Source organism: Malus domestica, chromosome 12, assembly GCF_042453785.1.
Source record: "Malus domestica chromosome 12, GDT2T_hap1".
NCBI classification, from domain to species: Eukaryota; Viridiplantae; Streptophyta; class Magnoliopsida; order Rosales; family Rosaceae; genus Malus; species Malus domestica.
In genome coordinates this window covers 11,493,015-11,565,103 of record NC_091672.1, presented here as the reverse complement: position 1 = coordinate 11,565,103, position 72,089 = coordinate 11,493,015, and the positions used below count along the sequence as shown (strand labels likewise).

At 38.0% G+C, this 72,089-nt stretch overlaps 3 protein-coding genes, 2 long non-coding RNA genes and 1 pseudogene across 9 annotated transcripts in view; 5 read left to right on the top strand and 1 right to left on the bottom strand.

Annotated features, from left to right (window-relative positions):
• The window catches only part of LOC103449862 (uncharacterized), an 11,548-nt gene extending 3,832 nt beyond the window's left edge, over positions 1-7,716 (top strand). The window contains exons 3-7 of one of the 4 annotated variants that reach the window (XR_011573846.1): positions 3,473-4,959; positions 5,165-6,141; positions 6,435-6,653; positions 6,743-6,764; positions 7,409-7,716. Coding sequence is in view for 1 of the 4 variants with exons in the window: in XM_070809395.1 (XP_070665496.1) it covers positions 3,477-4,959; positions 5,165-6,138 (2,457 nt within the window). In the remaining 3 variants the exon portion in view is untranslated. Of the gene's footprint in view, positions 4,960-5,164; positions 6,142-6,434; positions 6,654-6,742; positions 6,765-7,408 lie in introns of all 4 variants that reach the window. The other 3 variants (XR_011573845.1, XR_011573847.1, XM_070809395.1) reach the window with 3 other exon arrangements.
• A 16,340-nt stretch (positions 7,717-24,056) lies between these two features.
• Positions 24,057-29,413, top strand: LOC103449861 (uncharacterized). Of its 2 annotated transcripts, none has more exons than XM_029090672.2 (7): positions 24,057-24,303; positions 25,106-25,664; positions 26,174-26,280; positions 26,857-26,965; positions 27,058-27,219; positions 27,679-27,852; positions 29,202-29,413. In XM_029090672.2, exons 2-7 carry the CDS (start codon positions 25,221-25,223, stop codon positions 29,229-29,231), a joined length of 1,026 nt encoding a protein of 341 aa, XP_028946505.1. In that variant the 5' UTR covers positions 24,057-24,303; positions 25,106-25,220; the 3' UTR covers positions 29,232-29,413. The 2 variants fall into 2 exon arrangements, 1 of the variants encoding a protein (XP_028946505.1); XR_003767611.2 differs by having other exon boundaries at positions 24,108-24,303; positions 27,058-27,248.
• On the top strand, positions 28,047-28,506 carry LOC139190048 (uncharacterized). The gene is made up of 2 exons (XR_011574036.1): positions 28,047-28,180; positions 28,308-28,506. It is a non-coding gene; the product is annotated as an uncharacterized lncRNA (long non-coding RNA).
• Positions 29,414-32,225: 2,812 nt separating the features above from the next.
• On the bottom strand, positions 32,226-36,435 carry LOC114820193 (uncharacterized). The gene is made up of 16 exons (XM_029090671.2): positions 36,179-36,435; positions 35,661-35,860; positions 35,198-35,283; positions 34,996-35,091; positions 34,790-34,913; positions 34,333-34,394; positions 34,167-34,235; positions 34,003-34,073; positions 33,821-33,917; positions 33,647-33,721; positions 33,419-33,517; positions 33,136-33,279; positions 33,020-33,049; positions 32,873-32,935; positions 32,689-32,766; positions 32,226-32,587 (listed from the first exon to the last, which is right to left on the bottom strand). The coding sequence occupies exons 1-16, from the start codon at positions 36,295-36,297 to the stop codon at positions 32,495-32,497; spliced, it is 1,506 nt and encodes a 501-aa protein (XP_028946504.1). The 5' UTR covers positions 36,298-36,435; the 3' UTR covers positions 32,226-32,494.
• A 6,594-nt stretch (positions 36,436-43,029) lies between these two features.
• Positions 43,030-62,373, top strand: LOC103449878 (kinesin-like protein KIN-7O; annotated as a pseudogene).
• Positions 62,374-62,470: 97 nt separating this feature from the next.
• Positions 62,471-67,188, top strand: LOC139187588 (uncharacterized). Its single transcript, XR_011573844.1, has 3 exons — positions 62,471-62,509; positions 62,738-62,832; positions 67,060-67,188. It is a non-coding gene; the product is annotated as an uncharacterized lncRNA (long non-coding RNA).
• Positions 67,189-72,089: the final 4,901 nt, after the last annotated feature.

Here is a 72,089-nt window from a genome sequence, read left to right as displayed (position 1 = left end):
CCTCAGGCAGATGTGGTATCTTCTCTGGAAGCATAAGATGTTGAAGATGAGTACTCGAGAGCAATGCCAGGTAAGTAATCAGGTAAGGGGTTCCAGGCAGTCAGTTCCTGACTGGAAGCTTGATTCCAAGTGCTGACTGATTGCTCTCTTTCTCCTTGTCTTGCAGGTAAGAACAAGGCCAAAGGAAAAGACAGGGAAAAAGCATGATATGGGGTACTCTTGCTTTTAACCCTGATGATATGAGATATTCTTGCTCTGGTGTAGCTTGTTTGCAGAGGTATTATCGGGGGGAAAGAAAGCTGAGTATTTCGAGAGGCTTTATTGGGAGTGCCTTCTCAGATATGAGGAAGGGTTGAGCATTTTTGCAGGTCTGCCTGTCCATTAAGGATGGAGGTCGACATATATAGGAGTCTCCCTAACAAGTAGTAATGTTATTCCTTTACCCTGCTTGGTCATAGCACGGTAGTGGGAGCTACCAGCTTCACGTGTGTCAGAGCACTTTGAAAAAATGGTCTGTGGTATCTGGAAAGCTGATGTTGCGTGTGAAGATTACAAACAAGCTTTATCCAAGAAGATCTGGCTCTCGAAGTTGAGAAAGCGGTGCCTCATCGGTTTTCGAACAAGCAATCCTGTCGGGGATCTGGCTCTCGAGATTCGGAGAACGGTGCCTCTTCGATTTTTGAGAGAGCAATCCTGCTGGGAGTCTGGCTCTCGAGATTCGGAGAGCGGTGTCTCTTCGGTTTTTGAGAAATTAATCATGTTGGGAGTCTGGCTCTCGAGATTCGAAGAACGGTGCCTCTTCGATTTTGGAGCAAGCAATCTTGTTGGGAGTGTTTTCTCGAAAGTGAGTAAAGGTAGGGCATGTTTGCTAGTCTACCTTGCCACGGAGCACAGAGGTTGACACACAGGGACTTTCCAATTATCCAGCAGTGGTGCTGTTCCTTTATCCTTGTGGGTAATAATATGATAGCTAGACCTTCAAAATTTATGTGTCTAAACTTTGTTAGTGCTGTTTCTTTGCTATTCTTTTACCCTTGGTCATAGCGATGTAGTGGGAGCTGCAAGCTTCACGTGTCTAAACTTTGTCAGAGATCTTTGGCAAAGTTATCTGTGGTACCCCTGAGCTGATGGTGCGTGTGAAAAGTGAATGATTGAACAGTAAGATTCACGTGCTTTCTACTTCACCAGAAATCTTCAACAGAATGGCCGTAATTTCAGCAAAGCTGAGTGTGCATGTGACAGGTGCTGACAAGGCTGAAAAGTGCCTCTTCGATTTCTGAGATCGACCCTCGTGGTCTCTGAGCAGCCCAGCTTTTGAGAAAGCAAGCCTCTTCGATTTCTAAGATCGATCTTCGTGGTCTTTGAGCAGCTCAGCTTTTGAGAAAGCAAACGCCTCTTCGATTTCTGAGATCGGCCCTCGTGGTCTCTGAGCAGCCCAGCTTTTGAGAAAGCAAACGCCTCTTCGATTTCTGAGCAGACGCCTCTTCGATTTCTGAAGCTCCGTTGAGTGCAGATTTTTATAGAGGCTGGCATTAAGTTTCAAAGCACACTTGAATCTTCACCAGTAGAAGCTCCCTTCTTGCACTTCTAAGATCTTGATTTGTCCAACCTCTTCTCTCTTCAACACCTTTGAAAATGTCTGGCCCCTTCGACCGTCGTTTTGACTTGAACCTTGTTGAAGAGGCAGCCACGCCTTCTTCAGACAACATATGGCGCCCATCTTTCTTATCCCCTACTGGTCCTCTTACCGTTGGGGATTCCATGATGAAGAATGATATGACCGCTGCGGTGGTGGTCAAGAACCTTCTCACTCCCAAAGATAACAGACTACTTTCCAAACGGTCTGATGAGTTGGCTGTTAAGGATTCTCTAGCTCTCAGTGTTCAGTGTGCAGGTTCTGTGTCTAATATGGCCCAACGCCTATTTGCTCGAACCCGTCAAGTTGAATCATTGGCGGTTGAGGTGATGCGTCTCAAACAAGAGATTAGAGGGCTCAAGCATGAGAATAAACAGTTGCACCGGCTCGCACATGGCTATGCTACAAACATGAAGATGAAGCTTGACCAGATGAAGGAATCTGATGGTCAGGTTTTACTTGATCATCAGCGGTTTGTGGGTTTGTTCCAAAGGCATTTATTGCCTTCGTCTTCTGGGGCTGTACCGCATAATAAAGCTCCAAATAATCAACCTCCGATGCCTCTTCCTTCTAGGGTTCTGTCCAGTACTAAGGCTCCGAATGATCCCCCTCCGATGCCTTCTCTTTCTAGGGCTCTACCGACTGCTGAGACTTCTCCTAAGCAACCTTTGTGAAGGCTCCCTCTTGTTTGTTTATTTTGACTCATGTATATGTACATATTTGTAACTTATCGGAGATATCAATAAATAAGCTTTGCTTCATTTCCAACGTATTGTGTTAAATACACCAAAGCTTTCTTCACTGAGTGGGGTCGGCTATATGAATCTTAGAACGCCATTGTGCTCGGTCCTGTGTCATGTCCTTCGTTAGATCCAAATACTCTAAGTCTTTTCTTAGAGTCTCTTCCAAAGTTTTCCTAGGTCTTTCTCTACCCCTTCGGCCCTGAACCTCTGTCCCGTAGTCGCATCTTCTAACCGGAGCGTCAGTAGGCCTTCTTTGCACATGTCCAAACCATCGTAACCGATTTTCTTTCAACTTTCCTACAATTTCGGCTACTCCTACTTTACCTCGGATATCCTCATTCCTAATCTTATCCTTTCTCGTGTGCCCACACATCCAACGCAGCATCCTCATCTCCGCTACACCCATTTTGTGTACGTGTTGATGCTTCACCGCCCAACATTCTGTGCCATACAGCATCGCCGGCCTTATTGCCGTCCTATAAAATTTTCCCTTGAGCTTCAATGGCATACGACGGTCACACAACACACCGGATGCACTCTTCCACTTCATCCATCCAGCTTGTATTCTATGGTTGAGATCTCCATCTAATTCTCCGTTCTTTTGCAAGATAGATCCTAAGTAGCGAAAACGATCGCTCTTTGGTATTTCCTGATCTCTAATCCTCACCCCTAACTCATTTTGGCCTCCATTTGCACTGAACTTGCACTCCATATATTCTGTCTTTGATCGGCTTAGGCGAAGACCTTTAGATTCCAACACTTCTCTCCAAAGGTTAAGCTTCGCATTTACCCCTTCCTGAGTTTCATCTATCAACACTATATCGTCTGCGAAAAGCATACACCAAGGAAGCACACTGCCCTAGCCAACTTGGTTAAACCCATGTCTGCCAATTACATTGTGTTTGGTTTGTCTTTTGATAGGACTCGTAGGAGTACTTGTTAACGTAGTCGTTTAACGTTTGATTTTGTTGAGGAACTTGATATTTACTATGGAACGGTTACTTTTAGTTATATGGTAGTTGTAGTTACTGTTACCTTTTTTTTTTTTTTGTTATACTTACTGTTTATCTCTGGCTTTCCTTTTTGCGTGTAGAGGAATGGAGAGTGCTAGAATAGCAAGGTGTAGTTATCGTGCAGTTACTGTTGTCATTGATTTGTTGGAACACAGTAAATATGCAGATATCTGTAAAGAGATATGTTTAAGGTTTAAACAACTGACAGTAGGGAGTTTTGAGCTGACATATTCTCTTCCTGAGCACCCTAATTGCTTGCTGCAATCAGATATGGATGTGCATTTGATGCTTATGTGTTTATCTATGTTGAAGAGTAGTTTTGTTGACATTTCGGTCAAGGATCTTGTAAGTTCAAATAATGAGGATGGCAATATTGCAGCGCCTAATCCTCCACCTCAGTGTCGTGCTGTTTGTAATTATGCAGCTTCTGATCAGACACCTCATACTCATAGTCATGCAGTTTCTAATCATGAAGCGTGTGATCATGATGCAACTAATCATGCAACAACTGATCATCTAGCTTCTGATCAGGCAGCGTCTAATCATGCAACGCCTGGAGCACCTAATCATGCAGCACCTGGAGCTCCTAATCGTACATTGTCTGATGATGCAACATCTAATCTGGCAACTTCTAATAATGCACCATCTAGTGATGCAACTTCTAATCATGCAGCTTCTCACCGTGCAGCGTTTATTGATGTAATATCTAACCATGATGTGTCCAATCATGAAGTATCTAATCACGTAGCGTTTGATGATGTGATATCTAATCATGCATCGTGTGATGATGTAATATCTAATCATTTAGCGTCTTCATCATGCATGTTAGATAGCATCTCCAGATTTCAGGAAAGTGATACACACTTGTCTCAGGGTTGGAAGGAATACATTGATCATGTAGGCCAGAAATTTGAAGGGGGTGCAACTGGATTTCGTACGAAGTTGTGTATGTATGCCTTTGCGATGGGATTTCGTTTTGCTTATGTAAAGAATGATAAGGACCGTGTTATTGCTGAATGTTTTAAGAAGATTTCAGATGGCTGTAGTTGGCGTGTATATGCTTCAGTTTGTCGGTTGAATGGTTTTTTCTACATAAAGACTCTAAATAATGTTCACACTTGCACGGGTGTTAACCGTGAGGAGAAAAGTAAGATGATGAATGCAAAGATCGTATCTTCTATTTTGGTTGATCAAATCCGGGGGAAACCGTCTATTAAGCCAGTAGATATTGTCAAGGATTTTAAGCAGAATTATGGTCTTGATATCCCTTACCATACTGCATGGTACGCAAAAGAAATGGCTAAGAGTGAAGTTCATGGTGATGAATCCTCATCGTATAGTCGATTGGTTGGTTATAATAATGTTTTAATGTCAAGCAATCCAGGGTCGCATTGTGTCTTGGATTGTGATCCCAAGACTTCTCGCTTTCGGAGATTGTTTATTTGTTATGGTGCTTGCATTGAAGGTTTTCAGTGGTGCAGACCGTTGTTGTTCGTAGATGTGACTGTTCTAGAAAGTAAGCATGAAGGCCAACTAATTGGTGCCACCGGGAAGAATGGAAATCAAGGTATAAGTTTAAGTGATTGTTGATATGTATTTGTTAGATGAAGAAAGGCACTTTCATGGAGCTATTAGTAAAACTGGTTGACAATTACATCTCTATGTTGTATTTTTTGGTGATTGACATTATGTTAAATGTATTTGTCAACAACTATCTTTAAAAATATTAGAATACTCATCATCAATTCTGTTGTTATGTTATTCATTTGCAGGATCGTTCCCCTTTGCGTTTGCTATTGTGGACTCAGAAAATGAGGAAAATTGGAGCTGGTTCTTTGAAAATTTAGCTAAAATTTTGACCCCGCAAGGTAGGACAGTTACATTTGTATCTGATCAGAACAAAGGTCTCGTTGAAGCTGTTTCAAACATATTTCCAACATCCCCTCATGCATTTTGCTTGCAAAATTTGAAACAGAACCTTTTATCTAAATTTCCATCTACTTATGGTAAATTTTTGCGGGATCGAATTGTTGATCTTTTTTCGAAATGTGCACATGCTCCCACTAAAGCTGCTTTTGAGGTTAATTTGAGAAATTTGAAACATGAGGGTGGTGCTCCTGTTATGACCTTTCTCGAGGATCTTCCTAAGGAGAAGTGGTCATATGCCTACTTTAAGGGTAATCAATATGGTGAAACATGCAACAATGTTTCAGAAACATTTAATTCTTGGATTTTGGAGCTATGTGGCTTGCCCATCTTTCATATGGTTGATGGCATCAGGATTAAACTCATGAGAATGATGGCTGAGTTGAGTCGTGAAGCAGAGCAATGGTCTTCTGTTCTATGCCCTGAGATGGAGAAAACCTTGAACGAAATATTGATGCTTGGTAGGAATTGGAATGTCAGTCGTTCTACTGCTTCTGTATATGAGGTGCATGCCGATTATTCTGTTATGGTTGATCTGCATAATCGTCTATGCACCTGTCATGAGTGGCAAATTAAAGGCTTTCCATGTGTTCATGCACTTGTTGCTGTACAAAAACATTCTGGTATCATTTATGAATATATTGATGACCTCTTCAAGTCAAGCTACTTTAGAAGTTCATACGGGTTTCGTATCTCTCCTGTACCTGACACTAAGAACGTGATGGATGAGGGTTCAGAAGATGTTATCATGCCTCCGCCTACTAAGAAGAGAAGAGGTAGACCAAGGACTAAAATGCCAAAATCTCTTGGTGAAGTTTAAAAGGTTAGTAAGTGTGGTTCTGCTGGAGTACATGAGAAGTGTATCTCAAATATAGTGGTTTATATTTTCATGTTTTTATTGAAGAAACTGTCGCGCTATTACTTTCTTTACTAGCTGTCAATCAAATAACAAGATATTGTGCAACACAATTAAAAGGTAGCACAAAAACGAAGAGCCACAAAGATGAGAGAACTTTACTTGATGTACTCTTGTATCATACATAAACAATATAACAAACTATACTCTCTGCATATTTGTCTTACAGCTTGATCTTTTTCTTTGTGGAACCAAAACAGGGGTAAATTAAATGTTTTGGCTGCTGAATGAAGATAATAGCTTTTGGAGAACACAGGATGAACTGAGTTTACCGAATTGTGTAAATTTTAAGAATAACTTAAGGATTTTTTTTCAGTAAAGTAATCAATTTAGAAACAGAAAAGTAAGGACTCTTCGAGCTCTCTCTTCTTGCAACCCTCAACAATATCCTTCAGTGATAATATTTTCCAACAAACCAGGTAGATGTACTATACTAATCTCCTTCTTTACTTCTTAGATCTATATAGTTATATTCATTCTGGATCTGACATTTTGTTTATTTATTTAGGTGTATTGATTGATTAAATCAGGTCTCTCTGACTCTCCTCCTAGTCTGGTTTTATTTCTTTTTTAATTTTTGGCATCCTTTTTGGTACAAATTTCAGCTTTGTTTAAATCCACAAGATTGTTTTTTAAAAATATTTTGTGAATAATAACTCGAAATATAGGTTGAATGTATTGTATTTGTTAATTCTTTAGGATTCAATTTCTCACAGATCTTTGTTTCATTTCTGGTGATAAGAGCTATATATATATATATATATATATTTGTACCCCTTGTTTTGTTTGCTGAGAAAATGAAGGAGAATAAGAACAAAACTATGGCCTTATGATATTTATTCGTTTTGTTTCCTGTGTGAATGGACCTTTTTAGTTCATCTACGCCCAAAAGTTTGTCCTTGTCAGTCAAATGGAGTATGTATTTTTTCAAGCTTCTGAGATAAGAAATATGGATATTAAATTTGAGCTTCTCACCTCACCCGTTGGATCATGGATCTGTTTAGTCGTACACCTGATGCTATGCTTGTATGTCGGGTTAGTGTTCGTTAAGGGGAATTGGATGATAAGTCAGGTTTGTTGAGGGTATCAAATGAAATACTTGTGGCATAATTCTTCATATATGTACATTGTTCGACTGATCTGTTAATCACATTCCTTGCTTTCTTCCTGCCAGGTGGGATAAATATTCAAATAATGTGCTGGGATTTCAATAAACTCGAAGCTTAGAAGTTTTCGTCTTGTTGGATGGATGATATGTAAATTGTATTTTCGTTATTCTTATAATCAATTAGAATGCATTGGGGGTCGATTTGGTTTTATGGCGGGTGCAGTACATCCAAGTTAAGATTGAGTTCATTCTGTTCGTATTGCTGTAGGTTCCCAGATCCTTCGGAATCTCGTTAACTAGTTTTTCAGAACTTGACTTGAGATGGATGGTGTTCAAGTTATATTAGCTTTTAACAATCTGGATTTTACCAATTTCGTTATTGGGGTCATGAACCAGAATGGAGTTTTTCTTTTTCTTTTGATTTTCTGTCACTTGTTTATACCTTATGACATTTTATGTTCATTCCCAATGCGACCGGAGTTTCAGGGCGTAACCCGAAAACCTGTAAACTCTTAAGGTAAAATCTTGCCTCATTTTTGTTTTTTCTTCTTCGAATAAACTATTATCTATACTAAGGGATGTGGTTCAAATTCATCTTTGGCGAGAATCGAATCTAAGACTTTGCAAGTGAAGATGAATACTACTAGACTATAGTATTAAGTGGCAAATCCCGCCTCCTTTTATTTTCTTTGTTTTGATATCAACATAGCTACTGTGCAGAGACCAAAGTGATGACTCGTTTGGTAGAGCTTTTAGCATTTTAGGTTTTTTGTCAAGTTTTGAGCCCTCTGAGACCGTCTCCGAGAGAAGCAGTAAAACCATTAAAACTCTATTTTAAAGAGTTAAATCTAAAAGCCTATCTCCAAGATACTCTATTAAGGACTATATATAATATATATAGCAAAGTGAACAGTTGCTCTTTAAATTTAGTAATTGTTGGTATGCTAAATGTTAAAAAATTATCAACACTCGATAGAGGTTTTAGAAAACGAGTAGATTGAGTTCGAATTGTCTCTGGCGCTATCTACTACATAAGTAGTTTCATAGCAGTTCTATCACTTGATTATGAAAGACCCGATTTTGGACACCCACTGTGGGCGGGCTCAATCAATATAATTTATGATTTTTCAAGTATTGGATTACTAATTGTAAATTGTGATCCAACATATTTCGGAATAAATGTGTTAAAAAGCCTAGGGGCTGCTTTCCCGTTGTAGTCATTGCGAACTCATTCCTATCCCTTTGGGAACTTTAATAATAAAATATTTAAAATTTGTTAAAATACAGAGTTGCTGGAGATGAAAAGTTAAACTGACTAGTTAAAATAGGTTTTTTTAAACACTGTTCACTTACTAGTTTAACAGAGCTTCTCTTAGAGCTACACTAAGTTGTTTGGTGAAGCTCTCAAAATCTTATTTTAGCAGAATCTCCCACATTTCTTTTGTTTCGATACTCATAAACACATAGAAGCCTTTGTGTGGATGTCAGCAAGTTGATTTTGACTAGGAACATACTGACCTTGTAGAAGATGAGCAAGAACCAATTCACAAATGTAGTGGTACTCAATTTTCACATGCTTAGTACGATCATGAAAAACTGGATTTGATGCCAAGGAAATCGCAGACACATTGTTACACCACATAGTAGGAATTTTGGATAAAGGAAATCCAATGCCTCTGATGATTTAACGAATCCAGGTGATTTCAGTTGCATTATGAGCTAATGATCGATATTCTGCCTCAGTGGAGGATCGAGTAACTGTAGTCTGTTTTTTTTTTTTTTTTTACATGACAATATTATGTTGGATCAAGATGTCATGTAGCAGTGAACTCGTTCCATATCTGTTGTTCTTAACTAGTTGAGGATTGGAAGAGCAGGAGAGTAGCAATTCCGCTGATGCGGATTCTAATCAATTGACGTGTCTGCCATATCAGTTCTTAGTGATGTCCAACACTCATACACGTGTCATGTATGCATTTCCACATATCTGTGCCATATTTGGAAGGTTATAACTGAACCAAAATAAAAAGACATTCATATGAAATGAAGAAATTAAATGTATGATGTTATGCAAAGACCACTAAAATGACTACCATTAATCAAATGATTATATGTTTTGTAATTTGAGTAATTTTGAGTAGACACGACGTTTGAGAGAAGACTTAAAAGATAAATGATTGAATTATCGAAATACATTACAAAGTAGACCATATAATATCAAAACATATGTATACATCACTATATAAGTAATAATTTAACCAGACGAATATTCAATTTAAAGATCATATTTTTGCTTCTTTTTGTAACGGAAATTGCTTTGCTTCTTTCATGGAAAAAAAAAAAAAGAATTCTTGCACAATAATCTTGGATGTGATGGATTGAAAAACGTAGGGAGAAAAAAAAAACAAAGAAACAAGAAAATGATGTGTGATGACAGATAACCTACTAGTGTAGTGTACTAGTACATAAGAAATTTGCAATCAAATGTATACAATAATTTGGTCATCACAATTATCTTGAATTTTCTAATGAAATTCTATTTTGTTTTTCGAAGGGGACATATTCTTTTTCTTTTTGTTTTGGGTAACAAAAAAAGGGACATTTTCCATTAAATTAAAGGAAAATGAAATTTTATCTTTAGGTGTCGATTTCGGGATATATCTTTGTGGGAAAGGAGCGTCAAATGGTCTGCTTAGTTCGACCACGTAATCACGATTGCTATGTCATCGCGTAGCATTTTTGCTCACTTTCAGAATTATATTGTACGTTTCTCGTACAACTAATTATCTTTCACTATCGTTTTACTTAGTTCTAGTTAACTTTCACATTAATAATTATTTAGGTTAATCTCAGTTTACTACTTTGAAGTTTCATGGTTTTCAACATTTGGTACACGAAGTTTTTTTCATCTCAAAATCATACCTCAAGTCTTAATTTTGGGACAATTTCATATTAAAACTTCTGTTAATTGATGACGTAACTCACACATAAACAATAATTGAGCCCCACGTGTCAATATGAGTCCACATAAATATTATAAAATAAAAAACAGGTGAAAAAAAAAAACCCAACTCGTCTTCTACCTCCCCAACCTCATCCCTTCCTTCATCCCTCTGCAACCCGCACCCTCTCGCTCAGCATTGCTCAGCGTCACTTCTAACTCCTCCTCATCTATGATGTAATCGGAGGAACCAACGGAGTAGGAGTGCCGATTGGAGGAATTCGTCATTGTCTTCTGGAACCCTACTCCTCCATCGACGACGACCTCTTCGATCGCCTTCCGAACTCCCTCCTCCTGCTCGTCTTCAACAAGATCGGCGATGTCAAGACCTTCGGCCGCTGCTGCATCGTTCTCTATGGCGGTGAACGACTCTTGACGATGTGGCAGTCATCGGATCCCACTCGTTCGACGGCGGGACCCACTCGAACCCCTCGTCGCCTTTGTCCACAAGGTCCTCGTATGTGCACAATAAGTGATCGAGTGGTGCTGCGCGTAACGGCGCGCTTGAATTGTGGGCGATGAGGACGAGTCGAGGGGAAAGGGTGTTCAACAGGAAGAGAGAAATGGCTTCGCTGTGGCGCAAGAGTACGAAGACGGTACGAGTGTCCAGGCAAGTGTTAATGTTGTTGAGGATAGCGCCGGACATGGCACGGTTAGGGAATACCCATCGATTATGGGCAACTGCGGTTACCCGCCTATTTAAATTTCACGGTTACGGTTATGGGTAACCGTTTAGATAAATAAACGGTTATGGGTATAACTGTTTACCCGCGAAATTTAAATGGGCGGTTATGGGTATTAACCGCGGTTATAAACGGGTAACCATTTACCCATTTATTTTATATATGTAAACTTAACACAAACAATGTTCCCTATCGAACAAAACTTAGATCAATGCTATTGACTATAGTGCATGATTTCTATAGCTAATACAATATAGTTTTCCTTAACCACTCTAAATTTCATGGTCCATTATATATATTATGTTAATATTTTACATTCCGAGTCAAATAACCCAAGAATATTGTATTTTAACAATTTTCGTAACCCAAGAATACTTAGCAAATTTTATATTACCTTCATTGCTAACAGTTAAAAATATCGTCTGTAAACTATTATTTCAATTATTGGAATGGTATACGGACTTAAAAAATTAAAATGCATAAATGTATGATGAATGTACCTATAACGGTGTTTAATTGTTAGAAAAACAAAATTATGACAAATTTTTCTTTTTTAATTTTCAAGTTGTTAAAAAAAAAGGATAAACAGGTTTAAAAATGATAAATGGATAAACGGTTACGGTTAAATGGGTACACGGTTATGGGTATGGTTAACCATTTATAAATGGTTATGGGTATGGGTATAACCGTTTAGACAATTACTCAACGGGTAAACAGTTATGCGGGTATAAGAATAAACGGTTATGGATAAATAACCGCGGTTACCCGCCTGCCATAACTGTTGTCCATCCCTAAGCACGGTGAAGTGGAGCTCGTACATGGTTGGGATGTTTGGGGAGAGGGTGTGCAGAGGAGAAGGGATGTTTGGGGAGAGGGAGCCCAGAAATGGTTTTTTTTTTTTTTTAATTTTAAATTTTTTAATATTTTTTAATATTTATGTGGGCCTATATTGACACACGGCGCTCAGTTATTGTCCACGTGGATGTCATATCATCAATTAATAGAAGTTCTAACGGAAAACTTAACAGATGTATGAAACTGTCCCAAAATTAAGACTTGAGGTATGATTCTGAGATGGAAAAAACTTTATATACCAAATGTTGAAAATCACGAAACGTCAAAGTAGTAAATTGAGATTAACCCTAGTTATTTTTTTAATTTAAAAAAAAAATCAAGGTTAAGTGAGTGAACACATGTCAGATGATTAGATGTATGATAAGCATACATCATAGTTTATAGTTGTAAGTAAAAATGCACCCACGTTATCATAAGTGAGACCAGTGCAGGCTGAATGAATCAAATGCAAGAGGATTTGGGTTTGCGTGACAAGTGATGAGAGGGGGACGTATTGAGTAAATATACAATATTCATTGGTTAGAAAAAAAGAAAAAATAATCGTGCATATGAGTGTTTTACTGCAGTGGCAAAAAGTAATCAAGTATGTGCACCTTGGTGTGTATTCATTTCTTATTGATCCTTTCTTGACAATTAACTATTTAATATACTAATGTTATCGTTGTACTAAAAACAAGAAAAAAATTAATTGCAATAAGGATAAAAAGAAAAAAGTGAGCCTCAATTTAATAAAACGTTGCGAGGGATTTCAACTGGACTAAAAAATATAATACCACACATACGTCTTAAGTATGAGAGTTATGTGAGAAGTTAAAAACACAATCACATTGGAGAGGACCAGCTACCATATATTGAATTTTTTTCGGTCCATATAAACACTTGTTTGGATGAAACATTATCAATTAGCAAGAGATTTAAACAACATTGGTAAAATATGCACCACAAAACATCAGATAAAGAAATTTGAAATGACCAAATACAATGCTTTTAAATAAATTTATAAATAACTACTTGAAAATGAGTCATTAAAGAATTTTTATTTAGTGCCACTTAGTACTACGGTCTAGTGGTATTCCTCTTCACTTGTAAGTAAGAGGTTTTAGGTTTGATTCTTGATGTGATAAAAGTTAAGCACTCAAATTAAACCCTTTTGTTGTCAAATCGTAGTGTAAATGCAAGTAGGGATCGTTCTAAATCGGGGATTAGGAGAGCTTGCTAAAACCTCTAAACTGACTCAAAAACATAAAAACAAAGTTAAAAATGTTTGAATAGACTCAAGGGACTCAAAACAGGTTCAAGAGACTTAAAACAACTTAAAAACACTCAAAACTGCCTAAAAACACAAACTGGGCAGTTTCTGACTCTAAACACAACTTTGGACGAAAATTGGGTTTTGGCTTGACCTAAAACAATCAAAAACACAAACAAAACAGATTTGAAACACTTTGAACCAGAAAATAAAAGGGGGGTTTTGATTTGGACGAATTTGAAACAAACAAACAAACGAGTATGAAATTGAGAAATAAGATGATGGATGAATTAGTTAGAGGTTCGTTTTTCACACATAACACGCTTGTACATGAATTGATTTCCAATTGCTTTTCAATAAATTATGATGCTCAACACCCCAGATTAACCGTGATGCACAAATTAACCCTCAGATTTTTCTTTGCTCATTGGATTGGATGAATGCATGCAACAACCCAAATCATTCTCTAAAAGTCCCCTACATGAATGCATAATAGAGATACAATCAGAGATCATTACGTTTCATGAAAATCATAAGTGTTGACGAGGCAATTGTAACTATGAATGCATGATACGTTTGTCAAGATTTCAATTAACGCGATTGTGACAAGCAACCTTCACTACTAATGAATATAAACTTGTAACGATTAGGTGAAACTCATTTATATTCTAGCATCTAATTCATGCATGAAAACGAAGTATGCATCCTTAATAAACATACAAGAATCAATTATGAATAAAACAAATAATTGAATTGCAATCACAACTTAACAAATCACAATTGGAAGAAATCAATTCATATCTCAAGCATGTTCATGGCTTCAAATTTCCCCTGTTTATACCATACTTAGGGTCTCCGTATTTAGACCTTGTATAAATACTCGGGGGACTTAAATGTAATTATGTAATAAATGGAAGGGCAAATATGTAAAAATGGGATGAGCCCTTATTCTATAAAAGAACCCCTCACCCTCACAATTAGGGAGAGGCCAATTCCTAGGCTGTGGAAGGGCTCTCTTACCCTTAGAAGCTCTCTCCATCTCTCTCCCTCACCTTTCAGATAAATACAATAATCAGTGTGGATGTAGCCCAAACCTTGGGGTGAACCACGATACATCTTGTGTTATTTACATATCTTGCAGATTCATGGTCGGATTTACGTTATTCCAAGACCTCCGGTTTTGTGCATCAACATTTGGCGCCGTCTGTGGGAATCGATACGAAAAGTTGTGTGAAATGTACAACCTATACTCTAATATCATTTGGCAACTAACCATTCATGCCACCAACCAGGTGATGAAATGTACAACTCGTACTCTCCTTCATGCCATCAACCAGGTGATCAAAAGTACGCCCAGTACTCCAAATTATACATAAGCATTACTCATGTCATTCATACATAAACATTCATGAGCATCACTCATGACAATCATACATAAACATTCATGACCATCATTCATATCAACATTCATGAGCATCACTCATGTTAACATTCATGAGCATCACTCATGACAACATCCATGAGCATCACTCATGTCAATCAACATAAACATTCATGAGCATCACTCATGTCAATCAGCTTCAAAAGCTTCATTTACAGAGCTCTAGCTTCAAAAGCTTCATTTACAAAAGCTCCAGCTGAAGGAAATTTTGTGAAAAAAATGTTCATTTAAGCAACATCTATAGCATGCAATTAACAATTAAAGGGCGGAATCATGCTTGTATGCACTTAAAAACAAAACATTAACCATGAAATTCAAAGCCTAGTAGATTGGTGAACCAAGACCCAACTCAAGTCAAAGTGAGTTGAGAAATTTATACCTTTGTAGATTCCTCTTTGCATAAGCAACGGCTAATCACCCAAGGAGAGGGCCTTCATTCCTTGCTTCTTAGATCCATGGATTTGGATGGAAGAATATGTTTCTCCAAGTTCTCAAAATAGAGAATCTCTAAGTCTCCACACCAAGGTAAGATGTGAAGAAGAGATAAGTGACCTTGGAGGAGAAAAATTACTAGCTAATCCTTCCAAGGGTGGCCGGCCTCTTTAGAGAGAAAGGAGAGCTTTGTGTTCTCTCCAATTTTCTCAAAAGAAACCCTAAATGAATTTTGGCTATAAAGTCATATTTATACCTACATTCATTTGAGTTGCAAACTTGTAATTAAGTCCAAAACCCACTCCTTTAACTAAATGGCCGGCCATAGGGTTTCATTGGGCTTTTAAGGCCTTTGTGAATTATTTGTCATTAAGTTGTCATACAACTTAAGTCAATGGGCTTGACGTTCAAAGCCCATTGGGCCTTGAGGCCCAAAACTAACCCGTGGTCTTTTAACGAACTTGATTCGTTTGATTAATTAACATATTAATTAATCCTTGCCATAAATAATTAAACCATTTAATTATTCTTACTCATCTCCATTGTTTCTTCAATCTCTGCCTTACACGGTGTACGATCCATTAGGTTCCTTTTAGCGAGGCAGTGGGCAATTAGAACACTTTCAAATCGATTGTGAATTGAAACTTACTTTCAATTCTCCCTTTAGTGATTATACACGTTTAGGGCTTCCACAAACCATGAATGACACCTAGCAGTATGTCATGGTTACCCAAGCTAATCAGAAGAGGTGGAGAACCTATTCAGTTTAGGATTACAATGCAATACGGTCTTTCTCTAATACAATACTCTTGACCACATTGTTTGGTTTGATAGTTTAATCATGTCTACTATCCAATGTGATTCATTTACTTATATGATTACCTTGAATGTGATTTGGAATGACTTCCTAAATCTCATTCATACTCTGGCCAGAGATTCTTAATCATATCATAGAGTATTCTCCCTCAAACAGTTTGAAGGTTAGAGATCTCTTGTTGCGCATTCACTTGCCTCCATGGCTAAGTGGCTTAACCCCAACTATGCCGTGGACACCCTCCTGATGGAGTGACTTTGACATAATCAAAGATCAAGGACTTAACCATAAGACAACTATGATGCCTCAGGTCAAATGACTACTTTGCATTATCCCAACCATGAGTTCTCATGTGACATGAGTATGAGAACTCCTCGTTGATCGTGTTCAGTGGACTCATTCGTTATTGAGCACCTACATGCTTGTCTTGGTGTCAATCACACCAATGACTCGAGACTAGTAACTTTCACTAAGAGAAGACATAGCATGTACTGATCTTAACGGACTGTCAATGCCCAATTGGCAATCCTATGATCAGGAACGTTTAGGATATGTATATGAAAGAGAATGGTCTCAGTAATCTAACTTGTTTAAATCACATTCTCCTAATTACATATTCCTTGGACTTATCATTTAAGTATATAACATTTATATGAGACGGCTTAAACAATAATCTTTGCCCTTGATATTAAACTAGATTAGTTTAACATGTGAAATGTCTGCAAAGTATCATCATATGATTGGTTTTAGGGCACATTTCCAACACCAGCTTCGAAAGCTTCATTTACAGAGCTCTAGCTTCAAAGCTTCACTTGCAAAGCTTCACCTACAAAACTTCAGTGCAGGGTATACAAATACCGCCTCCAAACAACCGCCACTTCGGCCCGTACATGGATTCAATTTGAAGTCTCCAGCCAACAGACCCTATTGACCGAAGACTTGGGGGACTACATTATGTACCATATATTGGGCCTCAACTGGGCTTCATGAAAAATACTTGGGGGACTTAGCCCATTATTTATGTATTAAGGAGTGAACCTTTGTTCTATAAAAGGGACTCCTTCACTTTCATTAGAGAGCACACATTATTCATGTACTGAAGAGCGAGCCTTTATTCTATAAAAGGGACTCCCTCACCTTCATTAGAGAGCAACGCCGCCAACTGAGCAACCGCCTCGCCGCCAGCATCACTCCTAACGCGTCACTTATGTATTGAGGAGCGAGCCCTTATTATATAAAAGGGACTCCCTCACCTTCATTAGAGAGCAACGCTGCCAGTTGAGCAACCGCATCGCCGCGAGCATCATTCTTAACGCGTCACTTATGTATTGAGGAGCGAGCCATTTTTCTATAAAAGGGACTCCCTCACCATCATTAGAGAGCATCGCCACCTACTGAGCAACCATCTCGCCGTGAGTATCAATTATAGCCCATCATTTATATATTGAGAAGCGAGCCCTTATTCTATAAAAGGGACCCCCTCACCTTCAAGCACCACAAGCCGAGCCAACCAAGGCAACATAAGCCACAAGCCGAGCAGCCTTGCAACATGTGCAACTTCTAGATGAGCATTATTTCACTTTGAGCACCGCCTCATATCAAGTATCAATTCAAGACGACATCTAGTTACTTCGGCCCACACATGGACTGAATTTCAAGTCTCCAGCCAAAAGACTCTCTTGACTGAAGACTTGGGGGATTACTGTTTATACCATACTTAGGGCCTCCGTATTTAGACCTCGTATAAATACTTGGGGGACTTAAATGTAATTATGTAATAAATAGAGGGGTAATATGTAAAAAGGGGAGGAGCCCTTATTCTATAAAAAGACCCCTCACCCTCACAATTGGGGAGAAGCCCATTCCTAGGCCGTGGAAGGGCTCTCTTACCCTTAGAATCTATCTCCATCTCTCTCCCTCACCTCTCAAATAAATACAATAATCAGTGTGGACGTAGCCCAAACCTTGGGGTGAACCACGATACATCTTGTGTTATTTATATATCTTACAGATTCACGGTCGGATTTACATTGTTCCAAGACCTCCAGTTTTGTGCATCAACATCCCCCTAACTAAATAAGGGTTTAGCCACTCATGATTACAGCAAAATTAGAAAGTAATAACAAAGTAAACATTGAAAACAAGAACGAAGTACACCTAAAACGCTCCAATCTGCAAGCATGAAACGCCAAGGCCCTTCTTCTTCCCCACCTTGCTGCGGCACAAGAATCCAAGGATGTGTATGGATGTATGAAAGGGTCAGAGATAGGTTTAGGTTGGATGGGGGTTGCGGCAAGGGAAGGAGGATGACTGGAATTGTGTTTGGATGTGTAGAATGATGAATGGGGTGCGGTTGATTGTGTTTTTGAGTGAATGGGTGATATATGCGGCACAACCCTAAAATATGTGTATATAGGCATCACAAAACCCTAGGGAAATCAGATTGGGACTTGGACATAGCAGAAATTAAGGAATAAAGGCCTAGGGTGCGGCATAAAGTTTGGAAAAGGAATTGTGGTCCAATTAATTTCTGAAAAGGATTTGTAGAACCCAAATCCACAAGGAAAAGAGCCTAACAAATCATAATCCAAGAGGGAAAGGGCTTGAGAGGTGCGGTTGAGAGGATAAGGGCAAGGGAATGCCTTGCAAGGCAAGGAAAAAGGGTTCTAGAAAGGTTTAGGTGCGGCAAGGTTGGAAAGTGTTCTAGAACCTTTGGTTTATGTCTAGAATGCATATAAGGCCTTCAATGTTACTGGAACATTAGGGATATTTAGGATTAGGAAAGGTCAAACCAAAATAGGAAACTTTGGCTTAACTTTCCTACTTCAAGTAAGAATCCTTGTTGGAGTAGGAATCCTCCTTCTTCTAGGAATCCTTCGTTGACTAGGAATCCTTACATCTTCAAGTCTTCAATTTCGTCCATTCCTTTTGCTCCAAGCATGTGCTATTCATTCCAAGCCCAATTTTGCTCCAAAATGCTCCAAAATGCACATTCTTGCATACTTTGTCCTTAGAACCTAAAAACACACAACAATGGCTTAAAAGACTAAAATAACTAAGAACTAACAACGTAAATGCACAAAAACAAGCTAACTAAGTTGCATAAATATGCTCCTATCAATTCTCGCCAAATGCGAGTTTGAACCATATTATTACTAGCCCATTGTGAGGCTAAACACACCTCATCCTCTTAGTGTAGATAATATCAAGGTTCTAAAAGACGCTAGAAGCTAGTCGGGCGGTGGATTGGGGCCTAGCGGCTAGGCGGGATCTAGGCGGGCACTTAGGCGGACTAGGCGGATTTAAGTAAATCTATTATATTTCGTGTAAATAAGTGTCTACTTATACTTAAAATATATATAATTTCATCATAAACTACAAAATAGAATGACATATATATGATGAAGTATTGGAACCTAATGAAAACATGGGGAATAAGGATATAATGTGTGTTCATTTAAGTATGCAACAAGTCTCTTGGAATTTATTAAAAAAAATGCAAACTCCCACACCTTCCCCGTCGATCCCACTCCCACCCTCTCCTTCGTCATCCCGACCGTAATCTTTTCTTCGACTCTCCTCCGGACCTCTGTTAATCCCATTCCCAAACCACAAGCATGGAGAAAAGAAGACCCATCCTCACGAATCTGGAATTATACGTTATTGATTGTGAATGAAAAATCTATCAGTAGTAAAGAGATCTAAGGCCCCTGGGGTTGGTAAGAGGAGGATGGTGCACAAAGGCAACAAAAAGAAAGGTTCGAAACTTGCCTTCTGGGAGGAATGCCATTAAAGTGGTCTGTAAAAATGGATCTGTGTTTCTCCATGGTTGAAGTCAGAGAGATGATAGCTATTTAGTTTGCTATCTTTGTAACCAAACACAAACCAACCTTTTTAAACCCAATACCAAACAGAACTCTTCTTCTCCGATGTCTGTTAATCTTACATGTCATGGCTATGATTTCTTCTTCAGCCCATCTTCTCTCCTCCATTGATCTCACCCCCGCCCTAATTTCTCTTCTAACCATTGATTCCACCGCTGCAATGAGATTGATGGAGCGCAGCTATATGGGTTTGACGTGGATGTCGCCAACTTGTGACAACAAGATTACAAATCGCCAATGATTGAGCTCGGCATGGCTGTGGGGGACAAGATTGGTGAAGTCTTGAAGATGGTGCCGGAGTCGACAAGGTCACGGTGGTCGATCTTCACAGACTTGTTGGACAAGAGGAAGATTATTGTTTAGCCACGGGTTTAAAGCATGAATTTATGTTTGGTTACAGAGATCGCAAGTTTCGTAGATTGATAGATGGTTTAAACTTATTGGGCCCCATAGGTGGTCAGTAAAATTAGCTACTGATTGTTCAGTATCGAAGTATTGTCCTTTTACAAATATATACGTGTATATTTGTTAGTGGGCCATGTCAGAGTCAGTATACTTGTGGTTTTGTATAGTCATTGCCCAAGTATTCTCCATAGTAAATGAGAAAAACTGGACTTAGCTGCTGTAAATTCAGCAGCATGTCCTACTTACACCCAATCCCAGCTGGATATGTGTCCAAGTTTTGATTTTTTTAATCAAACTTGGACACGTGTCCAGCTGGAATTAGGTGTAAGCAAGACCTGCTGCTGAATTCTTCAGTAGCGAAGTTCTTTCCAAATAAGAATGGTTATGGAATAACCCATAACAGTTGGTCAGAGTTAGGTCGGATCCTTTTTCTGGGATTCCGTGATCGTGATCGTGATCGTTCATCGTATATCGTGTTGTCAGAAATCATTTTGAATTTTAAATTTTAAATTAAATATAAATAGTATCTAACAAAAATTAACCGCACGATATACGATGAACGGTCACGATCACAGAATTCCCGAGATCCTCAAGAAAAAGATCTGACGAGGATCATTTTCCCAGATGAAGAATTGCAATTGATTTGCAATTTTTTAGTCAACACATGCATACACGTGGAGGATTGGGAGGCTACTTCCCCTATAGTTCTGTACCGCAAGTTTGGCGATGATTATCTCCAAAATGTAACCACGGCGGTGCATATGGATTGTTATTTGTTCAAATCCATGGGTGCATGTTTTCTTAGGATTCAATGTGATAAGGCTAAAGCACAAGGATTGAATTTGGTTGCATTTTTTACTAAGTTTAGAGTCTTGGGAGTAGTGGGATTTATCCGAAGCTTGAACGGTGGAAGAGTTCTAGTAGCATGGCACAACCTATATCAGTTTATCAACCCACGTGCACTCGTCTCTATAAATACAATAAACCGTGCAACATTTCAAGCCCCTCCAATATTTAACACCCAAATGCCATGCGCAAACCTGTCAAACATCTTGAGATTTTTATTTATTTATTTTTCTGCTAACACATCTTCAATTTGGATAAACAGTACTGTGGAGGCAACCGGCAACATCTTCAGTTTGGGTAAATAGCACTGGAGCTATATAATCAACCGGACCTTATTTGGGTAAACAACATTGGAGCCATAAAATTAGCCAACCAAGGAGCACCTTCAGTTTAGATAAAACATCATTGCTTTGAGACCGACTGGTTATTTATCCAAGTCTCAGTCAACAAGAATTTCCGAGTCCTTATTGGTAGAGGTCATCTCATCAGCCTTCTCAGCAAAGTAAGATGTTACCAGGTTACTACATTCGGCACACTGAAAGCCAAATTTGATATTAAACTTCGTAGAACTAGAAGCCTTCTCTTCAGGCTCTAGAACCCAAAGTCCAAGACGTGTTTCTTCCTCGGCCGCAGTCGTGAGATCAAGAAGTCATTAGCACACCCAACGCCACATTAACATACATTTTACTCCCCGGCCGAACTCGGCCGACGAGTTAGCACGTCTCGCATTCAACTGGAGGACGTAGTTAGTTCATTAGTTACTCGGCATAAGCATCACGTAAGCTAAGTAATTTTTAAGGTCAATACTTTTATAATTTAGTTACATCTACCCATTCATATAACAGGATTAACCTGCTGTTATCTCCTCAAATTTATAAATAAATTATATTATCCCCTTTAGAAATTTAAGGAGATAACAACAATTTAAAAATTGTTAAATAGATTTTGTTCCAAAACTAAGATTGATAGATTTTCTTCCAAAACTAAGATTGTTAGATAGACGTTACTAAATTATAAAAGCCATAAAGGGGTCATATCTATTTTGGATGCAGAAGATTTGAACTCTTTTCCTGTACGGCGCTGCAGTCGAGGTCTACATTTCAATTCATCATAATAAATTATCATTGTAAAAAATTAGACCTATTCAAAATTTTATGATGGAGACCTTAAAAAAGAAAGAAACAAGAAAGTGATGTGTGATATCCTACTAGTGTAATAGTGTACTAGTACATCAGAATGACAAGGGCTGCAATCAAATCATTTATACAATAATCATCTTGAATTTTCTAATGAAATTCTATTTTGTTTTTCATGTTATGACGATAAGAAAGGGACTTTTTCTTTTCTTTTTTTTTGTTTGTTTTGGGTAACAAAAAGGACACTTTCCATTAAATTAAAGGAAAAGGAATTTTATCTTTAGGTATTGGTATCGAGAGATGTTTTTAGGGGATAGATGTGAGCGTCTCATGGTCTGCTCAGTTCGACCACGTAATAACTGTTGCTATGTTATCATAAGTGAGATAAGGTTTGCGTGACGATTTATGGGAGCAGTGGCGAAGTCATGAATTGTCGGAATGAGGGATGAAATGTAAAAGGATAAAAGTTAATCACTTGAAGAAATAATTGAATTTCAATGAGACATCCTTAAATTGGTTACCTCCTTGAAGTTGTTTAACTGAGTTTGTAGAATTAGATTTAACTATGATCCACTAATTCAGTGGATTTGTTTAACCAACAAGAGCACCAAAAAAGCCAAGTAGATGATGCCAAACTACAAGATGCATAATGACATTGAAGAATATACCCTAAACCTTAGTCTCAAGTTCTATTTTCTCCTTAAATTTTAAAGTAAAAAATTGTTTCTGAACTTCGAGATTATACGAAATAGCCTCCAACAATAAAAAAAATGGACAATCATTGCACTTGTAAACCTTAAAAGCTTGAGTTATTTCTTCAAACCAACTCAAATTATTCAACAAAGACAGTAGTAATCTTGTGAAACAAAAACTCTCTTTTGCTCATCTTCTGGACATTATCCTCCTGCCACTCACGATACATCGAAAAGTGTTCCAATGGCACTTTCAGATCCACAATACCTTCATTGTCAAACCCAATAAAATACAAGCAACAATCTTGCAAGAAAAATCCACACCATTTCCATTATACTAATCGTTGCGGAATTCCAAATTCAGCTAATCCAATTCCTAAGGACTTCATATTGGTGTTTTCAACATTAACTTTTGTCCCTTTCAAAAAAAAAAAAGAGTCCTTATGTTATTTTTCATTCAGCGAACAAAGTACAACCTTTCCTATTCATATTCAATTATCAATTAAATAAAACTAGGGTTTTTAGAAACAGAATCCAAACACACCTAAAACAACCCAGAATTCAGTTTTTCTTTACACCCACTAGAAAAAATAGAAATCTTCAAAAGCCAGAAAAAGCACCGCTTTTGGGCTTGATTTTCTGCGAGGGGAGGGCCGGCAGCCCCTCCTTGCTCCTCTGTAGCTTCGCTACTGGATGGGAGGGAGACTTGTATGCACCAAGAATTTTGAGTAAAGATACGATATTTATTAGAAAAAAAATTGTGCATACGAGTGTTTATTGTATTATCAGAAAGTAATTAAGTATGTGTATCTTAGTGTGAATTCATTTTTCTTTAGTCTTTTATTACGATTAACTATTTAACTCATTAACATTATCGTTGTATTAAAAAAAAATTAATTGCATCGAAGATAAAAACAAAAAAATGGGCTTTAATTTTAAAAAACCTTGCGCAGGCTTTCGACCGTACTAAAGAAAAATATAATACCACACATACATCATAAGTATGAGAGTTATGTGTGCGAAATTAAAATATATGATCACATGCGATAGGGGCAACTGCCGTTTATTGAATTTTTTTTCCCGTGGATATAAACACTTGTTTGGATGAATGATTATCAATTAGCAAGAGATTTAGGCAACAGTAGTAAAATGTTTTATATGCGAAAATTGGATTAATGTTGTTATGGTGATAACGTATTCAAAGATTGCTCATGTAGTAAAAAAATAGAGATTTAAACTCTCGTTATAAAGATTGTTAGTAAATTGATCCAAAAATGAGATCTTTGTCAAATCTTCGTTAGATGCAAGAATAAACATGTCCAACCCTTCTCTCTCTCTCTCTTTCTCTCTCCCCGCAAATCTTTCTCAAAGTCGGCTTTCTTTCTTCTCAAATTCATCGGCAATAAATCGACATTCAAGGCCAGTCTCATGTTTTCACTCCCAACGGCCTGCCCTTCTTTTACATCTCTTGGCCGATTTCTCAGTTGGGTTGTCTGCAATCTTTGATTTCATTTCACACAACGGTATGTTCGGCAAATCGAAGAGTTTGATGTCTCTAATATTTTATAATTATTATCTAGCTAAGTTTCAGCGTGTCTCACTAAAAGATTGAAGAACATTGAAATAAAGGCCAATCTATCAGTCTCATCATCTCTGCTATCAGCGAGTCCTTTTAATTATCCATCAAAATTAAATATTAAATAGATTTGTATGTATTTGTATACGCATGTATGTAACGAGATGATCTATTGGTATGCTATTATCTCTTAATATTTGTATGTACGCTAAGACCATCTCCAACCCTGGGCTAAAAGTCAAATTACCCCCCAAATTACCCCCCCAAACACTCTCCAACCCATGCTAAAATTTTAGGCTAAATGCTAAATGCTATTTCTGGGCCAAATACCCCCCAGCTTTCCCCCTGGGCTAAATGCGAAATGTTTATCGGAATTTAAATTTTTTTAGATTAAAATGTTCATAAAATTAATTTACAATAATCTACATATTTATTTTTTTTTTTAAAAATTGATTTAAGAAAAAAATTTAGGCTAATTTCATTCTTTAATAATTCCGGGCTAAAATTTTAGGGTAGAAGGGTTGGAGCAGAAAAAACGTTTCTGGGCTAAAAGCTAAATTTTCCGGGCTAAAAAATTTGGCTTTTAGCCCAAGGGTTGGAGATGGTCTAAGAGATTATATGTATGCATGCTATTAAGTCATTTTAATTATCATTTGACGGTTAAAAAAAAAAGATACACTTTTAGTGTTTTAATATTCACTCTTAATATTAACTTTAACCGTAATGACTTTTAAGTTTTTAATCATCAGATGACCGAGGTAACGAGGCTCAAAAAATAGTGTACGTAAGGGATAAATAAAGCAAAATTGATAAAACTATTGAGGGTATAACGGTAAAACCACACGGGAGGCATTTCCTTAGCTCATGAAGGATACACGCAGACGCAGTATTCTCGTCAGAGCTGAGTCATACACAAAAGAAAACATAAAAACCAAAGATACAAGAGAAAGACCCTCAAATGAAGCTTCAGCAATGGCGTTAATGGCAACCAGAACAAACCTCTTTAGGCTCCTCACTACAAAAGCACCGATTTTGGGATCTGGGTCTTCCTCCAATGGCCTCAAGGGACCCGTTCGGGCCGACCGGAGCGGTGGAGCCGTGTCAACTTCGTCGTATTCGACCTCTGCGGTGGCGCAGCAGCCTGAGTCCGGGACCATTGGGTCTAGGCCGCCGCACATGGGGCAGGAGATATTGGGTGTGAAAGATTACGAAGATTATAGAAGATCTTTGTATGGTGAAATCACTCACAAGGCTTTGCTAGTTGATGCTGTTGGTACCCTTGTTGTTCCTTCCCAGCCAATGGCTCAGGTCCTCTCTCCCTCTCTCTCTCTCTCTCTCTCTCTAACGCTTTACATGCACACAGCCGGCACATATCATTTCTTAATATTTGTATGTAAATTGTAATGAACGTTTGGGTTTCTGGTTTTTATATATATGAACTGAATATTGTCTGGGTTTCTGGGTTTGTATATCAATGGATTGAAGCTTTTGGATCTTGTGTCCTTGCTTATTTTTGTTTTTCTATTTTGTGTTTTGTTATATTTCCATAAATGGTAAAAATCCAAGAACATCCTGCTCATATTTCCATTTTGTGATTATGTGTAGAGATATTGATTATTTTTGCATCTATTGAATTTCTGGGTTTTGTGTGAGAGAATTAGATTCCTGGCCCCTGGGAATTTTCCTTTAAAAGTTATATTTTGGTTTTGGTTTGTAGAGTTTGCAGGTTTTGGGATTTCTTTTTTTTCTTTTTTTTTTCCCCCCTCTTATCTGTCTGTATGACTGCTGACATATTGAATATTTTTCTGTTTGCATAGATATATAGGAAGATAGGCGAGAAATACGGAGTGGAGTACTCAGAGACCGAGATTTTGAACAGATACAGAAGAGCTTACGAGCAGCCTTGGGGAAGATCTCGTCTCAGGTCTCTTCCAATCTTGTTTTCAATGTTTCTATTTTCCCTTGTATACTGGGGTACATATGGTTTTCGATAATCCATTTTCTGTCGTTTGAAGTGTAAGTTTTATGTCTTTACTTTTTTTATTCACTGGCCTTTTATCGAAATTTACATCAATTTTTTACTTTAATACCTATTATTTGACATTTTGGAAGTTGGCTGGGAAGCTAATTCATAAACTCTGTGTTCTAAAGTTTATTCGCAGAGATTTGATGCTTCATCCAATCAACTTCACTTTGTTTCTCATAACCGAGTATTGACCGGGAAAGATCTAAATCTAATGGTCTTGTGGTTCCTTGTATTTTGGAAATATATTGACAGTCCCCTCAGGTCTAGCGTAGAATTTTCCCCCGTCTTGCCATTGTGTTTTCAATGCGATTGGTCAAGTAGAAGTGAATCCTTTCTTTCTATTTCTTTTCAGTGTCCCCCTTAATCTCAATTAGTTAATGCAGAAGTTCACCAGTTGTTCTGCCATGTTTGGAGTGAATTCTCTGATTTTCTCTTTTATCTTTAAAGTGAGCATTTTCTCTTTTTTCATTGTAGATATGTAAATGATGGGAGACCCTTCTGGCAATATATAGTCAGTTCTTCCACTGGCTGTTCTGATTCTCAGTACTTTGAAGAACTTTATAACTACTATACGACTGACAAGGTTGGGTGATTTTTTAAGTACCATTTTCTGTATAGGTATAGCAATATAGAGGTATGAAGTGGGTTATAATATTTTTCTTTGTTTTCTCCTAGGCTTGGCACCTCTGTGATCCTGATGCTGAGAAGGTGTTTGAAGCTCTGAGGAAAGCAGGTGTTAAAGTAGCTGTTGTATCAAATTTTGATACCCGATTAAGGCCTCTTTTACATGCTCTACATTGTGAACATTGGTTTGATGCAGTAGCAGTGTCAGCCGAAGTAAGTGAATTGCTTAGAAATTCTCTACAGTAAGTCTTTGCGTCGTTCTCTCTCTCTCTCTCTCTCTCTCTCACAAACACACACACACACAGAGGGACCACAGACAGACACATATTCTAGGATCTTCTGCAGTACGTACGGTTCTTGAATCAAGTGATTGGTTGTCCATATTATCCATCGTTCAGAAATTAAGAAGTTAAGTCCAACAAAGTTAGTCTCTATTTTGTAGTAATAATCAAAGCAAGTGATACTGTACTTGTTTAACTCCCACCCACCCACACAAAAAGAGAATGCAAAAGCTAAATGGGATTTTCGGGAATTCCATATTTGTATTATATACATACAAAAAGATTTGAACTCTTTTTACTTCACATAGTCCGTTGGTCTGATGACAAAATAACTGTGTTGTTGGTATCATTGTGTCACTGCTGATGCTATGATTATTTCTTATTTGAACAGGTTGAAGCAGAGAAGCCAAATCCAACAATATTTCTTAAAGCTTGTGAATTATTGGGAGTAAAACCTGAGGATGCTGTGCATGTAGGTGATGATCGTAGGAATGATATATGGGGTGCTAGAGATGCAGGCTGTGATGCTTGGCTTTGGGGAAGTGATGTTCACTCCTTCAAGGAGGTACGTCCCTGTCATATGTCTTTTTATGCTAAGGAAATTTTAGGCAAGGGTATTATGATGTATTATTTAGTCCCTAGATAACTTCATGGAAACATTTAATGGGCACATCGTGGTTGCTCCCAATGCGACCTGTGGATTAGGGAACTTTGCTCAGGTCATTCCCTCCAACTATTCGAACCTCCACCTTTCATAGCACCTCCATATGTAGAATGTCTGAGTCTATATTTTCGTTTAAGTAACTACCCAATTTTAGGGAGCTTTTTTCATCTAGAACATGCAGACAGCTGGCTATTGGAGTCTTCTAGGGTTTTTCTCCTCTAAATATTTGGTAAGAAAGCTGAATGACAATCTTCTCTCTTTCTAACGTTAAAGTACCACTGAAGGTACATATTCTTGTTTGGATCTTGGCCCCTAATATTTGTGTTTCTCCCAACGGTGTATCATATGATATACAGAAGACTTGGAGTGCCAATCTAGCTATGTTGAGGTGGGTGGTTCCAGCATCTTGCATGGAATTTTTCTTTGAGAAGCATAAGGTACTTGGAGGAGGGAAATAAGGGTATAGAGGTCCTGTGCAGATGTAGTGTGATGGCTGTGCTTCAGGGTGGTCGGATTGAAAGAAAAAGAAGTATCTTTTTACAGCATTAGGGAGAAGGGAAGGAGTTTTTATGAGATAAGGTTCGATTGAAGTCATCCTTGTTGGCTCGGTTTCTTCCCGGGGACGGACTAATTTTTTTAGGCATCTGTGCTGCTATTATTAATCAGGGTTGGTTCCATTATCTTGCCACATTTCAAACGTCTTCGTGCTAAATGTTTGGCTACTTTAGTCAAGTTAGAATACTATCATTAAGAGAGCACTAGCTGGAGGACGAATACATGCTTTGTCTGTCTGTACCATTTGTCTATTGGTTCAACAACAACAACAACGACAAGAAAGCCTTATCCCACTAAGTGGGGTCCGCTATATGAATCCTAAAACGCCGCTGCACTCGGTTTTGTGTCATGTCTTCCGTTAGATCCAAGTAGTCCAAGTCTTTTCCTAGAGTCTCTTTCCAAGTCTTCCTAGGTCTTCCTCTACCCCTTTGACCCTGACCTCTATCTCGTAATCACATCTTCTAAACTTGCAGATCCGCTTAATTTATTATCTAAGAGCCTTAGAAATGTGTCAAACTTTCTTGGCGTTCATCTTCGTTGTCGATATTGATGTCCTTTTCACCCTTGCTTTTGACCTTCTGTTTTTTTTTGTAGTCATCGTCTACCATGTATTTTATGCGTATCTTTTCTAGTCATCCAAAAATTGCACCTTATTTCCTTTGTGTAAACTAATTACTTTTGTGCTGCTAATGCAGGTGGCTCAGAGGGTAGGGGTCCAGGTTTAGCATGATGTCGTAGCGACCTGAATGATGCTCGGTCTGTACAGGTTTTTATTTAGCTTCTTCGATGCGGGGCGTTGTGTAATTACGCTCTTGGTGTAATCTGTATAAGAGAGACGTGAAACCTAAGAGAATTATCATGCTGAAGTATCGATTTTGTACTAATTATGGTAAGTTCAGTTGCATCACATTCTGATAGTATAAGAGAATTATCACGTTCTGATAGTACTAGAGACCACACACTGATTTCTGAAACTTACAGTACAAGTAAACTAGGCTTATATTTTCGATTGGAGCCCCTCTCGTTTGACAGGCGTCTGGGGCTGTGTGCACCTGCGCAGCCCCAGGCCTGTCGAAGAAAATTACTGATGTGCTGCTAAAGTGATTGTGAGAAATTTCGTTTCTCCTAGAGAGTCTGGGGTTTGTTAGGGTTTTTGCGACTGAATGTTCCATGAATTATTCACTTTCAGAAAGCAAAAATCATATTTTTATTTTATCAGGAAAGAAAAAGAAAATGAAAAAGATGTCATTTGATACTATGATCTAATGGTATTCTTCTTCATTTGTATTCTTCTTCACTTGTAAGTGAGAGGTCTTAGGTTTGATTATCGCCAAAGACGAATTTGAACCAGATTATATTACTAGCTCACATCGTATACCATCCCCTCCTTAGTATAAATAATATTGTTCGTATGTGCTCATTTAAGAAAAGAAGAATATTGATCAAGGTTTATAATCCCCGACACCCCCCCCCCCCTTTTCCCCCCTTTAAATACCATCTAGCTATAGTACTAGTATTTGTATTAAGAGTAATTTTTTGGTGTACTCAAACACAGTCACGTGGACAAGTGGCATGTTACCGTAGTGGTGAAAATAAGTTGAGTTCTTACATGACGGCGTGAGTTCAAACTCATCAGTGGCTAATCTAACATCTAATCTAACAAAATTTATCGTTTGAAGAAAATAAAAAATAAAACACAGTCATGTAGTGTTATTATTCTACTTAAATTGTAACACGTGAGTTAGCTTATTATTAATATACTTTGGGGTGGTTTGGGAGTGAGGTGCTTAAAAAAAAAACACCCATGAAAAAAAGCTGTGAGGGTTTTAGGTGTTTGGTAAACTGAAAAAAAAAGGCTTATTTTGGAAGCTGATGTGAGAATAAGCTGAAATCAAAGGAAAAAGTTGAAGCTGCTATTTGCAACTTTGGAAAACTGGCTTTTTTTCAAAGCACACGGAGCTACAGTGCTCCTTTAATGAAAAGACCCACTATATACCAAACCAGCCCTTTATAAGTCGAACATATCTATTCTATTGTCCACTTGTATTATAACACGTGAAATAGTATACCACATAACTTGTGTTTTTGGTATCCATAAAAATTTCACATGTTAAGAAGAATAGCCACTATTGACTATAGTACTATTTTCATATCTAATCAATTTCTCAATTATCACATAATTGAATATGCTCCGAAGGTGAAGTGATTATGAGTATTTATTTATACACATAAAATGTTATGTCATGTTCCTTCTCTCTATATTGCTTTTACAAAACAAAATATATGAATAGTTAAGACAAGTTACAAGTAATGGTGTTTAATTAAAGTGTTAACCATGCTATTTTGAAAGGAAAGGTTAAACATGATAATTAGTTAGAGTGTCACATCTCGACCCGAGCCCCCACCACATCTCGGGCTCGACTCCGCCGTAGTACGATATTGTCCGCTTTGGGCCCCGACCATGCCCTCACGGTTTTGTTTTTGGGAACTCAGACGAGAACTTCCTAATGGGTCACTCATCATGAGATTGCTCTCGCACGAACTCCCTTAACTTCGGAGTTAAGACGGAACCCGAAACCAGTAAACTCTCAAAAGGCCTCGTGCTAGGTAGAGATGAGAATATACATATAAAACTTACAGAATCCACTCCCCTGGATGATGTGGGATGTTACATAGAGCATCACCAATCACGTTTTTTATTTTATAACAAAGTTTTAACAAAAATTATTTTAGGAGCTCTTTAAAAAGGTTTTGCTCAAACCATAGAGTCATAATGACTATGAGTCTATAACTAGTCAATAAATTAAATATATATTTAAAATTGTTTTAGCCCTGATTTAACTAATGAATTATAGAGAGGATAGAGAGGTGCGGCAAGCATAAAGAAAAAGAGAATTGGGTGAATTCTGAGGTGTGTTTTCTTACCCTTATTATGATAGTAGTAGGGAAGGTTGTTTACCCCAGTAGTATTGTAACTCTAATAGTAGAATCCCATAAGGATTTTCTAGGATTTACACAACTATATTATTAAACTATTAGGACTGCAACAAAAACAATATTAATTAGCATTAATTATAGAGAGCCCTCCTTCCTTCCTATGTTTAGGAGATCCTAGATGAATTCCTATCGTCGGAGGTAAAGCATGATTGGACTTGATTTTTTTGAAATCTTCCCCAACTCTAGTTAGAAGCTCATTTAGAGAGCCCGTTGAAGATGTTCATTTGGTTTTTCTTAAATTTGAAAGGAAAAGACGTGGTGTACTAGACATCATTTTTTCTATCATTGAAAGTAGTCAAATCATATACTTATTTTGATTCTAACTCATTACTCCACCTCAACTCGCTAAGCTGACTGACCAAAATGACTTAAGTATTTAACATCTTTCCACATAAAGAAACAGACTTCCATCTTTTTCAATAATTGATGAAATAATCAACCCTTATGGTGGATTATTACTTCGCTTTGGAAAGGGAGATTGGACAAGATTTGAGTGGGCTCATTTTGCTATTTTAGGTGCCAAAATGTCAACCAAACCAAACCACATCAAATTAGAAGTGATTTTCAGCACATCCATTTCCTTTCGTTGCACTCTTGTTTATTTCTAGCAATTTGAGTTGAATCGGTTAAAGGATAATCAAAACAAAAATAAAGACAAGTACGCAAAAGAAGAAAATGGCGTGCAAAATTACGAATTTCGTGTAGGCCAAGAGAATAACTAGTTTCATCATAAACAAGCAAGATTGAATTTGAAACTTTCTAACATATTTCAAAAACCATATTTTTGCTTAATCCCCTTTGAGTTTTGACATAACATTAATACAGGAAACAAAACAACCTCTGCTCACACCGGGTATACGCCCGCCCAAAGCTGTGATGCGGCATTCCACAAATCATAAAAATTGCCAAAACTGCAAGACCTCTACAGTTGTTCCTAGAAAAAAGCTCTAAAGTTTCAAACGGGGAGAAAAATACTCCCCTATCACCTGGTTTAACCAGATGAAGGTCCAGCTTGGTGTCTGCTCTTCTTGTAGTAACTCCCAAATCTTTGGGCAACCGCAGCATCGTATGATGTATCCCATACCTGAAAATTCAGTCATATTAAATTAGCAATCGTGATCCACCATAGAAAAGCCGCCTTTCAAAATAGTGCAACGATGAACAAGATACAGATAGACGGCTCACTTCCAGTTTCCCTTTTGAGCCTCCTATGGCCAGCAAAAAGGGGTTATCTTCTGCAAACGAAATAGAAAAGACTGCTCCCTGACAACATTCAGAGCAGAGTCCAACAATCAATCTCACATTAAAAAAAAAAAAGAAAAAGAATAACTCGTCGCACTAGAATGATGAACTACGATCAATCACTTACTGCTTTAGGATTCCTGGATGAAATGCACGAAGGTTGGTTGTTTGACAAATCCCAAAGCTTTACCTGTAACAAATGATAGTGGAAACATTACAAAACATTCAAATCTGCCCAGTATACGAGTGTGCAGGTAGTGAGAAACCTTCATACCATTTTATCTGTGGATCCAGTTGCAAGAAGCTGGAAAACAAAAGGCACAGAGGTGAGATTACACAAACTCAGTGATAAAAAAGTACGCCAAAGTAAGGAGAAAAAGAGAACTGTACATTAGGTGCTGCAGGGTTATATGAGATTGAGCAAACAGCTTTGTCGTGCGCATGAAGAGTAAAACTAGGTTTAGACTCAGAAGTAGGAGCAGATGTGGCAGCCCGAATATCAAAACCTTTGATTGTGCCATCTTCAAGGCTCACCTGGATGGATTTAAAAAATGTTGTGATCAATAAAGGATAATTCTTATAAAGCCAGAGAGGCATCTGTATCCACACATTAATAAATAACACGAAAAGGGATTAACAAAAAGCAAACTGTCTTAAGAGCCAAAGCGCACACCACAAATGAATGCTCAGTGTGTGGATCCCATGCTAAGCTTTCTACATCAGCTGTGACAGTCCACTTATACCCAGAATGTGATGGCACCCTCCCATCTTTCTGGAATGAATAACAAATGTAAATGCACGAGTCAAAAAAAAATTCAAACAAATAAGTTCCTTACGTTTGCTTAAGTTCTAGGATAACAAATAAATGCCAACAGAGAAACATTTGTAAAACATTAAATACCAAGACTACTGTATGATCAAAAGAACCACTGAGAAGAACTTGAGGGGCAAAATGATTCCATGCAACTGCCTGAACCTGTAAAAATAGTATGGATAAGGTTAAATTCTATAGCACACCATTGAAAATTTGATTTCAGGTGAAAGCATAGAAAATCAGTTCTATCTAAATTCTTGCCTTGTCGGTATGGTGCTCCATGGTAATATTACATTTTCCGGTAACCACATCCCAAATCTTAACTTGTTGGTCAGCACTTGCACTAGCAAGTATATTTCTGTTTATAGAAAAAAACAACAGAGTTTATGGAACCTTCCACTGAAGCAACAACACATAGTACAAAAGTGTAGAAGATTACAAACCTGTACTCCTTATTCCAAGCAAGGCCAAGAACTGAATCTCTGTGACTGTCTTCTTTGTATTTGATTGATACCTAATACAATGCAAGTTTCGGGATTGGTAGAGAAAGTGAAAACGAGTTGCAGGATTATCAAAGCCCAAACAGTGAAAGAATTGAGGATCAAACCTTCTTTCCTTTCTTTTTCTTCTTCTCAGCAATACCACCCAATATCACGCATGGTTGTACTTCATCAATCTGAAAAACAGCAAAACTGTTTAGAAAATAGAATAACATTTCCATCAATTACCCACATATATCTATGTAATGAGACTAGTGTCCATGAACTACATACGATGTCAAGATCCCATATCTCAATAGATGGTTCATCCATTAAACCAACAGCAATGAAATTCCCTGCCAACATATAAAAATATTGGACATCAGTTAAATATAAAGGTAAAGCATAGCCAAAACTAATGATTGAAAAAAAAAAAATCCAAGTTATGAAAAAATTGCATCCCTATAAAGGAAAACAATTATTCACAATGCACAAGATAATTGTCATTAAACTTCACTGTAAAAGAGAGCTCATTGTTGCAGAAATTTTGAGAAGAATAGATCTAATTTTAACACGATTGTACTTTGCTATCAAAGAAAAAGACAAGTGAAAACATAAATTAATTAGAAGATCTTACATATTTTTTATAAAAAAAAAAACAGAAGAAATTATAACTACAAATATAATTCACGTATGTGAGTGAACCTCCAGATGTTTCAACCAAAATGCATATGTAACACATGAATCACACCTTTGTCTCCACCTTTGAGAGGACAATCAAGCCATGCTGTGCAAAGGGGAAATGATGAAAGGATGACATCATGGTGAACAAAAACATCTGCTTCACCATCTTCTGATTCAACATACAGCCAAATCTGCTCGTACATAATTCAATTACGGTCAGTGGAAAATAGACAAAGAAAAATGAAACAGATAACTTCAAAAACTATTACATGCCTCAAGCTGGCTGACTTCATCTTCATTGCGGGCACAAACTATGACTGCATCACTCGGATTAATGGTCACGTCATCACTGTCTTCAGAATCCTCATCCTTTGAGAAAATAAAAATGAAAATGAAAAACCAGGTTGCTCTCCTAGCCTCACAAAAGAAGGAAAGAAAACAGAAAGAATGACATAATTGAGTAGTAAAAACTTACATCATCCTTTTCCTTCTTTAGATATGGATCCATATCGTTACTTGGGTAGTAAAGGTCCCCAACCCCACTACTAAATACGTCAATGCCTGAGGCCAGATATAAGAAGATGCAATGTTAGCTATAAATCGTAATCAACACTCATGAGAGGAAGCATATGGTAAATTTAATCAAATTACAAGTAACTTCAACAATGCTCAAGTTCAACATTGCATAATACGTCCATTTTAACTGACATGGTAATATGTACTAACAAAACCATCTAACTGTAAACTAAAGAAAAGGAAAATTTTACAGGTCTCACAAGGACTCAAGTTTAATGACCAAAAAAAAAAAAGCTTTCAAGTTTAACTCTGAGCAACCGTTTGATTGTCCATCCAACATGTCCAGCTTAAGCAACACGGTAACTAAACCCCTCATATGCTCCAAAAATGAATTCAAGAAAATAAAGAACAAAGGGAAATACCATCATCCTCGTCGTCATAATGTTCCATGTCGAGTTCCCTCAATCCATCGGCTATGTCATCAAATTTGGTCCCTGGCTCGGTAACTTTGGGAGCTCTTCCGAGTGCTTTTGCTACCTCTAATGCTTGGGAGACTTGATCACCCTGTGTTGGGGTTTCAACATCCATTTCTCCGTCATTGTCCTCGCTTTCAGCATCTCCACTGCAAAATCAGCATCCCATCAAAACCAAACAAGTCAGTGAGTCGAAAATCAACACCCGAACCGAACACAGCTTCATGGTCCCAATCCACAAACACGTTACACATACATTAAACTGAAAATTCAACCCTTTCCCACTTGCTTCAAGAAATAAACCGCCAACCCTCCACAAAGTTTTTCACTTTTCGGAGAAAAAAAAATTACCCAACAATTATTTTTGGTTAAAACAAATTACCATAGTATTAGTTTCAAAGAAAGTGAACACCATTGGCACAAAATTTGAACTTCCGCCAATAAATCAACAAGTTAAGAAGTTTCACCTTTTCTCCAAGGCGCCGGTTTTAATCAGCTCTTCGATTTCCTCTTTGGTGGGCAGGTCGGCGACGGAGGGGACTGGCTTCGAAACCCCTTTGGGCACCCAAGAAATTGCTGATATCATTTTTTCTTCTTCTTCTCGGAACTGGGTTGGATTTCGATAGCTGTGTTTTGATGGAGGTTTTGGAGGTTTATGAAATTTGCCGGTGGAGCAAACTGTTTTCAGCTGCCAAGGTGAGAAGTAGGGTATGAATTCAAACTTCGTTTTTGTCTCTTTTTTATGAGTTAATAACACATGCGCCCAATGAGTTTTAGCACTTATTTCACTTTGATCCTCAAACTTTTTTTCATCCCCATTTTCTCCCTAAACATTTAATCATATTATAATTAAGTACATAGTAACATTATTAATTTATAAGGGTAGTGCTACTCACACACTCATTTTTACTTCTCACACACCTCTCTTAACTTTCAACCTTTGGATCGAATGAATTGAAGAAGATCAATGGACAATAAACTAATAAGGGTGTGTGAGAAGTAAAAAATTGTTTGTTAATAGCACTACCCATTTATAATTAGACTAGCATTTCTGCATGCATTGACGCGTACAGAAAAAGTTTAATCACTAGCGTAAGTGGCTTGTTTGCTTTTGGCTTGTAACGTGGTGTTTTCAATTGGGAATTTGAGAGATTTCAATGGATTTATAAATTCATGGATTTTGATAAAGTCTAATTGATTTATAGATATTCCATATAAAATTTTGATTCAATTCTCTCAAAATCTCATGGGGAGTGTCACAGCTCGCCCTGGAAGATTATTTTCGATGACAATTTTACCCTTGGATGTTAAAGTGTATTGTGTGATTTAAGTTGGATTTGGACTCATTTATTTTTTCCCTAAGTTGTTGGACCCAATTGGAAGTAAGGGAATTATTGGTTTTTGATTGGTGGCTTTTGGACCACACACATACCTTCTCTCTCTCCCGTGGACTTCTCTCTCTCTTCCTCTCGGCATTTTCGTACGGGAAATCCAGGAACCATCTCGAACCTTGCAGATCGAAACCAAGGGAATTCTAAGCTTATAGGAAGCTTAACAAGGTCCTCACGAGTCTCGGGGTAGTTCATTGGAAGAGTTTGGACATCGGAGGGCCGAGATTGAAGCTTTTCAAGTCGACCGGATTATCGAGCTTCCTCAAGTAGATTCTAGTGGAATTCAAGGCTTAAAAGTAGTATAACGTGATTGTAGATGTCCCTAGCTTCATTTTGGTACCAATTGCATGAAAAATGGTTGAGAAACGAAGGAGAATAGTGAGTTTGAAGGTCTGCCTAGAATCTGGCGCCGGTGAACAGTTCCAGCATCTGGAGATTGAAGATGATGCGCATATTGGGCGCGTGAGGCCGTGCCCTCCCAGGCGCGTGGGGGCGCGTGAGCCACCTAAAAATTTATCTAAAAATATCACGATGTTCGTGAGGTTGTGTAGGTCACGTTGGAATATTTAAATACCAAAATTGAGCAATGTATGAGAAGTTATTAGCTAGTTTTGTATATGTGCTTTAAAATAACGTTTTTATAGTTAATTCGCATATAGGTGAGGCTTATCCCGATGACGAGCGTATCCACGGGCGACTTGGGGGCCACGACCCTTCGACATATCAATGAGTGAGCTTTTGTTTTCAGTATATATTTATATACTTGATATATTTCCCATAAATGCATTTTTAAGGAAAATATGCATTGAAATAATATGCCAAATGCTTCTATATTTTGAATATGCATTGCATGGTTGCATATATATATAAATGTGGTGTTGTGGAGGCACAGGTAAGTTTATGTAAGTTATGTTTGGTTGTGTGAATCATCGATGATGTGATATGTGATTAAGTAATGTTGAGCTCATAAAGCTGCACCTAGGGTGATTGTGAATTAGCCAGAAATATGAAGTACATGCCTGTTTATTTACGTCACCTCCCGCATTATATGCTCATATTGGATCCAACTTAAGTGCACAGTCTTGTCGTACAGACCTTATTATGGTTCCAACTCGTAGGTGACTAGCGATTTATCGTCCGGCTATTATGAGAGAATAGAATTAAGCATAATTATATTTCACCCAATCTTGTCATACAGACATTTTTCAGTGGTTTCGACTTATGTGCAATATATTGCCGTATAGGTCATAGTAGTGACTCCGGCTAGATTGAGTTTGAGCTATGAATTCAACCGTACAAACTATCACCGGAGTTCCGGCTAACCTATCACATTTATATGAAATTTTTCGTACCTGAATTTCTTACTCTATTATATCTCGGCATAGCATAAATATGAATATGATTATGTGAAGTATGAATTGAATTGTTATGATTTCATATATATTTATGTATATGCTTATATCTTGATTCTGGAAAAAATTATACATGTTTTACAGCGAGGGATTAGATATGTTGTTAAATGAAATGGTTTTGTAAAACATTTGTTTTTGTCCACTCACGTTTTCTGTTTTGCGCCCCTCCAGGTTTTAAGTAAGCTTGCTGTTGGTGGCTCGGGATCGTCAACAGTTCTGACCTATTTGAATAATAGTAGGACATTCCTGGTATTGTGTAACTAGTACTTGTCCTACTGGACTGCACCTAAACTTTATGCTCTGATTAGAAGTGTTCACTATTGTAACTAACTCCTATCACTTTCGTTTAGTAATGCACTCTAGTAATCTGGTTTTTAATTATTCATATGTTTGTTATCTTTATTGTTTCCGCATTGTGCACATGGCTACGTCACTCTTACGTGACGGCCAACATGCCTTGGCCTTGGTCGGGGTGTGTCAGGGAGAGGTGAGATTTGTGAATACTTAAATTACACTACAAAATCTTTCCAAGTCCCTCTAATCCCTCAAACTTTTTCAAATTCTTTAAAATCAAATTCTAATTGAATACACCTAGAATGTTATAAACTTCTTTAAAATTCTAATTAAATACATCCAGATTTTTAAGGATTTTAATAAACTATCTTAAAATTCTGATTGAATACACATTAAATTTTAGAGAATCACTTAAAATCCTAATTGAATATCCCTATATTCATTAAAAGAATTAAAATCCCTCAAAATCCTAATTGAATACACCCCAAATTAGTTAAGAGTTTTTGCCTTTACACTGAATTCTCTCTCTCAGTAATTTGATACAAAATCCTCGTTTTTATGAAAAAAAAAAATCTATTTACAAATTAATCACTTTTTTCCATTTACTCAAATTTCTTTTTCCAGTTTTTTTCTTAATTTCCACTCTCAAATCTCAGTTGGTTAAAAGTGAGTAGTGACTATGGTTTGTAATTTTGCTCTAACTCTATCTTCGACTTTAGAAATCCATCATGTGCCATTTCTACACCTATTTCTTCTTTTGTTTTCTACTGGTAACACTTTTCCCTTTTCTTTTCCTCCCACATTTTACTCTTAGAAGTAAAATTAAAATGATAAAAAATGGTAGAAGGTGTCTTGTACCTAAAAAGAGGAACAATGACACAAATCAAATCAAATAGTGTAAAGAAAAGAAAACAACCCCAATCGAAAATATATTGAACGACAAAATCAAATGAAAAGCTAGCATAGGCGAAATAAAATACGTTACCAACCAACAAAGATAGGTTCACATTTATTTGAAGTAAACATATCTTGGGTGTGTTTTGTAACACGAATTGCAGCTACTGAATTTGTTATGACACCAGTAATCCTAATGCATGCAGAGTATGACCGGACCCTGTGGACTTCAACAATTGCTGCAAGGTTTAATGGAAGGATTGTCGTGGTGAAGTTTTAGGATTCGGGCCCTTACTTCCCCATGCACCAAAAAACCTAACAAACATTGCCGAAACCTTTCGGCATTCCATTACACTCAACCATCCTGAGTTGTGATGGTCGAGAGAATAAAGAAGTTTAAGCCATTCGTGCTTGGAATCCCACCCGTCGTACACGTACGTTGCCACTTGATGGCCCTCGGAGATTGCACTCTTACGCCGCTCAATTCCGGCTTCTTCCTTGTTGTCTTGGAAGAAGTATCTTATCCCCACCATGTAGAGGGCCTCGGAGTTGCAACATTGGATGCAACGATTGATGAAGTTTGAGACTTTGTCAAACGTGCCCCATGATCTAGGCGGGTTGACGGTCTCAAGGTCTATAATATTGATGTGTTGGTAGAATCAAAGGTCTTCGATTATTTCCTTAAACTTATTCGAGACTATCTTCGTTAAAAAAGGGTCTCTTAACAAGAGGGCATCAAAGATGATGAGAATTTTGAGAAGAACATCATCAAAAACATATTACATGGAGGAAGATGTGGTGCGGCCTTTCTTCATCATTTTCAACTTTTGGTATTTTTTTGGAGGGTGTAAATTGAATTTGTGGTCTTGTAATGAAACACAAACTCACAAGACAACTTAAATCGATGGATAATAAGGGTTTATCAAGCGGTGCAACTTCTCATCACAAAATGGGTCATTCAAATGATGCAACTTTCCATGAAAAAAACACGTAATAATTCAAAAATAAAACCACCCAATACCATTACATAAGTAAATTAATGATAACCATCATCCGTATACAACGTATGCACATTATATACACACACTAATTAAAACAAAACATTAATTAAAACCCACTACTTTTGTAATATATAATTATTAAACATTGAGAAATTTATGAGTTGCATCTTACGCATATTGAATGCAATGCACACCTCAAGTAGGCTAGGACAAGGCATGAGGGTCATGTACACTACATCTACACCGCATGTAAATTTGCTAACCAGTTTGCCAACCAATTCATTTAGAAACAAAGCATGGAAGGCAAAATTTGATATCCATTTTTTTTTCACTAATACGAGGATGGTGCATTTTCAAAGATAAGAAACCCTAAAATAATGGTAAGTCTCATCCTTTGTGGCGTGTAGTCTTGAACAGAATCCCAAGGCCATCATGCTAATGGCAACTGGGTTTACAGTAATATGTGAAAATTTTTGATTTTTGATGTGGTACAATACTGGATATGTTCCAATTTGTGTTTCAGTTCAATTGCAGAAATTTCACAAAATTTTCCCTATGTGGGCATACAACATGCATATGTTGTGCAAAATGCTTGCATAAGGTGTGCATTTTTTGCGCATGACATATTATATACATATGTTATGCATATTATGTGCATTTAATGTGCATGATATGTGCATATAACTAGGATACATAGTACGCATATGTATTATCATAAAATACTTAGTTAATACATTGCACAACAATAAATGTCGTATAATTCCATTATGGTTGACACGGTTCATCTCCCTTCACTAGTTGAGGAGAATCCTCAAAACCCTTGTTGCGTTGCTCATCCATTTCGGTATTTTCCTCCCGAGAACGCTCGTATGACTCAAAAATAAGGAATGTGAGAACTTGGACATGTTTGTGTTGTTAATTGTTTTGCCTATTTGAGAAGTCTAATTTTTTAAGGGGGGGGGTTAATGGTTATTGCAACTATATGTGAGAAGCATATTTATATACAAGTCTACCATGATGAGGATGTAAATTAGTTGGGTAAAAGAGGGAATGTGTTAAAGGTGTTTATGTAGTGAGGATGTGATGCATGTGACCTTCAAAAGTTGTAAGAATCCCAACAACTACTTTTTTGTCCCCCAACTTGAACGATGCTTCAAAATGTTGTTATTTCATTTCCAACATAAAGGTTAGTGTGTTATCAAATCTCACACCCTGCTACATCATGTTGTGCATGGGTTGGTCCAGACATATTTAACTATTTTGTAATGGAGGGGAATAGTTTCAACAAGAAATGGGTTCGAAACTTGGAGGTTTTTACATCTTTTTTTTTAAATTTCGAAACCCATTGTTATGTTTTTAACTCATCGTCTGAATGATCTTTTAAAACCCAAAATCCAACACCTTGTATATACTGATAACAATATACAAGCACATGGCAAATCATATGGAGATGACAAATGTGCATGTCATGTGCATATCATGCACAATTTCTTTTATATTGAACTAAGACTTGAAATTCACAAACATTTTCAAACAAACACCAATTCCAGATCGAATTCACAAAAATTTGCAAGTTCATAACAAAATTAACAAATATTGAGCATTTTGTAACGAACCCACAAAGCTAAACCCATCTACACAACTCCATGAAACTTTAATACCCTAGATAAAGGTTAAAAAGCAAAACTCTAAGATTGAAACCCATAATCTAAAATAACAAAACCCATAAACAAACAAAGATTTCCAGAACACATTTCGAGCCATCTCTTCCCCATACCGCTTTTGTTCGACTTCCCATCTCTGCAAATCCAAAAAAACCTAATTGAACAAACAAGTAACTAGTTGCAGAAATGGAGACAATGACCGAGTTAGAGAGAGAAAGAGATGAGAGAGACGAACCAGATGATTGTGGAAATATGGCTGCCAAAGCTTCACTGGGCGGAAAGAATGAAACTTTCCAACCAAAACGCAAAATCTGGTACAAAAATCATATCTTTAAGAATGGAACACTGATGCAAACGAGAAACCCTCACTTCGAACCTTCACTCTCGACTTCCCTCTCTTCAAAATCGGAGCTCAGAGATCAGCGCTCAACCTAGAAATCTAGACCTCACTGAGCTCTCCTGGCATGTCTCTCTTCCAAATGAAAAAAAAATGATGAAATGAGCTGAGGGTTTTAGTATTTTTATGTGGACTTTTTAGTAATTTTGGTTTTTGTGCATGGTGTGCATGAGCGATTTGTTCTATTTTTGTTCCAAGCACATTTTGGGTATTTCATTTCTGAATAAGAAACCACGTTTTGAGAAACCTATTTCCTATTTCCGTAATTTAACAGCTTGTCTTCTACACATCCAAAGTCACACAGGCGGGAAAAAAAGCCAGAGCCCCAAAAAGCAAAACCCAAATGAGCTGTTGAAAACCGCCATAATTGTAGCAAATCGGCACCTGATTCTGCCGAGCCCGAGAGAAATGGAGAGAATACACGTCACTGTGCGTGCTCGGCCGCTCTCAGCCGAAGACCCCAAGACCAGCCCTTGGCGCATTTCCGGCAACTCCATCGCCATCCCCAACACTCCAAGTTCGAATTCGGTACCCCCTCAACCTTCTCTCTCCCCTCGGCTTCTCTGCAATTTTCAATATCCTGGGTTAAATGCATTTTTCTCCTCCAATCTTCATGGATTTGTTTTGTTTGGCTTTACAGATCGAATTTTCGGTGAAGATTGTAAGACGTTCGAGGTCTATGAATCAAAAACCAAAAATATAGTCGCTGCCGCCGTTCGCGGCTTCAATGGTACCTTCAGTATTATCAATTTGAATAATGGCATACTTTTAATTTTGAAATTTTCACTTCAAAATTTAATTTTTCTTTTTTGATTATTTCTTTGTAGGAATTGTGTTTGCATATGGGCAAACTAACAGTGGGAAAACTCACACCATTCGAGGCTCGGCTACTGAGCCGGGGGTGATTCCCCTTGCAGTGCGCAAAGAGGTACTTTGGTTGGATTGTCAAATGTGTAATTTGGTACGAATTGGTGGTAACAATGTAAATTGTAAAGTAATAAATTTCTGAAATTTCTCTGACCAAATAAGGTGCTAGTTCTACGCTTAAAATGTTCAATGCAAACTTATACGATTACATTTTATGAGCTCTAGAAATTGTCTTATCATTTCAGTTCTTGGCTGCAGAAAACTGTTGTGCACACTTCTGGTAATTTAATGTATATAATTTACCACTTTTGATAACATTAATTAAGTTTTAAACACTTAGGCAGTTAGCATACTTAGATCAATCAAACTGCGATTTTTGTTATTGTTTTGTAGCTGAGACCTGTATCGAGTTATTGTTGGTGCCACTTTATTTTTTATTTGGGAACCCTAAAGATGCAGATTGGTCCGTTGAAGGTAAGGGTGGCTGAATTGATTTTACATTGTCCTAGACTCTGCAAACGGCCAAACTGAATAGGTTACATCTGATACATAGCTTAAGTATCAGAATGCATGAACCCCTAAATAGAGCACTTGAAGTCAATTATTCTTTAAGGTTTTCCAGTCATCTTGCTTCTTTGTTTTAGATTCATGAATTTGTCTAAGTCTTTCACCATTTTGCCTTTTAACATAGTAATTTACTCTAATAATATCGCAAACTCAGTGTATGCACTTTCTCAAGTTATTTCTTGCCTTTAGGATGTGGACCGGGAATTCCTTTTATGAATGTCTTATATGGAGATCTATAATGAGGACCTAAATGATTTATGGCTCCTGAGCATCGAAAGTTGCAAATTCATGAAAGTCTAGAGGTAGTGAAAATACTATATAGTTTAATTATTATGACAGTGTATCATTACTTAAGTAACTGAAAGTTCTGTTTCCTTTTACGAATCCAGTGTGGGATATATGTTGCTGGATTGCGAGAAGAAATTGTTGCTTCTCCAGAGCAAGTCCTTGACCTAATGGAGTTTGGAGAGTGTAATTACTTTCTAAAGTACCATATGTATTCATCTATTTTAAAGTACTATTCAATAGTTATCAAGTTCCCCTTAAATGGATTTGCTATCACTTTTGTACTTCTGTTTGGTATGCAATTAGGATTAAAGAATGTATAAACTGCATGTACTGTAGTTAATTTTCAAAATCATTCCGTCTCTCGGCCTTTTCTTTTCTTCAAATTCTTTGTCTCTGAACTTCTATCAATTCAATCTTTAGGCCTGTCATTGTATAATTCTCACACCCTCACACACACACACACACACACACACACACACACACACACACACACACACACACACACACACACAGCCACACAGCCACACATGTAGATGCACTCCTTAAAACACCGCACACTCAGTCCCTCCCTTTCACCTGAAAGAAAGGTGTTATGGGTTGTCCTAGTTTTGGTGTGCACTATCTATTAATATATCAGCCATTTGACAGCATTTTGAAGCTTTTATGTTTTAAAATTTCAGCTCATCGGCATATTGGAGAGACAAATATGAATCTGTACAGTAGTAGGTCCCACACTATTTTTCGCATGGTATACTTTTACATCCTTACCGTTGTTGGTTGTCATCTAGGTTATACATCTTATGTGGCTAATGGCTATTATTATGCTTTATATAGATAATTGAAAGCCGAGATAAACACGTAGATGAAGATATTGGTAATTCTTGTGATGTAGTCCGTGTTTCAGTTCTGGTGCGTTTCTGTCAAAATTAGTACCTTTCTTATTTCCTTCCCTCCTATTTTATTATGGATCAGATGTTTTATTTTAAATTTCATAAATATTCTTTTGTTTCTAGAATTTAGTGGACCTAGCTGGTTCAGAACGTGCTGCAAAAACCGTTGCAGAAGGTGTTCGGCTCAAAGAGGGTTCTCATATCAATAAAAGCCTTATGACTTTGGGAACTGTCATTAAAAAACTTAGTGAAAGTGCTGAGAGTCAAGGGTAGGTTCTGCATTCGTTTAATGTTAAGTGTATATCTCTATACATAGATTGACCTCACTCAATATATGATGCAGGGGATATGTTCCTTATCGAGATAGCAAACTTACACGCATATTGCAACCTGCTTTGGGTGGAAATACAAACACAACTATAATATGCAACATCACGCTTGCACAGGTAATGTTTCCTATTGTCCTTTTTTAGTGAGAAGCAAACTTTATTAATAATATTCCAAATACAAGGAACAAAGACTCAGTGAGCCTAGGTTCCGCCATCATCGTGATAATTTCATAGAAAAAACAAAACCAAACTATAGCTCTGTCATCCAAATAAAAAAAACTCTACTCATATTATTTTTTTACCCCAAATGTTACTTTACGTTTTCCCAACAATTCTTTCCTTCATCCCAATTTTTTTATTTCTGTCCAACAAAACTATCAAAATATAGTTCCACAGTATCCTTTCATTTCAACCCCAGAAGTCTTAAACATTTCACAAAGAATCTCCGAGGGTGGCTGAGGAATAATCCAACTAACCCCAGAAAACTGAACCAACCATCACTACATTCCTAAAACATATGGCAATGGAAGGTCAAGTGAGTTTCAGATCCTCTATTTTTTGCACAAAAAGAATGCTGAATGACAGACATTGCTTGGAGGGTTTTAGCAGGGTCAGTTGCAGATAGTATGTATTTGTAACAATATGCATATGTTGTTGAGAATATTGCATTTAAGAATGGAAAAAATAGAACAAACTCTGGAAATCAAAAACAAATAACCAAGATAAATAACACCAAGAATTTACGTGGTTCGGCAATATGTGCCTAAATCCATAGGACAGCAACAACAATCTTTCACTATATCAATAATGAGTACAACCAATAATCTTGCCAAATCTCTAGACCTAGGACTTGACGAAAAACCTGAAAAAATAAGAACAAGAAATACACTATCTCTTTTCTTTTTCTCTCGCACACACTTTACAATATTCTCACTCTAATCCCTTGAGTGGTATACAATTTTTTGTTTTGGTCCCTTCAATTCAAAACTAGTACAATAGCCCCTTTATATAGACATAATAAAGGTCTTCTTCAATAAGGATTATTAATCCTAATTGGAATCTAGCTATGAATCCTACTCCAATTGAGAAACTAACTCCAACTGGGTAAACAACTCCAATTGGGAAAACAACTCCAATTGGGAAAACAACTCCAATTGGGAAAACAATTTAATCCTCTAAGACTATAATTCCTTATAGACTTAGGACAACTTATCATGGGCTGGAAAAACCTAACAATCTTCCCCTCCAGACCATGAGGAAGGTATACCAAAGAATAGGATTGCTCCTCTTGACCAAACTCCCATTGATCGAACTTTTCATGACCAGACTGCCCCTGATCGAACTACTCATGACTAGACTTCCCTTGATCGAACTACTCATTAACCAAGACCCTCTTGATTAGACTTCTCTTGACCTGGCTCCCTCTGATCGCAATACCCATGACTAGACTCCCATGTGATCAAACATCTCTTGACCAAAATTCACTTGACCAAACTTCTCTTGACCAGGCTCCCCCTGATCAAAACTACCATTGTCATTGGCAAAGACAATTATAGACTTCTTTGGCAGAAAACATCCTTATCTTCATCTTGGTCCAATCAGCATCAGACATACTTGCTGGCTTGCTCTTAACACCTTTAGTAAAGCATGTCCTCCTCTTGATTTCCATGTAACCCAATTAAAGCAGGTTGCACCCTCCATTCTAAACAAATACCAGCCAAACCTGGCTCTGATACCACTTGTTGAGAATATCGCGTTTAAGAATGGGAAAAATAGAACAAACTCCGGAAATAAAAAACAAATAACTAAGATAAATAACACCAAGAATTTACGTGGTTCGGTAATATGTGCCTACGTCCACGGGACAACAACAACAATGTTTCACTATATCAATAATGAGTACAACCAATAATCTTGCCAAATCTCTAGAACTAGGACTTGACGAAAAACTTGAAAGAACAAGAACAAGAAATACACTTATCTCTTTTCTTTTCTCTCGCACACACTTTACAATATTCTCTCACTCTAATCCCTTGAGTGGTATACAATTTATTGTTTTGCTCCCTTCAATTCAAAACTAGTACATAGCCCCTTTATATAGACATAATAAAGGTCTTCTTCAATAAGGATTATTAATCCTAATTGGAATCTAGTTATGAATCCTACTCCAATTGAGAAACTAACTCCAATTGGGAAAACAATTTAATCCTCTAAGACTATAATTCCTTATAGACTTAGGACAACTTATCATGGGCTGAAAAAACCTAACATGTGGATATGTATACTCAATACAGTTGTGGTGGAAATTGTTCCAGGAAGTTAGAGCAAGTTGGGTTATTTCAAAGGGTTGTTTTGAGCTTCTAAGCACCAAGTTCGAGGCTTTAGGAAAGGGGAGGAAAGCCAAAGGTTTGTGGGGCTGTTTGGGCAGTTTTTTGGAACATTTGGTTGGAACGTAATAGAAGAGTTTTTAGGATCATAATGGAGTAGGGGTAGAAGAACTATGGGGTAGAGTAAGGTATTGGGCAGCCCTTTGGGCATCAGTTTCGAATGAGTTCAGGGATTATTCTCTTTCTCATACAGTGAGGGATATGTTAGCAGCCGTAAAATGAATTTGGTTTAGCTTTAGTCGTAAATAGATCTACTTGAGGGATCTTAGCTAGTTTTGCTAGAGGGTGGATTTCTTATCCACTTTTTTGTAATTCATGGTTTGTTTTAATAAAATTTTATCGTTTCTTCCTAAAACAAATGTATGTATGTCCAGCGACTTCCTTTCTATGGTCATTTCTTTGAATCTGTATTCAGACCAAATGATGTGCATTCCATGGGATGAATTTTGATTTCAAATTTTCACTGCTTGAAGCAGTAACAGTGGAACTGAGGAAGAAAAATGAGATCATGGGCTACAGTACTTTCAATTTTGGTTTGAGAATGAATATTTTTTTATTGATCAAAAGGCATTGTGGGGTTGCATGTTTCTTGTTGTAATTTTGGTCGTTTAGATGGAGAGATATAGAAGGATCTTTGACAATTTTGAAGGAGTTGGTTTCACGAAGCTTTGGGACAAAGTTTTGTTTCTGGCTGCACTTTGAGCATTCGCTTCCTCAGAGAGTTCAGGGGGAAATCTCTCTCTCTATTTGCTTTGTCTAGACTAAAAAGCGGCTGTACTCTAAAGGCTTTTATGTGTTTTCCCAGATGTTCCTGCTGGGTGATTTCCATGTTTTAGCTTTCTAAGTTTGGTTTGTTTTCTGCGTTCTGGGTTAGATTTCTTGACCGACCTCTTCGTTGTTTTCTTTAATCTTAAAACAATTGTTTCTTTATAGAAAAATGGTCAAAAGGCATTGTTGATGATTGACAACAAACCATTTTAATGCATTAATAGCTTTCAGCTCTGTTGCATTTGTGTACATTTCTCTAACTGGTGCAGTTGAATTTTTCTTTATAACTTTTCAGTATTACATTTGTGTGTTCTTCTTGGTTTCTCATGCCTTTGTTTTATGTCAGGTTCATGCAGACGAGACTAAAAGCAGTCTCCAATTTGCAAGTCGAGCATTACGTGTCACGAATTGTGCTCATGTCAACGAGGTTTCGACTCACTTTATTTGTTGCAATCTTTCTTGGGTTAATTTTAAATGTTCCCTTTCAGATTCTCCCAAGTTTGTATCTGCTGGATGTAGGAATTGTTCTTTTATTTCTATCATATGTTTTAATTGTTAGTATTTCAATGTATGTCCTTCCTTGCAGATTCTAACTGATGCTGCTCTTCTCAAGTCAAAAGAAAGAAATTGAGGAGCTTCAAGCCAAATTGCAGGTTTTTTTTTTCTTTTATATTAATTTTTCCCATTCATGTATGATAATATTGTAAATATTGGTTGTGTACGTAAAATAAAGGAATTTAAATATTCCGCATGTTTCAGGAATCTCATTCAGAACATTGGGTAGAGGAAATCCTCACTCTGCGAAATACGTTATTGCAGGTTTGGAAATATACACTTTATGTTTATTGTAATTAGTTGAAAGCAAGTGTATTCTGGAATATACGTACTTTCTGAGCTGACTGAGTTAGAGAGGGAGTGTAGGAAAAGAAAGCCCAAGCTGAAAGAGAGAAGATGGTGCAACAGCAAGCTAAGAAAATTGAGAACCTGAGCTCAATGGTGTTGTATTCAAATAGAGATGAGAATCATGATCGCTTGAAAAAGGTTTGCATCATGATTAATTAATTTTCATGACGGACTTCTGTTTAATGAGTTGGTGTTCATATTTATTTATGTTGGTTTCATTATTTTGTTGTTCTGAAAATGAGAAATAACTACTTCAAAGTTTAAAATTCTATTATCTATATAAACACAAAATATGTGCTTGATGTTATAAGGTGTCGTTGCCAATGACATAAGATTTAGTTAATCTTCATATACAAAGAGGGGGATTAGGATAGGTAACCAAAAATAAATAAATAACCTTTATTATGTACAAATGGCCCATGTTTGAAGGGAAATGCTGTGCAAAAGAAGTTAACAATTAAATACTATTGTTTAGTGGAACACAAGTCATGTTTTCTGGCGCATAATCTGGGAAATCTTGCAGAATATAAATAGATAAATTAGGAGATTTCCGAATTTGTTTTAGGCCCTTCCCCCAACTAATGTTTGTTTGGGTACTGAGGGTGACAGTATCCCGACCATGCGTACATCTATAAGTTAACTTGTCCCTCCCTGTTTGTCTGTCTGTTTCTCGTTCTCCTTCTCTCTGGTTCTGTAAAGTTTTCCTGTTGGTTGCTGCAGGAGAAGAGCCATGATCCTTGGTGTCCAGGTAAACTTGCAATGGAGACGTTGGCTGAGGTAATACTTTATTCTTGTGAAGTGCTGTATATGATTATTTATTCTCATTTTACATTTAATTACAAATACCAATTTTTAATACATGCATGAAGGATATATTCTTGCACATGTGACAAAATTTGTTTATTATTCAAATCAATGCAAAGCTTAGCTAACAAGATCTTCACCACCAATGTGCAATCATGGAAAATTCAATTTTCCCCAAATAATACAGCTCCGAAAACTTCTTAATTTTGATAGGAAATATGTTTTTGTAAAGGAAAAGGAGATTACACTAAAGATTGGACAAGATGGGCCACTGAATCTAAGATCTAACCACCCTGATTCAAGTTTGAACATCTAACTACAACAAAAACATCCTCATATGCATCATTGACACCGAAGATACTGAAGCCTAAAGTGATATTTCCTCCCCTCCAATTGCATAATCTTCTAAATTCTTTCATAGGAAAAGGGAGAAAGTGTTACCATCTAGAAAATTGATGGCATGGGATGGATATGGCCCCAAATAGAGCTAGAAATTAGGAAAAGGGAATCTGCAGGCAATCTTAAGAAGATGGAACATTACATTTTGTGGAGTTGAGCCTTTTCCCCATATAAGTAGAATTTAAAATACTTCTGTGACATTCTTTAGTCAGAATAAGGTAATACTTTCATATATTGCTATGCATATTTTTCATCTGGATGGATTCCATTGTGCAAACTTGTTAAGTTTTTTTGTGTGACTGTTATATTGCCTAATTCTGATAAAGATGAGACACCAGCTGCTCAAGATACTTTTTACGTGCTTTTGTTGTTTTTCTTGATGTGGTCCCTGAATTTTTCTGAACATATTTATCACATTGGTTGTGCTATAAGTTTCAGCTATTATTAATATTACTTTCTTGCATTTCAGGTGCCACCCACCATCCAAACGAAGACGTCTGCTGCAAAACCCATGGGACTGAAGCGTGACATCGGACCACTTCTTCCTTTTGAAGAACCGGTGCATGAGATTGAAGTTTCTGAGAATGAGTTTTGCAAAGAAGACGAAGAAAGTAAAAATATCACGTTGGAGGACTGCGGTCTTCCTGATCAGTGTACTTTATTACATATTACTAATAGGAGAAAAGTGCCACCTAGGACGAAAGGCTTACCCTTGGTTTGTACTGTTTCTATTACATTTTGCCATACTGAACTTTAGGCAACCCACATTTTAATCTCCATTATCGGACAGGACAATGAATTAGGAGATCTGCAAGCAGAATACAAAGATTTGCTTATCAAATTTGAAACTCAGGTTCCTATATATAACTGTTTTTCCTCCTCAATGCATCAGCAAATGTTTTTACATTCTATACTAATCTTTACCTCATTTAGAGAACTTCGAGTGAGATACAAATTGATTGCTTGACACGGAAGCTTGCTGAGGCTGATATGTTTTCTGGAGCAATGTGTAATGACTACTCCAAGTCTTATCTCAATAAAAGTACCATAAATGGGGACAATAACGTTAGTTTAAGAGAGCCAGAGACTATTCTTGTGATTAAGCGACTTCAAGAACAGGTAGTTCTCCTGTTCTTTATTTATTTATTTTTTTAAAACGATTTTTTTGTAGTCTCCTTAATTTTTAATCTTTTATGCATGTTAAACTTCTGATAATTCAGTATCTTTTTAATTGTATTTTTATTCGTTTTGACATTATTATCATGTAATGTCTGTCCTAACATGCAGATTAAGATGCTTGAAACAGAGAAGTCTTCAAGCCAGCCAAATGTGGATAATGTAGTTGAGCTGGCAACATTTGTGCTCGGGAGAAGTTTGACGAGGTAATTGTAGTTTATGTTAGTCAGTTGTTCTATATAAGCCTGTAATAGATTTTATTCTATGAGCAGCTTCATCGAATCGTTTAGAGAGCTACTCTTCTGGACGCTTTTAGGATGTTACTATGTCAAACGTTTACGTCAATAATTGCATTGACAGTCAATTGCACAGTTTTTTTATTTTTATTTATTTTGTATTTTTTATATAACTCCGCCTATGTAAGTTTATCTTACATTGCCGGTCCCAAGCCCGGATAAAGGAGGAGGGGGAGGGCGTCAGGTAGTTGACAGCCGGCACTCCACAGTTACGTCGAATCCTTATGACAATGAATCCAGAACGAAATCGCGCTAAAGCTAGGACGTCATCCGTAAGTGGCGCGCTGTGTGGCCCGAGCACAGTGATAAGTGAGCAAGGGTCGCTGTATCTCCATCGGCACCCGGATGCAGTGTTAAATGAGCAAGGGGGCCATAGAAACTTCTTTTCGAACGACTCCACTCAAAGTTGTTTGGGAGCATATGCTCCTATCAACTTTACACAGGACACACAAAAGAAGTACTTTGATCCTATTAGACGGGGGATGGTGAAGAAGCTAGGACAGAAGGGTAGAGTTCAAGAGAGTAGAATGCGTTTAGGAACGTGGAATATAGGAACCTTAACGGGAAAATCTATGGAAGTAGTGGAAGTTATGGTGAGGAGAAGGATAAATATTATGTGCCTACAAGAAACTAAGTGGGTTGGTCTTAAGGCAAAGGATCTAGAAAACTCAGGGTTTAAGCTTTGGTATTCGGGCACAAATAGAACGAGAAACGGTGTTGGCATCATTGTGGACAAGACCTTGACACAAGATGTTGTAGATATCAAGAGGGTAGGAGATAGAATCATGGCAATCAAGATTGTAATAGGACAAGAACTCATCAATGTGATTAGTGCGTACGCACCTCAAGTAGGGTTGGATACGAGTTCGAAGGAGAAATTTTGGGAAGACCTTGGAGACTTGGTGCAAGGAATTGCTCATACGGAGAAGTTATTTATAGGAGGAGATTTAAATGGACACGTGGGCAGGGAGACAGGCAACTATGGAGGTTTTCATGGTGGCCATGGTTTTGGGGAGAGAAATGAGGATGGGGAAGCTATCTTGGATTTTGCAATGGCATATGATCTCTTCTTAACCAACACCTTCTTTAAGAAGAGAGAAGAACATGTGATCACCTACAAGAGTGGGTCGTCAAAAACACAAATAGATTTTCTTCTAACGAGGAAAGGGGATCGTATAACTTGTAAGGATTGCAAAGTTATACCGGGGGAGAGCTTGGCTAATCAACATCGCTTGTTGGTGATGGATGTACATATCAAAAGAGTGAGAAAAAAGAACAAGACTTGGAAGTGCCCAAAGACTAGATGGTGGAATCTAAAAGGAGAAAAACAAGTCATTTTCAAAGAGCAAGTAATCACCCAGTGTGTGTGGGATAGAGGGGGAAGCTAGCCAAAGGTGGGATTCCATGGCGAGCTGTATCCGAAAAGTAGCAAAAGAGGTATTAGGAGAGTCCAAGGGCTTTGCTCCACACCAAAAGGAATCTTGGTGGTGGAATGAAGAGGTACAAACAAAGGTGAAGGCTAAGAAGGAATGTTGTAAAGCCTTATACAAGGATAAGACCGATGAAAATGGTGAAAGGTATAGAAGAGCGAAGCAAGAGGCGAAGAAAGCTGTGAGAGAAGCTAAGTTAGCGGCTTATGACGATATGTATAAGCGACTAGATACCAAAGAAGGAGAGTTGGATATCTATAAACTAGCTAGAGCAAGGGAAAAGAAGACAAGGGACCTAAACCAAGTGAGGTGCATCAAGGATGAGGATGGAAAGGTTCTTGCTACAGAGAACGCGGTCAAAGACAGATGGAGAGGTTATTTTCATAATCTTTTCAATGAAGGACATGAAAGGAGTACTCCTTTAGGGGAGTTGAGTAACTCAGAAGAGTGTAGAAACTACTCCTTTTATCGTCGAATCAGGAAGGAAGAAGTGGTTGTAGCTTTGAAGAAGATGAAGCATAGAAAAGCAGTGGGCCCAGACGATATACCGATTGAAGTGTGGAAAGCCTTGGGAGAGACAGGTATAGCATGGCTCACTGACCTTTTCAATAGGATTTTGAAAACGAAGAAGATGCCAAATGAGTGGCGAAAGAGCACCTTGGTGCCTATTTACAAGAATAAGGGCGACGTACAAAATTGCATGAACTATAGGGGTATTAAGCTAATGAGTCATACAATGAAGCTCTGGGAGAGAGTCATTGAGCATAGATTGAGGCAAAAGACACGGGTTTCGGACAACCAATTTGGGTTCATGCCAGGGCGCTCAACCATGGAGGCAATCTATCTCTTACGAAGATTGATGGAAAGATATAGAGATGGGAAAAAGGATTTACACATGGTCTTTATAGATTTGGAAAAAGCGTATGATAGGGTCCCAAGAGACATTCTTTGGAGGATTTTAGAGAAGAAAGGAGTACGAGTAGCATATATCCAAGCTATAAAGGATATGTATGAAGGAGCAAAGACTGCCGTAAGAACTCATGAAGGACAAACCAAAAGCTTCCCCATAACTGTAGGATTACATCAAGGCTCATCATTAAGTCCTTACCTTTTTGCGTTGGTAATGGATGAGTTAACAGGACATATTCAAGATGATATTCCTTGGTGTATGCTTTTCGCAGACGATATAGTGTTGATAGATGAAACTCAGGAAGGGGTAAATGCGAAGCTTAACCTTTGGAGAGAAGTGTTGGAATCTAAAGGTCTTCGCCTAAGCCGATCAAAGACAGAATATATGGAGTGCAAGTTCAGTGCAAATGGAGGCCAAAATGAGTTAGGGGTGAGGATTGGAGATCAGGAAATACCAAAGAGCGACCGTTTTCGCTACCTAGGATCTATCTTGCAAAAGAATGGAGAATTAGATGGAGATCTCAACCATAGAATACAAGCTGGATGGATGAAGTGGAAGAGTGCATTCGGCGTGTTGTGTGATCGTCGTATGCCACTGAAGCTTAAGGGAAAATTTTATAGGACGGCAATAAGGCCGGCGATGCTGTATGGCACAGAATGTTGGGCGGTGAAGCACCAACACGTACACAAAATGGGTGTAGCGGAGATGAGGATGCTTCGTTGGATGTGTGGGCACACGAGAAAGGATAAGATTAGGAATGAGGATATTCGAGGTAAAGTAGGAGTAGCCGAAATTGAAGGAAAATTGAGAGAAAATCGGTTACGGTGGTTTGGACATGTGCAAAGAAGGCCTACTGACGCTCCGGTTAGAAGATGCGACTACGGGACAGAGGTTCAGGGCCGAAGGGGTAGAGGAAGACCTAGGAAAACTTTGGAAGCGACTCTAAGAAAAGACTTAGAGTACTTGGATCTAACGGAGGACATGACACAGGACCGAGCACAATGGCGTTCTAAGATTCATATAGCCGACCCGACTCAGTGACTTGGATTTTTCAAGTCTCCAATCGAGAAGTTTTCCCCACTCGGGATATTAAGGGAACACTACCTCAACCTACATGCTCCACTCACAAAGCTTCAACATACAAGCTTCAACAAAAGAAAAATTCAAAGAACTTAGTGAAGAAGGCTTTGGTGTATTTAACACAATACGTTGAAATGAAACAAAGCTTATTTATTGATATCTCTAAGAAGTTACAAATATGTACATATACACGAGTCAAAATAAACAAACAAGAGGGAGCCTTCACAAAGGTTGCTTAGGAGAAGTCTCAGCAGTCGGCAGAGCCCCAGAAAGAGAAGGCACCGGAAGGGGATCATTCGGAGCCTCAGTACTGGACAACACCCTAGAAGGAGGAGGCATCGGAGGTTGATCATTTGGAGCTTCATTACGCGGTACAGCCCTAGAAGACGAAGGCAATAAATGCCTTTGGAACAAACCCACAAACCTCTGATGATCATGTAAAATCTGACCATCAGATTCCTTCATCTGGTCAAGCTTCCTCTTCATGTTTGTAGCATAGTCATGTGCGAGCCGGTGCAACTGTTTATTCTCATGCTTGAGCCCTCTAATCTCCTGTTTGAGACTCATCACTTCAGCCGCCAATGATTCAACTTGGCGGGTTCGAGCAAATAGGCGTTGGGCCATATTAGACACAGAACCTGCACACTGAACACTGAGAGCCAGAGAATCCTTAACAGCCAACCCATCAGACCGTTTGGAAAGTAGTCTGTTATCTTTGGGAGTGAGAAGGTTCTTGGCCACCACCGCAGCGGTCATATCATTCTTCATCACGGAATCCCCAACGGTAAGAGGACCAGTAGGGGATAAGAAGGATGGGCGCCATATGTTGTCTGGAGAAGGCGTGGCTGCCTCTTCAACAAGGTTCCAGTCAAAACGACGGTCGGAGGGGCCAGACATTTTCAAAGGTGTTGAAGAGAAAAGAGGTCGGACAAATCAAGATCTTAGAAATGCAAGAAGGGAGCTTCTACTGGTGGAGATTCAAGTGTGCTTTGGAACTTAATACCAGCCTCTATAAAAATCTGCACTCGATGGAGCTTCAGAAATCGAAGAGGCGCCTGCTCAGAAATCGAAAAGGCGCCTGCTCAGAAATCGAAAAGGCGTTTGCTTTCTCAAAAGCTGGGCTGCTCAGAGACCACGAGGGCCGATCTCAGGAATCGAAGAGGCGTTTGCTTTCTCAAAAGCTGGGCTGCTCAAAGACCACGAAGGTCGATCGTAGAAATCGAAGAGGTGCTTGCTTTCTCAAAAGCTGGGCTGCTCAGAGACCATGAGGGCCGATCTCAGAAATCGAAGAGGCACCTGCTTTTTCAGCTTTGTCAACACCTGTCACATGCACACTCAACTTTGCGGAAATTACGGGCATTCTGTCGAAGATTTCTAGTGAAGTAGAAAGCACGTGAATGTTACTGTTCAATCATTCACTTTCCACACGCAACATCAACTCACGGGTACCACAGATAACTTTGCCAAAAATCTCTGACAAAGTTTAGACACGTGAAGCTTGCAGCTCCCATTACATCGCTATGACCAAGAAGGGTAAAAGAATAGCAAAGAAACAGCACTAACAAAGTTTAGACACATAAATTTTGAAGGTCTAGCTACCATATTATTATCCACAAGGGTAAAGGAACAGGACTACTGCTGGATAATTGGAAAGTCCCTGTGGGTCAACCTCTGTGCTCCGTGGCAAGGTAGACTAGCAAACAGGCCTAACCTTTACTCACATTCGAGAAAACACTCCCAACAAGATTGCTTGCTTCAAGATCGAAGAGGCACCGTCCTCCGAATCTCGAGAGCCAGACTCCCAACATGATTACTTTCTCAAAAAGCGACGAGACACCGCTCTCCGAATCTCGAGAGCCAGACTTCTAGCAGGATTGCTTTCTCAAAAATCGAAGAGGCACCGTTCTCCGAATCTCGAGAGACAGATCCCCGACAGGATTGCTTGTTCGAAAACCGAAAAGGCACCGCTTTCTCAACTTCGAGAGCCCCTTAGATAAAGCTTGTTTGTAATCCTCACACCGCTTTCTCAACTTCGAGAGCCAGATCTCCTTGGATAAAGCTTGTCTGTAATCTTCACACGTAACATTAGTTTTTTAGATACCACAGACCACTTTTTCAAAGTGCTCTGACAGAGTTAAAACACGTGAAGCTGGCAGCTCCCACTATCGTGCTATGACCAAGCAGGGTAAAAGAATAGTATTACTCCTTCTTGTTAGGGAGACTCCTATATATGTCGACCTCCATCCTCAACGGACAGGCAGACCTGCAAAAATGCTCAACCCTTCCTCATATCTGAGAGGGCACTCCCAACGAAGCATCTCGAAATACTCAGCTTTCTTTCCCCCCGAGAATACCTCTGCAAACAAGCTACACCAGAGCAAGAATATCTCATATCATCAGGGTTAAAAGCAAGAGTATCCCATATCATGCTTTTTCCCTGTCTTTTCCTTTGGCCTTGTTCTTACCTGCAAGACAAGGAGAAAGAGAGCAATCAGTCAGCACTTGGAATCAAGCTTCCAGTCCGGAACTGACTGCCTGGAACCCCATTGCTCTCGAGTACTCATCTTCAACATCTTATGCTTCCCGAGAAGATACCACATCTGCCTGAGGAACAAATAGGGCAAGTGAGAAGGATACAAGGAAGCATGTGGAGACAAGCGCAACAGAACACGTGCCGATACATCTACTACTTTGTCAACAGCAAAAGTATCCCATATCAGCAGGGTTGAACGTACTCTAGATTTGATGGACTTGTTTTGACCCTCAAATTCTTCAGTCGGCCTTATACTCTGGCGGAAATAAGAAAACCCTCCAGCCCAGTTCAAGAATAAGCCTGTGGAAAGTTACTTCTTCAAAAGCAAAAGTATCTCATATCACCTTTTCTCCTTTTCTTCTCTTTATCCTTCATGCTACCTGCAAGATAAGGAGAAGGATAACAATCAGCCGGAACTCGAAATCAAACTTCTGATCTGGGACTGATTGCTTGGAGTTCTGATTGCTTACCTTGTCTGTCACCTCTTTCAGCAGATCCCCTAGCTCGGCGACTTGGGGGACTCCTACTACATGGTTTGTATCGCGCTTGACCAAGCCTGAAACTACAAGTAAGCGTCAAGTGAAATTGATACATTACCTTGTGCATCTCCACCAGTTAAAGATACCACCCCTGGAGGGAGGAAGAGTACTTCCAAAGAAAATGCCACATCTACCTATGAGACAGATAAGGCAAGTGAAGACGATACCACACTTCGGTACTTAAAAGTTTCGTGATTACGAGATCATTCTTCCATAATATTTCCTAATGTCATTTGTACTAAATCATTCACTTGTACTCACTAAAGGAGAGCTTGAACCTATATACTGTGTAAACCCTTCACAATTAATGAGAACTCCTTTACTCCGTGGACGTAGCCAATCTGGGTGAACCACGTACATCTTGTGTTTGCTTCCTGTCTCTATCCATTTACATACTTATCCACACTAATGACCGGAGCAATCTAGCGAAGATCACAAACTTAGTATTTAAGATGATATTCTTTGGTGTATGTTTTTCGCAAACGATATAGTGTTGATAGATGAAACGCAGGAAGGGGTAAACGCGAAGCTTAACCTTTGGAGAGAAGTGTTGGAATCTAAAGGTCTTCGCCTAAGCCGATCAAAGACAGAATATATGGAGTGCAAGTTCAGTGCAAACGGAGGCCAAAATGAGTTAGGGGTGAGGATCGGAGATCAGGAAATACCAAAGAGCGACCGTTTTCGCTACCTAGGATCTATCTTGCAAAAGAACGGAGAATTTGATGGAGATCTCACCCATAGAATACAAGCTGGATGGATGAAGTGGAAGAGTGCATCCGGCGTGTTGTGTGACTGTCGTAGGCCACTGAAGCTCAAGGGAAAATTTTATAGGACGGCAATAAGGCCGGCAATGCTGTATGGCATAGAATGTTGGGCGGTGAAGCATCAACACGTAGATGTAGTGGAGATGAGGATGCTTCGTTGGATGTGTGGGCACACGAGAAAGGATAAGATTAGGAATGAGGATATCCGAGGTAAAGTAGGAGTAGCCGAAATTGAAGGAAAGAGGAGAGAAAATCGGTTACGGTGGTTTGGACATGTGCAAAGAAGGCCTACTGACGCTCCGGTTCGAAGATGTGACCATGGGACCGAGGTTCAGGGCTGAAGGGGTAGAGGAAGACCTAGGAAAACTTTGGAAGAGACCCTAAGAAAAGACTTAGAGTACTTGGATCTAACGGAGGACATGACACAAAACCGAGCGCAATGGCGTTCTAGGATTCATATAGCCGACCCCACTTAGTGGGAAAAGGCTTTGTTGTTGTTGTTGTTGTTGTTGTATTTTTTTATATATAGTTTTAGTGCTAATCTGCTGCAAACTTAAGCTTCAAGCTTATCATCACCACCGACCTGTAATAACAAATGAAGAAAAAAAAGTCGTTCACAATACATGTTTCTTAAATGTGGGATTCAGTTTCTTTAGAAAAAATTTCATATTCAGTTTATTTTAAGTAAAGTACTTAAAGTAGCTTTGTAATCTCTCTCTCTCTCTCGCCACCAGTTAATATGCCTCCATATGTGTATATACTACATACCTCTATGCGCCTGCGTGTGTCAAGATGGACTAGCTACAGTTGAAGGACTATATATTGAAAGTATTTTAGGTAAAAGTGCCTTGTACGTTCTCTCTTGTCGGACTCACAAGAGCCTGTTTCAAAAACTTAGCCTTTAAAAATAATCAAACCTTTTGAGCTTTCAGCACAGGGTATTACACATGAAGTCAAATTGGTGTATCTGTTTTAAGTTACCGTTTATGTATGCACAAGCCTGCCCACTTCCTGTTGTATGGTTTCTCGGTTAGAAAGATTCTGAGAGCTCATTTCTTTGTTTTAATTGTTTAAATCTGTTATTAAGATGTTCTTTATGTCTCATAATTTTAAAATTGGCATGTATTTTTAAATGTACATAGCTCTATGAAGAGCTTCAAGTTGCACATGAGGAGGCCAAGGTAGCTCGTGATCAACATACTTGGAACGAATCTGTAACAAAAGTTGATGTATGATCTCCTTCTTTTGTGTTAATCTCTTTGACGAGCATTACTATTATTCAAATCTTTTGTAGAGGTCTCACTTGGTGCGATGGCAAGTGCCTTCGCCCATGAGCGGTAGGTCTCGGGTTCGAGACTTGGGAGCAGCCTCTCCATAAATGGGGGTAAGGCTAGCCGACATTCACCTCTCCCAGACCCTGCGTAAAGCGGGAGCCTTGTGCACTGGGTACGACCTTTACTCAAATCTTTTGTGGTGTTCATACTATGGCGTTTGGTTGAATATACATGTTCTCTTTTGAAGTATATGCAGCTAACTTTCAATAGCTTCATCTAGGATGGAAGTTGTGACTTTGTGATCAAGCTTGCAAAGGAGGTCCAAGAATTAATGTTGGAAGTTCGAAGCTCAAAAATAGCCATTGAATGTGCATCTTCAGTTTTGGATGAGGTCTCCAAGAGTTTCTCTGTGCTATTCGATACATTCCTAGTGAGTATTTTTGAAACATCATCTTATAATGACATTTCTTATATTCTAATACTCTCAAAAGAAATAGTTTGTAGATGTCTTAAGATGTTATCTATGAGTTTATATTGATTTAATTTCTGAAGCTGCTGTGGTCTTTATTCCATGAACACTAGAATTCTTTCTGACCATCATATGGCCTGATTTCATTGTAACGCAGGATTTCAAGACTTTAATGTGCGATTTTTCTTTGAAATAAAAAACAATTATCAGTGACCTTGAGAATGAAAAGGTTAGCTCATAACTTTACTTATGTGAGAGATCCTGAAATCTTTTATTTCCGGACCACATTTAAAAACTGTATTAATATTTGGTATGCAGTGCCTTTTATACCATCAATCAGTTGATCTTCCGAACCAGATAGAAGAACTGAAACTGCAGACTCAAAATTCCGAGAACTCTTTCAGGGTAAGCTTTTATGTTGGCATTAATTACGATTTCATTTTTTAAAAGCAATATTCTTACCATTATTAGTATCTTTAGTATCAGTGCTAGTAAGTCTTCTTCTCTGATTATTATTTCAGGAACTTTTGGAACACCAAGATTTGGAAAAGGGAGAATATATTTCTCATATACAAGTTCTTGAAAAAGAAATATCAGGTTTATCATCCTGTTCTTTGGCCAAGGAAAAGGAAAATCTGCACAGAGATGTTGAAAAAACAAGAATGAAGTTGAAAGAGACAGAGTTTAAGCTGAAGAATGCCATACAAGAGAAAACCAAACTAGAGGTTTGATACTATGTGCCTTTGGCTCTGGTCTTGATATCATTAAATCACAGGCTTTCACTTTCAACAACATATTCGCCTATTTGCAGGGTGAGAAAGCATCTGCCGAACGAGAAATAAAATGATTGCACAGTCAGAGGTGGTGCTCATCTCCTCTCTTGTCTATACTCTGAAGAGTTTGCTTGCTAGTCTTCAATATGGTCTCTACCCAAAACTTTGAATTCGAGAGAGAATTGAGTAAATTTGGCCATTACGTTTCACTGTTCTCTCCACCCATAGAATTGACCTTATTGGATTACCCTCAGTTTGATTCTCTCCTGCTGAACTCCTTCGTTGAAGCTTTGGTTGTGGTAACGCAAAAGATATCTTTTTATCTAAATTGCTTGTTTAAACATATCAATTTTCTTTCTCCCATTTGGTTATTAGGAACGATATTTTGACCATATGGTCCAAGTATTCGCAACTATTGTGATTGGTCTCTTCTTGTTGCAGATGCATATAACTGTGATATAGAATGTTCAAAACCCGCATTATTTCTTACTTGATTATTGGTTGTGATGATTATGTTAAACTGTTAGGTGAGGAATGAGTTGGAGTCTTGTAGACAAGAATGCAAGTTCCTTATGGAAAGATTAACTTGTTGCGAGGAAACAGCTGGGCAGAAGACATTCAGGTTTGTTTCAGTTTTCTTTCCCCCCATTTTTCTCCACTTCACTTGCGTCTTCTTAAATATTATTTGGTCTTGGGTACTTTTGGTGGCAATCTCTCTCTCTCCCTCTCTCTCCCTCTCTAAACGTCTAGTGTTTTAGCAGCTCTCAATGCTTGAACTGAACTGCTTGACTGAAGTTTGGTGACAAAATTGTGGCTTTGCCACCGTTTCTCACCATCTTGGTCATTGTCTAGTCTTTGTCACAAATGTGTTTTTTTTTTTGTCGAAATTTGTCACAAATGTCCATGGTCCTTTTTCAGCAAACCTACTTCAATCCTTGAGCGGTTCAGCAAACTCTTCTTTTTATATTTTTAAGTTTCAGCTCACCCTTCTAAATCTAATAGAAGATAAAGATAGTATACGTCTTCTAATCTATACATTGTGAATTGTATGCCTCAAACGTCTTCTAATCTATACATTGTGAATTGTATGCCTCAACTTTCAGAAACTAGTACACGCACTTTATTATCTGCTGGTTTCTTCTGCTGCTCTGTTGGGGTTGGGTGTTGTTACCTTGATATAGGTTGTTGCCCTATTCCCTTGAAACTCATGTTCCCCTTTAAGGTTTGTTATTCCATTTATCCGGCAGGTTTAGGACAAAGTTTCTGCTTGCCAAAATATTTACGCTCTTCTGTGATTTTCAACCTTCAGAAAATGTTAAAAGGTCCAAAGATGGGATAGATTTGTAATCCGTTTGTCTGGATTCTGGATAGATTTGTAATACGTTTGTTTGGAGTCTGGACAATGTCATATGTTAACATGTAAATATAAAATTACTCTTTCTTTTTTGCTGGATGTATTAGCACGTCTTGAATCTGAATGTCATAGATTTGTAATACTTTTGTCTGGATGTGTTGGGTTTTTTTCCAGCCCATGATTAGTTGTCCCACGTCTATTGGGAATTAATAGTCTAGAGGATAAAATTGTTTTCCCAATTGGAGTTGTTTTTCCAATTGGAGTTGTTTACCCAATTGGAGTTAGTTTCTCAATTGGAGTAGGATTCATAACTAGATTCCAATTAGGATTAATAATCCCTATTGAAGAAGACCTTTATTATGTCTATATAACGGGGCTATTGTACTAGTTTTGAGGAGGGAACAAAACAATAAATTGTATATCTCTCAAGGGATTAGAGTGAGAGAATATTGTAAAGTGTGTGCGAGAGAAAAGAAAAGAGATAGTGTATTTCTTGTTCTTGTTCTTTCAGGTTTTTCGTCAAGTCCTAGTTCTAGAGATTTGGCAAGATTATTGGTTGTATTCATTATTGATATAGTGAAAGATTGTTGTTGCTGTCCCGTGGACGTAGGCACATATTGCTGAACCACATAAATTCTTGGTGTTATTTATCTTGGTTATTTGTTTTTCGATTTCCGGAGTTTGTTCTTGTTTTTTCCCATTTTTAAATGCGACATTCTCAACAAGTGGTATTAGAGCCAGGTTTGGTTGATATCCATTTAGAATGGAGGGTGCAATTATGATGAAACTCACCCGCTCCAACTGGGTTACGTGGAAATCAAGAATGGAGGACATGCTTTATTGTAAAGATCTCCATGAGCCAATTGAAGGTATTAATAGCAAGCCAGAAAATATGTCTGATGCCAATTGGACCAAGATGAATCGTAAAACTATTGGTACGATTAGACAATGGGTGGATGAGAGCATCTATCACCATGTGTCTAAAGAAACTGATGCACAAGCTCTTTGGAAGAAGTTAGAATCCCTCTTTGAGAAGAAGACCGTTGCCAAGAAAGCATTCCTTATCAAAGAGCTTGTCAACATGAAGTATGCAGAAGATGTTAGTGTAACCGAGCACTTGAACAACTTTCAGAACGTGATCAATTAGGTAGCCACTATGGGTTTGAATATTGAAGAAGAGCTGCTAGCACTTTTATTGCTAGGATCCTTGCCAGATAGTTGGGAAACCTTTGTCGTAACTGTAAGCAATTCGGCTTCTAATGGCGTACTATCTATGGATGCTGTTAAGGATAGCATGTTTAAAGAAGAAACAAGGAGAAAAGCTTCAGGTGCAGGTGATGGACAACTCTTTGTCACAGAGAAAAGAGGCAAGATTTCTGGTGAGACGAGATTCAATGGCGACTGCCACTATTGTGGGAAAAAGGGTCACATGAAGAAGCATTGTCGTAAATGGAAAAAGGAACAAAAGGATGGGAACAATATTGCAGGTGTTGTGACTTACGATGAAGAGCTTCTTTAATGCAGATGATTGATGATTTTCTGGCAAAGAAGTCTATAATTGCCTTTGCCAATGACGATGGGTGTTGCGATCAGGGGGAGCCTGGTCAAGAGAAATCTAATCAAGAGGGTCTTGGTTAATGAGTAGTTCGATCAGGGGGCGCTTGGTTATGGGTAATTCGATCAGGGTGAGTCTGGTCATGAAAAGTTCGATCAATGGGAGTTTGGTCAAGAGAAGCAATCCTATTATGGTATACCTTCCTCATGGTCTGGAGGGGGAGATTGTTGGGTTTTTTCCAGCCCATGATTAGTTGTCCTAAGTAGAGGTCGCACTTGGTGCGATGGCAAGTGCCTTCGCCCATGAGCGGTAGGTCTCGGGTTCGAGACTTGGGAGCAGCCTCTCCATAAATGGGGGTAAGGCTAGCCGACATTCACCTCTCCCAGACCCTGCGTAAAGCGGGAGCCTTGTGCACTGGGTACGACCTTTACCTTTATGATTAGTTGTCCTAAGTCTATTGGGAATTAATAGTCTTAGAGGATTAAATTGTTTTCCCAATTGGAGTTGTTTTCCCAATTGGAGTTGTTTTCCCAATTGGAGTTGTTTACCCAATTGGAGTTAGTTTCTCAATTGGAGTAGGATTCATAACTAGATTCCAATTAGGATTAATAATCCCTATTGAAGAAGACCTTTATTATGTCTATATAAAGGGGCTATTGTACTAGTTTTGAGGATGGAGCAAAACAATAAATTGTATACCACTCAAGGGATTAGAGTGTGAGAATATTGTAAAGTGTGTGCGAGAGAAAAGAAAAGAGATAGTGTATTTCTTGTTCTTGTTCTTTTAGGTTTTTCGTCTAGTCCTAGTTCTAGAGATTTGGCAAGATTATTGATTGTACTCATTATTGATATAGTGAAAGATTGTTGTTGCTATCCCGTGGACGTAGGCACATATTGCCGAACCACGTGAATTCTTGGTGTTATTTATTTGGTTATTTGTTTTTCGATTTCCGGAGTTTGTTCTTGTTTTTCCCATTCTTAAACGCGATATTCTCAACATGATGTATTAGAAGACCAACAACAACAAAGCCTTTTCCCACTAAGTGGGGTCGCTATATGAATCCTAGAACGCCATTGCGCTCGGTTTTGTGTTATGTCCTCCGTTAGATCCAAGTATGCTAAGTCTTTTCTTAGAGTCTCTTCCAAAGTTTTCCTAGGTCTTCCTCTACCCCTTCGGCCCTGGACCTCTGTCCCGTAGTCACATCTTCTAACCGGAGCGTCAGTAGGCCTTCTTTGCAAATGTCCAAACCACTGTAACTGATTTTCTTTCATCTTTCCTTCAATTTCGGCTACTTTTACTTTATCTCGGATATCCTCATTCCTAATCTTATCTTTTCTCGTGTGCCCACACATCCAATGAAGCATTCTCATCTCCGCTACACCCATTTTATGTACGTGTTGATGCATCACCGCCCAACATTCCGTGCCATACAACATCGCCGGCCTTATTGCCGTCCTATAAAATTTTCCCTTGAGCTTTAGTGGCATACGGCGGTTATACAACATGACGGATGCACTCTTGCACTTCATCCATCCAGCTTGTATTCTATGGTTGAGGTCTCCATCTAATTCTCCGTTCTTTTTCAAGATAGATCATAGGTAGCGAAAGCGGTCGCCATCTAATTCTCCGTTCTTTTGCAAGATAGATCATAGGTAGCGAAAGCGGTCGCTCTTTGGTACTTTTTGATCTCCGATCCTCACCCTTAACTCATTTGGGCCTCCATTTGCACTGAACTTGCACTCCATGTATTAGAAGCCCAAAACATTATATTTTGTTATGCTTCTGTTGCAGTGTGGAGAAGTCTTTTGGGATTGATCAACTGAATAATGACGATAATACATATCATTTTCTGAGCAAACAGTCCCAAGAGTGAGTTATTTGTTTTATCTCAAAATATTGTTTGGTTAATACACATTTATCAGTGTTTGGTATGCACCAGTTTTAATTTCAAACTTGGAGACATGCGGAATTCATGATTGTGAGGAGGTGAATGTGCTTCAGAAGGAGCTTAGATGTCTGAGTAAAGAAAGAGAAGGCTTGTTGATTCGACTAAAAGAGTTACCGGAACTTTCAAATGACAGCCAGGTAATATCTCCGTTTCTGTTCCTTATGAATCACTACATAATGTTCAGGAAAAAAAGTATAGTAGTAGCAAGGGAGAACTATAATATATTCTTGAAAATTTATTCAGTTTGTTTGATTCATTGGTTTTTGTCTGCAGAGTCTCAACAACCAGCTCCGTGTTGTGACAGTGGAAAGGGATAAACTAGTGACTCAGATCCAAGAGCAGCAGAAACTTGCAATTGAAGAAGAAAGTCTCAATAAACATTACAATGCCTTGGTAGGTGACTGAATGTTCTTTTTTCTCATCGGCACCTAATTGTTTGAGAGCCGTCCCATATAATGATGAACTTAATAGCAGTTGTTAGAGGCAAAGTTTCAAGTTCTCATATTTGTAGTCATAAACATAAACAAAAGTTTACATCTGCAGTTTCAACAATTGGGTCTGGTTAACGGTTTAGATATTAAAATCCATTCACTCCAAATGATGTCAAGAAATCTCTTTTTTCGTGGTCCCTGTGGTGAGAATCGTGAGATCCCAATTTTAAGGCGACTCTGTGATGAAAGGGTTGTTAATTAAACACCTGTGGTGAACCTTGTTAACAATTAAGGTCCAAATCAAAATTCTGTTAGTCTTCCGTTGGTAAAGGGGTTAAAATCATCGTTTTCAAACAAATAAGTTCATATGATGTACGAGTTGGGGATGGTTGTTCGTATACTAGAGAGTCCGAGGACTTCAAGTTTGACGGCAGTTGGGATTAATCACATATCTGTACCAGTTGCAAGTTCATATGCTTCCTTCTTCAAACCTAATTTACAGCAGCATTATTCACATGTGTAGAGATATGGAAAGACCCCAGCATCTACTCGTTCCTAAAGTAAATGGCATGCTTGATCTAACCTCCGCTGAATGGTGAATCCCTTTGATAATGGCAGCATGTACTAATTGTCGTGTATAATGTAGCCAAATAACATCATCCCAAAACCTCTTACTCTGTTGACTCTCTTCTATTTGATCATACTCTTGTGCATAAACTTGTCAACCATCTTGTGGTTGTATCTTTAAACCTTCTTCAATATTCCTCATCTTTGCAAAACCCATTGCCAACCATGATTAGGGTGCTCGTTTGGAAGCGCTGTTAAAATGACTGAAAGTGATTTTGCGAAAATGTTTTTGGGTTCCAAAAGCACTACAATAGATTTTCCAAGTTTCACTTGCATTTTTATTAAGGATTGGTCTCAAACATTTTTCCCAAAACCACTTTAAATGATCAGGGCTCAAGCCTCACAATTTGTGAAATTCTAATTTCAAAAATTAGCAAGTCGCGAATTCTATAGCCAGCCCATGACCTACTCGAACTCTTATGCTTGAGGCTTCTGAGTTGCATCATCGTTTGAATTGATGATTTTAAACCCCATTTTTAACAGAAGATGAACAGAATTTTGATTTGGACCTTAATACCTAACGACGTTTACCACAAATTTTCATTATGGCCATATTAAAAGTGCGGTCTCAACACAGGGATTGTAAAAAATATGTAACCTTAAATTAAAAAAAAATAAAAATGTAGTAGTAATTTTTCATGTGGAGTTGTCAAAAGAGAATTGTTATTGACACTCCAAAAATCCCATCTTGCACTCCAAACTTCGTATAATTAGAAAGAAAAATGCATTTGTGAGGAGCGTAAAATGAGATTCTTAGAGTGTTAATAACAGTTCTCTTATCGAAAACCGTCATCAGAAGTTGTTTCCTTTCAAGAAAAGAAGTAATATTATCTTTCTTTGATGAGTCCTTAATTTGGCCTACTGTACTTTGAACAGGATCAAGTCGAAAACAGCGCAGACAAGGCAAAGCTTCGAATCAGGCTTCGAGGGGCACAGGCAAAGTTAGATGCCTTCAGAAGTAGATGCAAGGACTCTTTGGACGAGTCCGACCACATGAACAGGAAGTATGAGGAGGCTACTGTCAAGCTAAAGGACCTGTTAGCTTCAAAAATTGTTGAGGTCCTCAGCCTTAAGAAGCAGCTTTCTGCTGCAAAGGGGTCTCAAGAACAAAAATAAATCCATAGAAAATTTCATATGGGTTGCTAATTATATTAGATTTATCATTAATCAGTGCCTCTTGTGCTTTTTAAAGAATTTCTAGTTACTGTTGATGAATGTAGTATGGTGCCAACTATGGCTCTCAAAGTACATATCATGATAATTAGTGTCTAGTGCAAAATTATGAAATGAGTAGACATGGCGATGGTGTCGTGTTTGTGTCGTTTTTGTGATATATTCGATATTTTAATGGATCGTGTCTTGTCAAAGTTGTTAATATAAACGGGTAATATAATCTAGCTCAAACTCTACCCGTTAAATTAATGGGTAATATGACCTGTTTTCTGTTAAAGAAAATATATTTACTTCAACAAATAATCAAATAAAAACGTCATACTAAATTAGTATCTACAAGCCACATTGTCACATAAATATTACTTCAAAATATAAAATACATTTTCCTTTTAAGTATTATATATTTCAAAATAAGAACCTAATGAAAAAACATTAGTACATTACTTTAAAATATCAAATGTACAAAGATATTCAAATTGCAAAATGAAGGGAGTTTATTTTTTAAGGTTGTGGAGCCTTTCTCAAAAGTCAGAACCTTGCCAATGGGTTGAATGAGGCTTAAAGCTTGCACGTTATTTATTTTTACAGCGAAATCCTTCAATTTTCATCAATCACCAAGGAAAATGGAAATGATATTAGAAAATTGGCTTGATCTATTGTCTTAAAGAATTAGATTGATGATGTTTTTAGTAAGGCCTTTTCACATTAGCATTCTCTTTCACATAAACTAAGCTTCCCATGGTTGTAGGAGTTTGTTTCTAGTGGAGATTTGAAGAAGTGAATTTCTCCTATTGGGATTTCGAACATGTTGTGGACAAAGTAAGTGTTTTGTCTCATTTAAACTTGACTTTTTTTTTTTTGACAAACGATATTATCTACACTAAGGGAAGGGAGATGAGCTTAGTCTCACAATGAGCTAGCAATAATATGGTTCAAATTCGCCTTTGGGTAGAATTGAACCTAAGATCCCTCACTCTCACTCACAAGTGAAAAGGAATACTACTAAACCGTATTACTAATTGGCCAAACTTGGCTTATTCTTATAGGAAATCATGTAGAAGTCATTAAATGCCACACTAACAAAAACTTGATGGAATTGACGAACAAATGACGGTCTATAGTAGGTTTATAATTGTTTGTGAATAATTGTGTAAAGTTGTCATAGAGTCAGTTCACAACTAGTGAGTTCCTATTTTTCCGTTCAATTCAGTCACATTTTTCTTTAACATTAGGAAGCCAGACATATTTCATTTTGTATTCAATCACATTTCATAGGTTGAGTTTTGACGGTTTAGCATTTGTATGTGTTTATAAAGACCTATGAAAAGTTGTGCTTGCTGTGCTGCAATCTTGTCAGTTTGTTCCTTCCAGAAGCACACGGCTAATATTGATAGTGAGACAATACTAGTGTACACAGACATGTATCACTCCCACATTTAATTTTAAAGATGTTCTCTGACCATTAGTGAACCAAAATACATGTACTCATACCACTTCCGCACAGTTAATTTGATTTCATCCTAAGTTTGTCATGTTTGATTTGTTTCCGGCCGTTTAGATTAGATCCAACGGACCATAGTCGGTCCGCATGTAAGGTCTGCAAAGTGCGTTCCGCACCTTAGAAACGCGAAGGAACTCTTCAAATGATGCCAATCTAATTATCCATAAAAATTGGGTCTAGTAAGGTTGTAAAATTTTGTTGATGGACTCGGCCATAAAAAATTAAAATGATGCAAATTGGGCTTAGAAAAGGGCATAAAAAAGTGACGTCCCTTTACCAAACCGACAAAAATCAAAATTTTGAGTTCGATTTTTATTAATTTTTCTTCTTTCCGAACCGTTTGTTTTGTTAATAGGGTTTTCGGTTCACTTATCAAGACAATTGAGTTAAATTGCCTTCGGCCCCAAAAAAGGTGGCCTATCCTATTGACCAAAAAAAAAAAAAAAAAGGTGGCCTATCCATGCAAATAAAAAAAAAGGGGGCAATTAGGTCAAAGCCATGTGCCCTTTTTCCTCCTAGATGAGCCGTTTGGCAATTTGCAAATTCTGCAACTGGCATGTGGCGCAATTTGAAAACAAAAATCATTTTGAAATTTAATGATTAAGATTATTTTAAGAATAAAAAATATCAAAAAAAATAAATAAATATATGTAATTTTTTTTTTGAATTGTGATATTTGCACACTTTAAATTACTTTTCTCACATCATTTTTATTTTTTATTACTTTATTAATCTTTACTATTTGAACTTCCATATATGCGCGGCCGTTTTTTGACTTTGAAATTTTAGAATACTTTTATTGTTTTATTTTACAATATATATATGCCCTTCTATGATAAAAAGTTTACTGAAAGAAAAAGAAAGAAATGAGGAATAATTCCTAAATTTTCTGAAAAATAAATTAAAATAAAAACAAAAAAAAAGTTAATTAAAAAATTAAACCCATATTTTCTCCCAGAGTCTCCGACTTTGGCCCTAACCCCCACCCATCTTTGCCTTCCCCTCAATCCTTTGTCTTTCTATCTCCTTCTCCCTCTTTATTTTTCATTCTAATCCTCCTTTATGTCGGAGAAGGACAATATAAATTGTCATCGACTACCGCTGCGCTTTGATTGGAAGTCAGCTACAGTAGATGTGAAAGTTGGAGTTGTCATCGATCATCCTCGGGCTCCAAGGCGAGGTAAGAATGGAAGAAGAGAAAGTGAAAAGTAGAAAGGAGAAAGTCAAAATCGAAGGAGTGCTGTTGAGTTTCCACTACAACGTGGTGGCATAGGTGTTTTCAAGCAAAG

Bases quoted from the DNA above. Each gene is read 5' to 3' on its own strand.
- LOC103449861 (XM_029090672.2), top strand. From the start codon at position 25,221: ATGAAGGATACACGCAGACGCAGTATTCTCGTCAGAGCTGAGTCATAC. The intron at 26,281-26,856 runs GTCTCTTCCAAT...TTTTCATTGTAG, and splicing joins TGGGGAAGATCTCGTCTCAG to ATATGTAAATGATGGGAGAC. The intron at 27,853-29,201 runs GTACGTCCCTGT...CTGCTAATGCAG, and splicing joins ATGTTCACTCCTTCAAGGAG to GTGGCTCAGAGGGTAGGGGT.
- LOC114820193 (XM_029090671.2), bottom strand. From the start codon at position 36,297: ATGATATCAGCAATTTCTTGGGTGCCCAAAGGGGTTTCGAAGCCAGTC. The intron at 33,722-33,820 runs GCAAGAATTTAG...CTATTTTTACAG, and splicing joins TGGAGCACCATACCGACAAG to GTTCAGGCAGTTGCATGGAA. The intron at 32,767-32,872 runs GTAAGTGATTGA...GAATGTTGTCAG, and splicing joins CATCCAGGAATCCTAAAGCA to GGAGCAGTCTTTTCTATTTC.